Source organism: Arachis ipaensis, chromosome B9 (assembly GCF_059453495.1).
Source record: "Arachis ipaensis isolate K30076 ecotype BB chromosome B9, ASM5945349v1, whole genome shotgun sequence".
Classification (NCBI taxonomy): domain Eukaryota; kingdom Viridiplantae; phylum Streptophyta; class Magnoliopsida; order Fabales; family Fabaceae; genus Arachis; species Arachis ipaensis.
Window position 1 is genome coordinate 9,304,426 of NC_142444.1, and position 72,089 is coordinate 9,376,514.

The window sequence follows — 72,089 nt, forward strand, 5'->3', positions numbered from 1 at the left end:
ATGCTATTCGAAGGTATGTTTACACTACTTTGATCCGTTTGTCCTTGAAACAAAGGATCAGACTCGTTTGCTAAGTTCACCTCCGGAATTCTAAGTATAGAATAAATATCATTCAGTAAAAATACTATTTAGTTAAATCAGGATATCAAAATTCTATAAAAAAAAAAAAGCAAAAATAATAACCAGCAACAAAACACCTAGTGTGTCAAATAACCAAAATTTTTTGATACGCCTCCTCTAAAGTTGTATTGTCACTTTAGAGAAAAAAGTACATCATTAATCACCATTGGATTAAGATAGTGGGACTCACAGATAATAAATGTTACAAATTCGAAGGTGATTAAAGCATAATTTTACCACTTTACTAACATTGTCACTTTAAAGGATCTTTTTTCAAATTTTTTATACAACTGACATGTAGTTTTTGTAATTTACTAGTTAAATAGTTAATTTAATTTATTTTAATACTACTATACTATCCTATTTAAATACTTTGGTTTTACAATGCAATAATTTAATGTTGACTGTTTGAATTTTGTGTTATATTCATCTCAACTTAATTGCTTACTTTAATTACTCACTGAATAACTGTTATATTTTCTTTTTTTTTCCATCGAAATAGTTTAACTTAATCTTTTATGTTTGCTAAAAATAAACCCCCGTTATTTAAACATTAGTTATGAAAAAAGAATACCAAGTAACTTCCTACTTTACAATATATATATATATATATATATTTAATAATTATCTTAATGTTTTTTTTGTTACTTTGTGTGCCCTATTGTTATTTTGTGGTTCCGTAGCTAAATTTGCCCAATTTTCCCTTCATGTATGGTTGCTGGATGCTATGGAGGGGCCTACTCCAATTTCTGCTCTTATACATGCTACTACTATGGTAGCGGCAGGAATCTTTCTTGTAGCTAGACTTCTTCCTCTTTTCATAGCTATACCTACCATAATGAATGGAATAGCTTTCATTGGTATAATAACATTATTTTTGGGAGCTACTTTAGTTATTGCTCAAAAAGATATTAAGAGAAATTTGGCCTATTCTACAATGTCTCAATTGGGTTATATGATGTTAGCTCTAGGTAGCTGCTCTATTATATATATATATATATATATATATATATATATATATATATATATATATATATATATACACACGTGCCCGTTAGTGACAACCCCTACCCCTACTAACCCTTCTTCAGTTCTTCTCTGCCGTAACTCCTTCTCTCCCCTCTCTACCCTCTCTATCTATCCTTCTCCCTCTCTTTATTTCTACCACCCTCCACTGCTCTCTCCACCGTCTGCCACACCGACACACTCATCTCCACACACGGCTTCCATTTCGCATCCTCAGTGTCACTTCAGAAGGAAGATTCGATGTCTAACGCCTGAGAATGACCCACCTAGAGGAGAACCGTCGTCGCCGGAAGAAAAATCGTTGCTTGAAGTGTCATCGTCGTCGGCCATTCGTCGTCGTCTTCTTCTAGGAAAATGTCTCAGGAATCCATCACGGACCACGTCGTTAGTCCCGACGACCTCGCGGAACTGTCGATCGCCGCTCTTATCGACATCATCCGTAGAGATGAAAAGTGCACAGGTTGTGACCACGTTGGGGCCGCACTGGTTAGGAGGGAGGAGATTTTGAAGGCTAGACTTGAAACAACCGAAGCAGAGCTAAGGCAGGCGAGGGTGGAGATGTTTGCCGCCAAGATCACGACAAAAGCAAAGGTGGATGAACTAGAGGAAGAGGAGAAGGCGTGTCGACGGCTGGAAACGATGTTGCAAATGGCGCACCGAAGGAATAACGTGATCGTTCGCCAATTGGATGACAAAGAAAAAGAATTGATGGCAGAAATCGCCAAGCTTCGTCGATGGGAACAGCACGAGGTGCCACCCTGGCATGACCTGGAATGCAGGTTCGACGTTTTGGACGACAAGAAAAATTTCTTGCTCCGTCGGGGTCGTCGTCCAGCGCCGCAGAAGGCACACAGCTCCATCGAGCGGCCGCCAGGCAGGCAGAATGAAGACAAGGTCGGAGGTATTTGACCTGCTGCACATGTTTGATATCTTTATGTCATGTAGTTTTACGCCGAGGCCTGTATGATCCTTTTATTTGCTTTGTTTATTTTATCTTCTCTTTCGGTCTTCTGTAATGCATCTTAAAACTGGGTTAATATAATTATATCTACTATCATCGGTTTGTTCTTAATGTCTAAATTCATGTGAGCGGTTGACACACAATTATAGGGATTTATGTTGCGTTGGTGCCAAATAGTACCATTTCCAATTAATGATTTCGGAACATTTTGGCAACTATTTGTTGGGCCAACCGTGGGGAGCTCTCGACCATCGGGGAGACTTCGGGGAGGAATCAAGTAAGAGAACATAAGATGAGAAGACACCACATCCAACTCAAAACCTTAAGATGTCAAGTTAATGGGTCTCTCATCTTATAAACTCCTCACTCTTCCTTGCTTTCTTTGATGTGGGACTAACTTTATGCACTCCTCACACTTGCAACATTAACAATCTCCCCCTCAAGTGTGAGTCTCCACATCAAGCATCAACTCCCCTCTTTCTAGCTCCTTTGCCACGAGTATTCGTCCATCACACCACCGTAAAACACCGTGGGCTGGACCTTCTTTGCCGGGAAAACTTTCGATGCTTCACTTTGAATACCCCTTAAAATGAGACCGATTAAACCATCGGCTCTGATACCACTTGTTGGGCCGCCGTGGGGAGCTCTCGACCACCGGAAAGATTTCGGGGAGGAATCAAGTGAGATAACATAAGATGAGAAGACACCACATCCAACTCAAAACCGTAGGAAAGAGCCTAGTAGCGGAAACAACACAAATATCCAACACAAGAACAATATGAAAGCACTCACAATACAATATGGCAGCAACTATGAACAAGCAAATATAGCAAGTAAAGCAATAACAAGAACACACTGAGATTTTAACGTGGAAAACTTCCTCAATGTGAGAGGTAAAAACCACGGGTCGTCCAGATCAATGAAATAGCTCCACTATAATCAAATGAGATATGAGAGTCTCAAACAAAGCACAAAAACGTGCATATAACTAGTCAAAATATCAAAGCACCAAAGCTCATAAATGAGAAGCAAGAAGATGAAATATACCTAAAAAACAAAGCTGCTGTCAAAGCCAATTTCTCCCTTTGCAGATCTCTAAATAAATTCTCCATCATTCAAAATGAAGAACAAGATGTGAAGAATCTACTATTTAAATTTTACGTCGATCCAACAGTGAAAGAATGAGAAACTGCCGTTCAAAAATTGCTGCTCTGTGTAAAAATGGAAAGCCTAATTTCTCTCTTGCGAAGCCAATTTCTCTCACTAAAAATCCTCAATCAACATCTTCACCGACCAGAATGAAGAAAAAGATTATAGAAACACGCTGTTTAAGTTTCAAGCCGATCCAACGGTGAACAAATGAGAAACTGCCATTTGAAATTTACTGCTTTGCATAAAAACGGGAATTCTGTTTTCCCTCTTCTTTCTCTCTTTGGTGGCTACACTCTCTACCTCTCAATAACCCCAAAATCTGATTAGGGTTGTGTTATAATGGATGCAAAGAAACACTCTCAAAATGTTGGGCTTGGGCCTCACAAAAGAGAGAAAAAACCCAACAAATCTCCCCCTTCTCGACTAGGTGGAGGCTCTCGCCATTTTGGCGATCAAACAACATCTTTCAAACTTTTCTCTTGACAATGCTTTTGTCATCATATCAGCACCATTGTCATCAGTGTGAACTTTCTCAAGTTTCAACAACTTAGAATCTAACACATCCCGTATCCAGTGATACCTAACATCAATATGTTTAGATCTTGCATGAAAAGTAGAATTCTTGGCAAGATGAATAACACTTTGGCTATCACACAACAACACATAACGGTCTTGCTTGAAACCTAGTGCTGCAAGAAACTTCTTCATCCACAACAACTCTTTACATGCTTCATTTGCTGCAATAAATTCTGCCTCTGTGGTAGAAAGTGCAACACACTTTTGTAGCCTTGACTGCCATGAAATAGCTCCCCCTGCAAACTTGACCAAATAACTTGAAGTAGACTTTCGAGAATCAATATCTCATGCCATGTCTGCATCAGTAAAGCCAATTAGCAAAGGTTTCTCACCACCAAAACTCAAACTCAAGTTAGTTGTACCTTTGAGATATCTCATAATCCATTTAACAGCATTCCAATGTTCTTTACCTGGATTAGAGAGAAAACGACTCACAGTACCAACTGCATGAGCAATGTCTGGTCTAGTACACACCATAACATACATCAAGCTTCCAACAGCTGAGGCATAAGGAATTTCATCCATTGCTTGTTTCTCCTTATCAGTGGTTGGACACTACTTGGTGCTCAATTTAAAATGAGGAGCAAAAGAACTAGTAACACATTTGGCATCATTCATGCCAAACCTTTGAAGCACCTTCTTTATGTACTTTTTCTGTGACAAATAAAACTTCTTGAAATCTCTATAACGAGTAATAGTCATGCCCAAAATTTGTTTGGCAGGACCTAAGTCCTTTATAGCAAAGAACTTGCTCAACTGTTTCTTCAACTCATTAATCCTCAAAGCATTCTTGCCCACAATCAAAATATCATCCACATAAAGCAAAAGAATGATGAAATCATCATTAGAAAATTTTTGCACAAATACACAATGATCTAAAGTTGTCTTACGGTAACCATGCTCCCCCATAATAGATTCAAACTTCTTGTACCACTATCTTGGGGCTTGCTTCAACCCATAAAGACTCTTCTTAAGCTTGCACACGAAATCTTCCTTTCCTTTAACAACAAAGCCCTCCGGTTGCTCCATGTAGATTTCCTTGTCTAAATCACCATGAAGAAAAGTTGTCTTCATATCCATTTGCTCAATCTCCAGATCAAGAGATGCTGCTAATCCAAGCACAGCACGAATGGATGACATCCTCACAACATGAGAAAAGATCTCATAATCAACACCTTTTCTTTGACTAAAGTATCTAACAACCAATCTAGCCTTATACCGAGGCTTAGAACTGTGTTCTTCATTCTTGATTCTGAATACCCATTTGTTCTTCAAAACTCGCATACCCTTCGGTAGCTTCACCAACTCATAGGTATCATTCTCAAGCAAGGACTTCATTTCTTCTTGCATAGCTTCAAGCCATTGAGCTTTGCTTTCATCTTCAATAGCCTTTCCAAAGCATTGAGGTTCTCCCCCATCAATCAACAAAACAAACTCATGTGGAGAATACCTTGACGAATGCTTCCTCTTTCTTGTAGACCTTCTGAGTGCATTTGCGGAATTTCCAAAGCTGGTTCTTCATCTTGATCATCATCACCAACTTCATCAAGTATCGGATCAACTATTCCATCTTTACCTGCACTTGTATCATGCTTATTATTTTGAGCTTCATCTCTACCATCTTCTACCATAGGCATAGAGGAAGTAATATCCAGGTCAGAAAAATCATCACTAGGCTGAACCATTGGCTTCTCTGTATTATCAACATCCTTCAATGTTTGGTCTTCAACAAAGACAACATCTCTACTCCGAATCACCTTCTTGCTAACAGGATCATAAAACCTGTAACCAAACTCATCCATGCCATAGCTAATAAAAATACACTACCTAGTCTTTACATCAAGCTTAGATATCTCATCTTTAGGAATATGAACAAAAGTTTTACATCTAAAGACTCTTAAATGATCATAAGAAACAACTTTACCTGACCATACCTTCTCTGGCACTTTAAATTGCAAGGGAACACATGGTGTCCAGTTCAAGACATGAACAACAGTGCTCAAAGCTTCACCCCAAAAGGATTTTGCCAATCCAGACTGTGACAATAAGCACCTAACTCTTTCAACCAATGTTCTGTTTATCCTTTCAGCCAAGCCATTCAACTGAGGAGTCTTCGGAGGAGTCTTCTGATGTCTTATACTATGCTCTTTACAATAAGCATCAAATGGACCTGGGTACTCACCACCATTGTCAGTACGAATACATTTCAACTTCTTTCCAGTTTCTCTTTCAACAGAAGCTTGAAATTGATTGAACACATTCAAAATTTGATCTTTGGTCTTCAAAGTGTAAACTCAGAGTTTCCTAGAATGGTCATCAATAAAGGTTACAAAATAGATAGACCCTCCAAGTGTTCTTATCTTCATCGGCCCACATACATCAGAATGCACCAAGTCAAGTATCTTCAGTTTCCTTGAAGGTGGATGACTCTTGAAAGAAACCCTGCTTTGTTTCCCAGCAAAGCAATGGTTGCACTATTGCAAAGCAACCTTACAGCCAGATAAAAGATTTCTCTTGGATAATATATTCATGCCTTTCTCACTCATATGACATAATCTCTTATGCCATAAATCAGTTTCATCAACAAACTCAGCAGCATTAACAATATATTTCACAATCTTTGCTTGAGTTAAATAAAGAGTAGAGTGACGTGTACCTCTAGCAACAACCATGGAACCCTTGGTGAGCTTCCAACTATCATGAGAGAATGAGCTATCCAAGTTCATCACACAACTTACCAATAGAAAGTAAGTTCAACCGAATATCTGGAACATGCTTCACACGCTTCAAAGTCAACTTGGTACTGTTGGAGGTTTCTAAGCAAACCTGTCCAACACTGGCACATTTTGCAACACCTTGATGAGCCATTTTCACATCACCACCAAAATCCCCAGGAGTATAAGATGTAAACAAATCCCTCCTAGATATAACATGAATAGAAGCACCGCTATCAATCACCCAACTAGTGCTATTATCAACAAGGTTAACAGATTCAAACTCCTCAATAAGAAGAAAATCATCATGAGTTACATTAACCTTGTCTTCGTTGTTACCATCATCTTTATTTTTGCTCTTGTCTTTACTTGCCTTGGCTTTCTCCTTCTTTAGCTGCCAACAAAATTTCTTCACATGTCCCTTTTAACCACAATGATGACACTCAATATTCTTATACTTTCCTCGAGACTTGCTTCTGCTTTAATCTCTACTTTTAGGACCTCGACTTTTGTTTCTCCCTCTAGACTCAGAAACAAGAACATCTGAATGTGTAGTTGATGTACCTTGTGATTTTCTTCTCATTTTTTCATTCAAAACACTGCTCTTGGCAAGATCCATAGAGATTACACCATCAGGAGCAGAATTAGACAATGACATTCTGAGAATTTTTCACGAGTCTAGTAAGGAGCCAAGAAGTAACAATCCTTGAATCTATTCATCAAACTTGATACCCATGGAAGATAACTTATTCATTATTCCTTGAAAGTTATTCAAGTGATCTATCATTGATGTCTCATCTGTATACTTCAAAGCCAACAACTGCTTGATCAAAAACATCTTGTTATTCCCAGTTTTCCGAGCATACAACTGTTCAAGCTTAATTCAAAGGGTCCGAGCATGTGTCTCTCCAATAATATGGTTCAACACATTATCGTCAACCCACTGCCTAATATATCCACAAACTTGTCTATGCAACAAAGTTCAATCATCATCAGATTTATCATTAGGCTTCTCTGTACCAAAAACTGGTTGATGAAAAATTTTGACATAAAGTAAATCTTCCATTTTTGACTTCCACAAATCATAATTAGGACCATTAAGAGTGATCATCCTACTAGTATTAGTATTAGCTTCCATTGTTCACAGAATCACAAGCCCAGAAAAATACCAACAAGCTCTGATGCCAGTCTTGTTGGGCCAACTGTGGGGAGCTCTCGACCATCGGGGAGACTAAGGGGAGGAATCAAGCGAGAGAACATAAGATGAGAAGACACCACATCCAACTCAAAACCTTAAGGTGTCAAGTTAATGGGTCTCTCATCTTATAAAGTCCTCACTCTTCCTTGCTTTCTTTGATGTAGGACTAACTTTATGCACTCCTCACACTTGCAACATTAACACTATTTACGTGTGCGTTATCAAAGACGTGTTTATCAATTTATCCTTCCTTGCAAATTGGTATTACGCCACAAGCAGTGCGTTTGATTATCACAAATTTTTAAGGGTTCCTTCTAATACGAAGGGAATTATTTAAACAAGTTTCAAAGTACTTCTCTCTCAGGTTATAATAAACCAATTAGTGCAATTAAATAATAAAATCTCCTTAAAAAGCCTCACCAAATTCTTCTTATTAAAGAACAGGTATTGAATCTTAATCTATTATACTGCACGTATACAATCCCGTGTTCAATTGGAAAATATATGTATGTTCATAATTCAACATTTCTATTAATTTTATACACCATCATTAATTTTTACTGCACAAATGACAAAATATTACATTAATTAGCTAAGTTGGTTTTACAGAGTATTTTAATTATTATATCATACATAAATTTAATATTGCTTTTAAACGGTTCAACAACTTATTATACATGCAATAAGTATTTTGGTGTTCTTCTTTCTTGATCAACCATGTGAGGATTTTTTTTTTTTGTATAGAAAAAAGGACCATACTAAACCATTTATCTAGTTTTAACAACATTGTTAATAGCCCAACACTTAAGCCCATCATTGGTTTCAGAAAAAACATGAATCTCCATAAAAAAGAAAATTATACTCTACAGGCCCATCTGTATTCCAACCTAACCGGCCCGACCCGAAATATCATCTGCCTCTCCTTCGTCATTCTCTGCCCCACCATCTCCACGCCGCTGCCTCTCCTTCGCTGTTGATCGTCTACGGCAAAGCCATACGCTAAACCCGAAACAACACTCCCTGTTATCCAACGGCGATCGATTCTCGTTCCGGCGATGACACAAACGTCTCGTCATCCTCTGAACGAATGAGTCGTGGCAGATGCACCATTCATATAGTAGGCAACTTTGCATTGTGATTCTGCGGGAGAAAACTTCCTGCAACTCGATTGATGGTTAGTGACGGAAACCTAAACGTCAAAGCCCTTCTTGTATGCGTCAAAGGATGTCCACGGCACATCTCCTTCCTTCCAGCCGAACCCCATCGTCTCTGATTTAACGTAATACAGAATCACTAACTGCAATTAATTTCTTCTTAAAACATCATAAATTAATCCTACATAAACCCAGATAGTTTTTGAATCTAACAAAAATAACCAGCTACAACATAAATTTTGTAAAGTGACCCCTCTAACGCAAGAGATTCACTAACCAATCAAAGGAAGAGAGAGGCAAGATGATCTCTGCCGTTGGATTAAAAAACAAGCAAGATCCGACGACCATCATCACAAGGCGCACTGGTCAGCCAAAGACAAAGGATATGCGCACTAAAACGCCAAACGTCTTCGGCACATGGAATCCGTGCCCCACAAACATCAAAGAGCTCACTACTCATTCCTAAACACCATCATATCATCAAAGCTTATCTCATGGATCTTCTCAAATTTTTTTTTTTATAATTAAGAGAGTAAAGTATGATCTTTTTCTATTAATTTTAGAAGTAAAACAAAAAAAAAATATAAAAAAATAATAAAAAATATTTTATTCTTAATTTTTTTTAACATTTAAGAGGATCTATTTCTTCTCAGCAGTTCAGTCAACTTTTGTTTATTGCCAACATATACTCGTCGCTATTGCCGCACTTCTTGTCGGATCTTTTGATTTGTGTGCTTGTGTGTCGCTACTCTCCTCTATTCGTGCTCAAAATTATTTCTATAATTAATGTATTTTGGTTTTGTTACTGACAATTATAATATGAAATTAATTATAATAAAATTCTACGGTAATTGTTTTTATTGTACTTAGAGCTAAATTATAATACATATATTTTTCTTCCCCAGATAGTAGTTAAATAAGACAAAACTTACAAAATTCTCTTACATAACTAGTATTCTTTTTTAATTTGCTGTTACTAAGAAAATTCCTTCATCCTTTCTCAAGCATTGCTGCGCAATTACGTGGAAAAAGCAGCTAAATAGGCATATCTGTTGAAAGACTAGGATTAATAATTAGGCTATTTAATTTAAATTAATTGAACTCATACATCTTACATTTTGCTTCAAATTTTTTTAATAATTATATACATATACGACTGGAGAAGATAACCCGACATTTAATTTCCACCGTCGTGTAGGAATAAGCTGTAGCTTTCATATTAAAAATCGAACAAACAACACCGAGTAAGGATGGAAATGGACGGATTATTCGAAGAAAATTCGTAACCACCGAGTAAGGATGGAACTGGGATGGATAATTTGAAGAAAATTCGTGGTTCAACTCATTTTAAGTTTAACTCAACTTATTTTATTAAACAGGTCAAATTTAAATTTTTTGTAAAATCTATTAATTAAAAAAATCAAATAATTTCGCTAAAAAACTAAGAATAGTATAGTCAACAACAAGCTAACAAGTATATTTAAACGACACTCTATATAAGTCACAAAAAAAAAACGACACTCTATATTAATTAATTGTCATTAATTATTAATTATTTAAAATTTATTTTTAAAAATAAAATACAAAATGAATGATTATTAATTACCTCTTTTTATTTTAATTCATCTTTTATTATTTATTACGTAAATTCTAATTTTTCTTTTCAAAAAACAAAACGTCCAAATTCCAAAAAAAGAAACACCAAAACATAAGATAAAAAATCATTCAGATCTTAAGAAAAAAATACAAAATATAGGAAAAAAATCATCTAAATCCTAAGAAAAAAACATACAAAACATAGAAAAAAAATATCAAAAACTAATAAAAAGAATCATCCAAAATTTAAAAAAAAGAAACATAAAAAACTAGTTAAAAGAATCATTCAAAACTAAATAAGAGAGGAGAAAAAGAAGAGCCGTAGGGTGACTAGCGACGACATCTTGGACGGTGTTGCGTGTACGGTGGGAGACTCGTGGTGACGCGCTGCGAGGAGGAAGCCACAGAGGCCGCGCATCGCGAGTGGAGGAGTCGTCATGGATCGGAGTAGTTAATCGCGTGTTGCGAATGGGGTACCGGCGGTGGCTGCGTCGCAACGGATGGGACCACGGTGGTGCAGATGCGTCGGGACGATGGGCGACGGCGTCGACGAAAGAAGGACGACGACGGGACGCGTGGAAGAGGTCACGCAGCGTGATGAAAGATGCGACAGTGGTCGGTGGGCGACAGCGTCGAAAATGCGTAGAGACGGCGGATTTGTGGAGGGAGAGATTTGACTGTTTTATAATGAATGGAAAGGGGTTAGATTTTTATGGATTGTTTTTATTGTGTATTATAAATGTAATTAGGATAAATGTAGAAAGAATTTTTTTAAAATTTTGAATTTTGATTTTTAAATTTTTATTTACTTATAAAATTTAAATTATAATAAAGTTGGCTTATGTTGGTTTGTAGAAGAGTTATTTCCCTTTACGTTTTCAAGACCAATGCAAATTATATATTTTAAAAAATTTAAGAAATTCGTTGGGTCGATTCGTTAAAATATTTTTTTGTAAAAATAAATTATTTTTAGTTTAAATTTTTAACTTAATACTTATATTAAATATAAAACAAAACTAAAAAGAATCAATGATCAATATTAGTTAAGATTGTAATTTTTTGTTCAAAAAAAATTTATGGATTGTAACTTTGTAAGTTAGTTATGATAACGATTGATATATAAATGTATTATACTTTATAAATTATGAATTATAAAATGTGAAATACATTTAATGTTAATTTAAAAATTTTAAATTTATTATTTTGAGTTATAATTTACGAAACAGGCTTTTCAAATATGCTTGTGGGTTTGTCAAATTTTAAATGAGTCGAACTCGAACCTAAAAAAAACTTATAAGAAATAACAGGCTTAAACTTAAATCATTTATTTACGATATGAATAACTAGACTTATCAAAGCTAAAAGAGTCCTGTTAGGGAGCCAATTGAGTATTTGTACAATGTGTATAATGTGCTACTTATTTGGCCCAGTATGAGTTAAAAATGAAAATTACCTACGAAATAATAAATTTAAAAACTCTTATCCAGTTATTTCATATCAAATTTCAAATTTCAAATTCTCTAATTTCAAATTTCAATTTTTTAAAAATTTCAATTAGTTATTTCAAAAAAATAACCATATGAAATCCTCCAATACTCTCTTCTTTCTCAACAGGCGGCCACTCCACCTTCGTCAATAATAATCCCATTTCACCGTCGCTACTTGGCTTGCCACACGGCACTCACCTTTAATAAAAATAACCATCCACTTAAGGTTAAAAATAATCATCCGCATATATACTTAATGAATTGAACATCTAACATATTTTAATTATATATAACTAAATTCAATCCAATCAAAATAATCATCTACATAAAAATAAAATAACCATCCGCATACCTACTAAAATGACCATCCTAAATTGACCATTAAAATAGAAGAAGAAGATGAATAAACAGAGGAAACTATTATTGTGGTGAAACATAATTTTGAAGGGTTAGTCATGACAAAAGCGACATTGTTGTGAAACATAGGGCTCAAATCATGAAAGAAGCTAACCATGCTTGGATCCGAAAAAGAAGAAGAGCATAGTGGTATCATCGGTGAGAGCATGGTGGTATCATCGGTGAGAAGAAGCTTTAAGAAAAAGGAGAAAGCGAAGCCTGTTCGAAAGAGAGGCACGAAAATAGCGGCAGCAACGTTAGGCTGAGCGTCGGAGGGCGAGACGCACCAAGTTGACTGGCGGAGGTGAGGACCGTGTCGGTGGGAGGATGCGGCGGCCTCGGTATGACCGACAAAAAATTCAGTGACGCAAGACAAGAACCGGAGAAGATGACGGTAAATTTTAGACGTATATTGGAGGTTACAATAAAATTAGAAATAACTGTATATAATGTGAATGAATTTAAATACTAATATTAATTTTCAAATTTTAAAATTTAAAATTAAATAATTAATTAATAATCTAATTTTTAATTTTAATTTTCTTTTTTTTAATTCATTGTACACATTATACAAATTAATATTAGTTTTCAATGCTTTCTCAGGCTAAAATACAATTCTCGACTTATTTCCATCTCTATCACTCAAAGACCAAATAACATTGCTTAATTGATCTCGTCATAAATTTGAAAACAATAAGTAATACTAGAAACATAATAATTAAGATTATTTTATTTTATTTAATATTTATAATTTTATACGTATAATATTTATAATTATATATATTTTACGTCTAAATTTACACAACTATTTTAATGATAATTAATAAATAGCAAATAAAATACTTTTGCACTATTTGAAAATAAAAAATAATTACCAAGTTGTTAATTTAATTTAATGCATGACATCGCTAGGTGGTTGCTTACCACAATTAATACAACCATACTCCAATCCTGTTCTATATATATATTTTCTCTTCCATAACCATAATATTAATAGTAGCGTGTGCATGGTATGGTGTTGGTCCTCTGATCTAATTTTTGGAAAAAAAAAAAAAAAGAATAAATTAGAGAGAATTTTACATTCACTTTCGTACAACTTTGTCATATCAGTCTTTTCTTATCATTACATGATTATTGTTTAATGTATGTGTAAGTGTGTAAACTGTATAGGGAGGGATAAGGTTTACACGACATCATTGGCTAGGTCTTCGTTTACCAATAGAATTCAAATAGTATCCAATTATTTTTAGTTAATATTAATTAATTTTTTGAATTTTAAATAATAAAATTTAAGTTTAATATTTTAAATTTTTAAAAATAAAAAACTGAAAAAATAATTTTATAATAAAATAATAATTAATACTAAATATTTAAACATTAATTTTTTATATTTTTTATCCCATCATACTCTAATTCTTTTTATAAAAGAGTTTTTTCATTTTTTTATATATTATAATTTTTTGTAAATCATTTTTTGATTTTTTATTAATTAATTTTAACATAAACGTATTTGATTAATATCTAATAAAATATACTAAATATTATATGTACTATCAATTAATATTTTAAATTATTATTTATTGATAAAAATTATTAAAAAATAATTTATTTATAATTTTTAAAAAATTGATTTAATTAATAAAATCTTTCAAAAATAAATTTGAAGAATAATTTATCCCACTAATTTTACCCCAATAAGTTATATATATATATATATATATATATATATATATATATAACTTGCAACCTTCTATAAATAGCATGAAGTTGAGGTGTTTGGCCCTTTACTTGTGCAACAGCAATAATAACTAGCTAGTTGAGAACAAAGATATGTGTTCATCGGCAAAAGAGTACGATGTTTTTCTTAGTTTTAGAGGTGCGGACACACGTAACAACTTCACCATCCATCTCTTCAACGCTCTGAAAAACAAATCAATCAAGACGTACATGGACTGTCTTATTGATGGAGGAGAAGATGTTTGGCCATCACTTGAGAGAGCAATCGAGGACTCACACGTGTCAATCGTGGTTTTCTCTAAAGACTATGCTTCTTCGAAGTGGTGCTTGCGAGAACTGGTGAAGATTCCGCAGTGCAGAAAAGATGTTGGTCAGGTTGTTATACCTGTTTTTTATGGAACAGATCCGTCACAGATAAGGGGTCAGACTGGGAGCTTCGAGCAATCATTTGCGAAACATGTAAGAGGTCTGGGAGACAATGACATCAAAGTCAAAAGATGGAGAGATGCTCTCACTGAAGCTGCCCAAATTTCTGGATGGGACTCCCGAAATCTGTGAGTGTTTTACTGTTCTCTCTTTGTAATTTAATCATTCTTCTTAGTTTATATCCATGTAAATTCATGACTTATTCTAGTAGTTTTTTATTTTTTTTTTCTATTTCATGTTATTTGTATCTTTCTAATTGTTAAAAAATATTATAATCAATTAATTTTTATTAAAATTATTTAATATATTTAAATATTTATTATAAGATATAACGTCTTTATTATTTTAATTTTTTTAGTATATATAAATACTTTTTTATTATATTATATTATTTCAGTATTCAAACACAACTTGGATACATACAAATTTTTTTTCTATTGTTGTTATTTCTTTCCTTATTAATATGGTATAAGAGCTATGGTATTTTCTAAGGAGGATAGGTTGTTTTCTTCTCATGAAATTACCATATTTTTTACGCTTTTTCTTTTTGTCGTTTTTTCTTGTCTTTTGTCATTCCTTTGATATTTTTTTACCTTATCGATTAGTCTATCCTTTCTGTCTTGAGTCTTTCCGAGTCTAATAAATCAAACATCATTGTCATCCGTTACTTACTTTTCCATGGAGAAACCATATATTTTTTGTCACTTTCCGGCAGTTCATCATCCTCTAGCATTTTACCATCTCTTCGTAGTTTACCGCTTTTCGGCAGTTTTCGAGCAGTTCGCCATCCTTTCAGCAGTTTTTTCTGCGATTTCTTTGCGGCATTTTTGTCTGTACTTTCTTGCGGCAGCTTTGTCTGCACTTCCTTGCAACAGCTTTGTCTACGCTTTTTAATAAAACTATGAAAGAATAAGAAAATAAAAGATAAAGAAATTTTATTGTGCATGATATAGAGAACAATACTACCTATTTATACTAGACTGATTATGAATTTTAAAATAGCTCAAACAACCAAATTCTCTAGATAATTCTGTAAGAGAAAGATAAGCATAACAATTTTGTTTTTAGAAGAAAAAGATGAAATGGGAAGGATGATTTAATACGCTCCTGCAAGTTGGTGGATGGAAGATGTTAATAATTCACAACTTGGATAAGTTCTGATGAAATGGTTGAGGAAGACGTGTGCGGCATGGTGACGCAGAGGAAGATGCATGCTGCGGAGCTAGGGCTTCCGACGGCCAAAACAGAGAAGCATATATTGTGCTTGAGGAAGAGAAAGCAAGCAGCGATCTTCAGAGAGCGCATAGAGTGTGGTAAGAGCGATCTTCAGAAAGCGTGTAGAGCGCGGTAAGAGGAATCTTTAGAGGGCGCGTAGAGCGCGATAAGAGTGATCTTCAGAGGGCGCGTAGAGCGTAATAAAAGTGCAAACGGATGGAAGGAAGCGCAGACAGAACTGCCAAAAGGAAGCGGCGCGTGGCGACGAATTGCAGCTCCAACAGCGATAATTTTTGGTTCATTATACTCGAAAGGATAAGATGAAAAGAGTGAATTATTTGGTGAGATGAAAAAGATATCAAGTAAGCAACAAGAACAAAATTATTTTTCTCAGAAAAAAGTATGGTGATTTCTCACCGAAAAGATGATAGCATATATGTATGTCCTCCTCAAGGAGAATACCATGACTCTGATACCATAATAAAACTATGAAAGAATAAGAAAAAAAAAGATGAAGACTTTTATTGTATATGATATAAAGAACAATGCTAACTGTTTTATACTAAACTGATTATGGATTTTAAAATAACTAAAACAACTGAATTCTTTAGATAATTCTATTAGAGAAAGATAAACATAACAAACTTAAAAATAGATAAGCATAACAAATTTTGTTTCTAGAAGAAAATGGATAACATGGGAAGGATGCATGGTTTAATACTTTTCTTGCGGTAGTTTTGTCTGCACTTCCTTTTGGCAGCTTTGTCTGTGCTTTTCTTGCGGCAGTTCGTCTGCGCTTTCTTTGCAGCGGTTCCATGCTTTCTTGCAGTAGTTCAATCTGCACTCTTTTGTGGTAGTTCCGTCTGTGTTTTTTTGTGGCAGTTCCGTCTACGCTTCCTTCCGACAGTTCTGTCTGCACTCGTTCTATCAATTTATGTAGTTCTTTTCTTTATTTCATTGTTTTAAATAAGTTTCAAACTCAATTTATCTCTTAAGTTTAAGGAGGGATGTTAGAATATATTAAGATCAATTAGTTTTCATTAGAATTATTTACCATATCTGAATATTTATTATAGGATATTACGTCTTTGTTATTTCAATTCTCTTATCACTTATAAATATCTTTTTATATTATGTCATTCCATACAACTTGAATACACACAAATTTTTTTTCTATTACTCTCTCTATCCTTTCTAACACTAATATTTTATTTTTAAAATTATAAATAAAGGATTATGATTATATAAATCAAATAAATTTTAAATAATATTACAAAAAGTTTGTTAGATTAAATTATACATCAGTGGAATGTTAGAATTCATCAATTATATCAATGAGAAATTCATCATCTTTAGAGATATAATATAAGTCTACAAAATTTACATCTAGTATAAATGAGTTCTCTCCTGATTTATTATAATTAGATTGTATAATTATTTTTTAGTCATCAATTCTCATTTGATATAAATTTAAAAGCCTAATAATCTTTATAAATATGAGACAATATTTATTCTTTAAATTAGCTTTTGAAACAGGTTAGACTTATTAAATTTTTAATATTAGTATCATTCTAAAATCATAAGAAAAGTAGACGATGATTTCTTCCAAACCCAAGCCAATTTTAAGGGTAATTTACCCTTGCTTAGATGTCATCATCACAGCCATTAATCAAAAAAAGTTTTCAAAGCTTCATTTAATTGAATCATTGGTTACAGTAAAAGCTTTTAATGAACCTATAACATAAACATACTACATTAGCTAATGTATATACATACTGTATAATGTATTGGGGAACATTTGCAATTATAATTTCTAATCTCTAATTTTTTTTAAATACCCTCCATCTCTTCTTGAAATTGAACATGCATGTCTGTGAAATAGGAAAATGAATTGCATCCATAGTACCCACTACCCAACCCTGTTTCATTTTTTCGCCTTCGTTGTATGTTATACCACAGATTAATCAACCCAGCATCCATTTAGCAAGCATGATCTCCTTCAAGTAACAGGAGCCAGAACTGGTACTCTGGTTCCGTCGGCTAGGCATCGACGTCAATTGAGGAGAGGGCGAATGCTAACCTGATGTGGCTCCAGTAGAGAAATTTGTAGCTGAACTTCTGCTTGTGACGAAACTGTGGTTGGTGGAAGCTGGTTTACCATCCCCATTTTTCAGCTGCCTTCTAATTTGGTACGGCGAATTAGGTAAGGTCACTTCTCTCTGGGAGTTTATTTTTTATCCGTTCAAGTTCAACCTTTGGTTGTCATCAAGGTATGTCCGATTAAGTTTTTGTGTTAATCCAGATTAGTTTAATTTTGATGATAGTCTATGCCTTTTCCATGGTTCTCTGTTTAGGGTGTTGGGTTGCTATTCTGGAATTTGGAAATTAAGTAAAATTATCCAGTTCTATGCTGTGGCTAGGTTTGGGGCATTGAAATTAAAACGTTATACTGGGGTCGTAAACAATTGGGTTAGTTTAGTTGGGTTTGGTTCGGGTAATTTTACATGCAGCTTAGGTTAGCTTCCTGTAGTTGCTACCATTGGTTCTGTTTATTCACATTTTTTGTCACCCGCTTGGATTTTGGCAGGGGTAAAATTATGTCCAGAAATGAGGATGATGTTAAGAATGATTCTGATAATGATTTGGGTGATGATTTCGATTATCAACCAAATGCAGAAGATGATGTTGAAGACGATTATGTGGATTCGCTGGATTCTACTAGCAAGAGTGAACAAGATTGTGGTGTAAAAAGAATAGCAGATTTAATGGTGGACGATATTTGGAACCTGGAGTTTAGGATAGAGGATGAGGCTTGCCAATTTTATAACGCTTATGCTTGTTGGCATGGATTTGTAATGAGGAAGGACGACGTAGTTAGGGATAATCAAGTTATAATCATTAGCAGGCAACTTGTTTGCAATAAGGAGGGCTGGAAGAATATGAGGTATCTTGATTTGGATGATAGATCAAGGGAGGTAAGGTCACTAACGCGAACCAAGTGTCCAGCTCGGCTTAGGGTAAAGCTTGACTACGGCTGCGGTAGATGGAAGGTATCATGGTTTGTGGAATCTCACAACCACGATCTGACGGCCCCCAATTTGCGCATCTGGTTCCGGCCAATCGTCGTCTCACTATTACTGATAAAGTCCAAGTAGAAAATCTTCATAATTTTGGTGTCAAGACGTGCCATATTATGGGATATATTGCGTTCCAGAAGGGTGGATATCATCATGCTGGCTTCACACACAAATATTTGTACAACCATATTGATCGTTATCGTCGGTCAAAAGTAAAAAACGGGGATGCCAATGCGGCAATAAACTATTTGATTGGCAAGTCAAACAACGATCCGCTGTTCTTTGGGAAGTATACGTTCACTAGTGACAAAAAGCTCGAGCATAAATTTTGGGCAGATGGCCAGTCAATTGTTGACTATCACTGCTTTGGAGATATTGTTGCCTTTGATTCAACGTACAAGAAGAATAAATACAACAAACCTTTGGTTATTTTCTCCGGATGCAATCATCATGGGAAGACTGTTATCTTCGGCTTCGACCTACTATCCGACGAAACCACAGAGACGTATAAGTGGTTGTTGGAAACGTTTGTTGAAGCTATGGGTGGGAAAAGTTCTAAAGCAGTAATAACTGAAGGAGACCTTGCCATGCGAGATGCAATCAAGAATGTTCTTCCTGATGCGACCCATCGGTTATGCGGATGGCATCTTCAGAAAAATGCATGTGAAAATATAAAGAATCCTAATTTCCTACGCGATTTTAAGGGTCTTATATACGACAACAACGACCACAGAGACTTTGATCGGAGATGGGCAGCCATTTTGGATAAGCACAACCTTGTTGGGAGTACCTGGATGGAAAAGACGTACGAAACTCGTGCGATGTGGTCCCATTGTTTCCTGCGGGATAAGTTTTTCGGTTACATAAGGACGACGTCACAGTGTGAAGGTATAAATTCTCTCATCAGATTTTATGTTAATCGCAAGAACACCCTCATTGACTTCATGCATAACCTGGATAGGGCCTTAAAAGAGTATAGAAACAATGAATTAATAGCTGACTTTAAGTCTCAGTGCTCTGAGTCAGTGATGATTACCTCGTTGAAGGTATATGAAAGATCTGCATCATGTTATTTTACTCGAAACATTTTCAAGGAAATTCGTAATGAGATTCAGAGGGCAGGGGCTTTGAATATCAAGGTACTAAGCACAACCTTGGACAAGGTAGAGTTCAGTGTGACTGCTCTCGGAGACCCAGCCAAAGATCAACGGGTGGAAGTCGATAGAAGTATGAATCTGTTCTCGTGCTTGTGCAAGCTATTTGAATCACGTGGTATTCCCTGTAGTCATGTTTTCTGTGCCATGAAGTTCGAAAACATCCTTGAGTTTCCAGATTCATTTAGGGGTGTCTGCGGATCGGATCGGATCGGATATGGCCAAAATTCCGATCCGATTCGCACTACAATCATCGGATCGGATCGGATCCAATATCCGCAGTTTTTAAGGTTGGATCCGATCCGATCCGATCCACACATTTGCGGATCGGATCGGATATCGGATATCGGATATATCCGCAAAACACAAAAATATTTTTAAAAGCTTATTTTTATTAAAAAAATATCAATAAAATTTATTTTTTCTATTCTTTTAAATATGTTTACTCTTAAAATAATATAAAACATACTTTTCTTGAATAATAAATTAAAATAATTTAACATATATGATAATTATTAGTTAAAATAAAACATAAAAAGAATATTTTACTTATTTATTTCTTTATTTTTGCGGATACGCGGATATGCGGATCGGATATGCGGATACCAACATAAAATCCGCAATCCGATCCGATTAGTGTGTGGATCCGATCCGATCGGATCCGAAAGCCTTGCGGATCGGATCTATATCCGCAATTTTCGGATCGGATTCGGATAAACACCGCGGATATGCGGATCGGATCCGATCCATGGACACCCCTAGATTCATTGATCTACAAAAGGTGGACAAAGAATGCAAAGAACGAATTTATTAGCACAGAAATGCCTGTGAATGATGATGTCGAAAGGGTCTTAAAGTTTCGAGTTGGTGCATTGGCATCGAATTGCAACAAGCTGTGTGATATTGCTTGCAAGGACCTTGCAGAATTTGACGAAGTCCAGTCTGAACTTGTGAAGTTAGTTATCCGCTTGCAGTCACGCAAACAAGGCAAGTCAACTCCTAATGTTAACGAGGAAGGCATCAACGATCCCTTTGTTGTCAAAAGCAAAGGAGCCCCTTGCAAGAGGTCTTCTTGGAAGAAGAAGAGAGCATGCTCTAATTGCCATAAGTACGGTCATTACTACAAGCGCTGTCCAGATCTGATGCAGCATAGTGTGCAAGGTAACCCTTGCGAGTGATCAGATGGCAATGCATCAGCCAAGGACTCAGGTTTTAGTCCAGAAAGGTTTGCTAATTCTTCGAGGTCGTTTTCAGTTAAGTCCGAAGACCATTTAGGACATAAGACCAAGGTACGATTTGTTTATTCTAACTAAGCTGATGCTGGGGAAATCTTCTTCGGTGGGTGTCCCTTTCAAAAGCATTAAACGATGTGAATGTATTCCTCTGTTTGCGCAACCTTTTAAAAAGGGTGGATCAAGGAAATTGACGGCGACGGGTATGAGGAATCGGAAGGGTAACAACAACACATTTGATGAGGTAATTTTTGTGAATCTAAACCTCTAATTTCTGTCACTTGAACTGGGTAAATTAATGAAGATCTCCTTCTTCTTGTTTAAAAAAAAACATATATAAAACAGCGGAACCTCCATGAAAGTAGTGAATCCATTGACATCGTCTCCATGAATGGATTTTTCAACAAAAACTTCTACTCCTTAAAACAGGTGCGTTGCGTTAAACTCCTTTTAACCACTTTGCGATGAATGACCATTATGCTTTTATGCATGATTATGGTTTGTATTTCGCGATAATGATGTCATCACCAGGTGAAGGACTCACAGCAGGACAAAGGACACTCATTCACAAACTATGAATGTGATAATGATGTCATGGATGAAAAATGTGACACACCACATGTGCAAAACGATGTCTGAGATCTGTTACCGTCGTCAATGCCATGTGGAAACAAACAAGGATCGTACATGGCATTGTTCACGTCGATGCATAAGATACGTTGACCAATTGGAAGATTTAGTCTTCAGAATTTAGTGCAATGCAAATATTTGGTTTTATAAGCATGATTTATCCTAATTAACTAACCGCAATGTATTTGCCATTGGTTGGTATTGAGGAGTTTTAATTTGTAGTAATTTAAGTTAACTGTGAACGGAGCACGGTGTACCAGACAACAGTGTATTATGTCCATTAGGATGAAAATTATGTTCAATAATATGTATGTGTTTTGCTTACATTGCTGTATTTTAGTTGCAGTTAATTGTGGTTGTATTTGGGTTAAGGAGTTCGTACCATTGTGATTATGCAATACAGTGGATCAATTAGAATTGTGTTAATGGATTTTTTTCCTACTTAGTGCATTTGATTTACCAATCAAATGATTAGATTGAATAGTTAACTTCGTAGTCTCGAGGGTTGAATTGTTCGTTGATGGTTATCTGGTACTTCAAACAGTGTAAATCTCTTTTGTTAGTTTGAGGGTGTAAATCTCTTTTGTTATTTTGACTTTCCAATCGTGATCCCAAATTTTTTGGAAAAGATTTGTCGCCCTGTGTATGAAAGCAGTTTCAAATTCTAGCGAGTATTTCTTATTTCGTTTTAGCTGATTAGTTATGTGTCATGAATCTGTTATATTAGGCAAAAATATAAACATAAACACATTTATATTTGATCATATCATAGTTTCAAGTATTAAGAACAAATCCAGTTTGAAGATGTTGATCTTAGATACTGACAGAATTTTTTCTACATATACCGTAAAACTAGTTACAATTTATGTGAAGCCAATAGATCAACTGAAACCCAAGGGACATTTCCTTTAACATTAGCCAATCTTTCTCTCTTTTCAGCTATTTGACTACATCATGACTTTGAGTCATGCAGTACTTCCTGGGATTTCTGGTTGATCGTTTCCATGATGTGTTCATCTGGCATCCGTAACATTATAGAGTATTATTACCTGATATTAAAAATTAAAAAAATCATTGTAACAAAAGTATATTGTAAACACAGTTCACGAAAGCAAGACTGCAAGTTTATAATTACATGAGTCATCCAGCCATTTGAACATGCAACTCATCCATGTCGTCACCCAAAACCCACAATCGCCTCTTGCAAAAAAAATAAAAGTTGTTATAATTTATGTTAAGCATATGAAGCTCGTTAAGCAATTATAGAAGCAACAAATATAGTGAATTAACAAGGACACTACAACAACAAGCTCTTTCATGTATCCGTAAGTGTTATTAATTGTTTCAGTCGATTTTGCCCACTTCATTCTTTCTTATTGTATTCTCTTATAAAGAAAATGGAAAGGGCTATCAAAACCGATGGCTTTGGAGGTTCTAGCTGGGGATGGAATGAATGTAAAATGGAGCAAGAAAGAAGATGATAGTATTTGGTTGAATACACTCCGAAACGGAGTTTTAGAGTTATTAGAATTAAAGCATGTGTACTTTGTGATTCTTAAATACAAAGAAGAATCTAAATTTAAGTTCATGGTGATCCGTTTGAGTGCTTCGGAGATTGAATACTCAAGTTTGAGAAGTTTCCGTAATGCTCACCCCATATGAATCGGAAAATTATTTCCCACATGGTGATGATCGTCACCATGGAAATTTGTCAACCTCGAATATTCAATCTCCGATTCACTCGAACGCCTCACTAGAATCCTAAATTTAGATTCACCTTTATATTCAAAAACCACGAAATACCCAAGCTTTAATTCTAATAACTACACAACTCTGTACCAGCATTCACACACCCAAACACTACCATCTCCCTCCTTCCCCCATTTTACGTTTATCCCATACACGACGATTGAAAATTCCTTTGTCTAAAAAGCTTTTTATCGATTTTGAAACCCCGACAATTATTTATTTGGATATCAACTATATACAAAAAATTTATTATTCCGATACTAACCAATTTGTGAGAAGGTGTTGCAGCATCAACTAAGGATGCCCGTCAACAACATCAGATAAGCTCCTGTGTGTTATCTTGGTTTCAGTCAATATCAATCTAACATACAGAATGGGTACTTCCAACTCCGGCTCCTCCTCGTGAGCGGAGTTGAGAATGTGTTAGAATAATTTTCAACTTTTTCCCGTGTAAATTACTATTCAGCTACTAGCTGTATAACAAATACGTCAGGAGCAGCATTTGTGATGTATGATGCATTTCGGTTCTTACTGAAAACGATAATATTTTCTCAAGAGAATACTTTTGCATTATAGGTTTGGGAATTTTTTTCCTGCTCAGTTGCTAAAATGTAATTTGTAACAAAGGTTATAGACAACTTTTAAATTCTATATCGTTGGAGCTACCAACCGGAGATAAAATAAAAGCGAAATGGAGCATGAAAGAAGATAACAGTGTTTGGTTGAATGAAGGTTGGCACAGAATTCATGAGTTGCAAGGATTAAAGCATCAATATTTTGTGGTTTTTAAGCATAACAGTTAATACAAATTCAAATTCATGGTGATTCGTACGAGTACCTCAGAGATTGATTATTCAAGTTTGAGAAATTTTCATAATGATCACCACCGTCCGAATTGGAAAATCATTTCCCACACAGCGGTGATCTTCATGGAAAGTTCTCAAACTCGAAATATCAATCTCTGATTCACCCGAATGGATCACAATGAATTTAAACTAGGATTTACCGTTACACGTACATACTACAAAATACCCATACTTTAATCCCTATAACTTGAGAACTCTGTACCAAACCTACATTCAAACAAACGGTAACATCTACTTTCTTGCTCTCTTTTGCGTTTATTTCATTCCCGATAGGTAACCCCAATGATATCGAACTTAATTGTATGTTCCACTATTTAGGAAAAAAATTTTCATGCTTTTTATTGTAGACGACAACACCCAGTACATTAATCTTTCAAATGACCCAAAAGAAAAAACAACAAAAGCCCTATTATTTGGTTTTCTCCAGACAAAATTTTAACATCTTATTTTCTAATGGCATACACAAAGCTAAGTATAATAGTACGTACAGATTCAGCAGGAGTGGGTGGAAGGAATACAACTCCGCGCACTGGTAACAGAATGCTAATTTATCTAACCCTATTGTTCACATGCACCTTATCCGTAGGTGTTTCCGGACAGCCGGTGGCCTGATCTTTGACCTAAGTACCAACCTAATTGCACAATCAATGAAGCAAAAAATCACAACGACAAACACCGTGTTTCAACTCAACATTTCACATATTCACATACCTAAAACGTGTAAGTTATGGCGGACACATTAGGAGGAACAACCGATCGTGTGCTAGGCAAAAAAGGGATCCACCAAACTGGCACTAATCCTGTTGCGTTTGGGTATTAGGGTTTTCATCAATTTTTTTCCCGGTGGCCAAAACCTTCTTCGTCGTGTTACCCTGGTTTCAACCGCTGTCCATCTGAATTCAAAATGAATAAAAAAATAAATCAAACACGAAACATACAATTCCTTATGATGAATAATGTACAAAGTCACACATCTTAATCTAAGAGGATACGAATGAGTACTTACGATGAAGAGACGTATTTGAACGCTCGAAAGGTACTCACCACCACTAACATGATAGGGCAGACGACTTAGGATGATGATCTAAAAATATGAGGCGAGCGACTTTGTTGATGATAATGGATCTGCCTCTGATGAAATATGGTTAGGGTTTCCTTCAAACATATCTGGTGTCTGCAGCCTTCTCGAGTCACCCTTTTTATTTAACATTTACTGAGCTAAGAAAACAAAAAAACCTGCACCACATCATACATTCAACCCTGAAGATATATAAGCCCAAATACAATAAAGTACCCAAACCTTGAGTCATTAATAAAAAAATAAATTAAGAAATACTTGCGGTTCGGTTTTATTTCTTATTGATTGGGCTGGGTTATATTTTTAACCTATGTGCAAATACATAAAAAAAATTCTCATGTAACCAAACTCCAAAAAAATAAGAAAAATATTTCTCTAACGAAGCCTGGTTGTTCCCCTAAGGAATAAAGCTATTCTGCCATAGTTTCTTAAAAAAGAGAAAAATTCCCAGTAACTTAAAATTTTAATGCCAATTATAACCATAGGAAAACCTTCATCACTGGTGGCTGCGACGCCGATTAAGTATTCCATGGCTGGTGTAATAGCCAAATTTGTTTTCAAATACATGACATACCAAAATTAACTTAACAACAAGCAACAAAAAGAGACATGAGTTTCATACTTCCTAAAACTATGCTGACAGTTTTAGCATCATACATGGACATATATGTCAAACACAGGTGCATAATGCCTTATGCTCCTCTTCCTGAGGCATCCTATCTGCAACGAACCTGGATGATTGTGATCGGATCAGTGGATATGACCTCGAAGATCCCCACACCACCTGGCTTGAAGTTTCACAAAGAAGCAAAATTTTTCCATCTTCCAGAAATAACGCTGAAGCTACCGTCTCTTTTTCCACTGTACCTTGTGTATGTAGCTTCAACCTCTATGTGGCCGTGTGTAAGAAGGATAGGGTGCCTCTGAGAAGTGAAGTGACTAAGATGCGGGAGATTGGGCTGATGTTAACACAAGATAATTTAGTAAGTATCAGTTCGTGTAATGCAACTTCAGGAAACAATATTTTAAACAATAGGTTGCAAGAAGTATATGCTTACCAACAATCGAGACGACATCATGCGAGCAGTGAGTTCAATCACAAAAAAGGGCCACTTGGTAGATACCTTAGCGGCAACGGCTTTAGCCCTGGCTAAAGGAGGGTTGTTGATACACTTTGCAGATTGGAAGATATCATTCCTTTCATATGGCGGATCTTCCGGATGACAGAGTTGGTATGAATTCTCAATGCCACCAAAATTGAAAATCCGGACTTGGAAATTAGAGTTTCCTTTGTGCTTGAAATAGAGCATGAAGTCCAGATTGATTTGGTACCTCTTGTAGAACTCCTGCCAGCCATGCGTCAAGGCAATTTTTCCATTTTGAGTTGGTGACCAAAATCACCGAAAACGGTCGTTCCTTCCATCAGGGACAACCAGGTCCAAAAACAGGGTACGATTTGGGAGCTCATCCGGAGTTATCGGTATCGACTATTACACAGAAGTCAAGTTCGGTCAAAACATCGATAGCATCATATAATGTTTGAAATCGAAAGTTTGTAATTAAGGGAGGTGATTTACCAGTTTGAACATTGATGGCCTTATTACTGGCTTTAAATACTTCAATTTGTAGTTCTGCATGCTACCCTGATCGATAGTTTCCTATCTCTTACCCTTGTCCTTAGAAGACGTCATCTATGGCAACTGCAAAACAGAGTTCAGGGCGACACTCGAATCAAATCAGAGTTCATGAAAAAAACCACATACAAGTGAAACTTATGATTTAAAATCTATAGACATGCATCTTTTTGTTATTGGGAAAAAAGTGGTTGAATTTTTTCACAAATAGTGCAACTTCCGTTTCATGAAATAGGTAAATGTCGTGAACTGTTGAATCATTAACAGAACAACCATAAGCAAACCTAAATACGAAAATTCCTTTGGAGATGAACAAATGTGAAACCCAAATCGTTCATTGGTTTCTTTCATGAATCTTAAGTTGTTTTTCTTGATTTTACTATCATTAAATTTTTATTAGATGGACATTGCGTGAAGATGATGATAACTACTGATCGCTATCAGGAAATGAGTTAGCATAGAGGTATACCTTCGTCAGCGTTTTCGCGGGATTGAAGCTCTTGGAGTCGATTTTCAGCTGCAAGGTGTGTTGGTTATGGTTACAAGGAGGAGTTTCTTTTGAAAGAAGATGGATACTGAAGTCGGCTACTTAGGTAGCAAGCCTTTGAGTTTTAAAAAAATTGAAATTTGAAATTAAATTTTAAAACGTGGTGTTTTTTATTTGTACTCTTCAACAATTAACATCATCCGTTCTATCCCAATCCTAACTCCCTGTAAATCCCGCTTCATCAATGCTTATACATTATAAAAACGTCAAAAAAATTTAATTTCCTTGAAAAATTAAATTCTTTAATGTTTGTTATTAACCAAATTAATGCTAGAAAACAATATTCCCAAATGAAACACATCTTTATGACTTAAATTAAAATTTTGAATTCATTTGATTACTGGGTTTCTTGATATATAACTAGTATAAAGAATATAACAAATAAATTACTTTGCGATTCAATTTTGTTTTAAAAATAAATAATTTATAAAATTTATTTCATAAACAATGTATAAATGCATTAGAAAAATTCAGTGTTTAGGATAACAATTTTCAAAATAATTGAGATTTATTAAAATATTCCAATCTTCTTTGTGTAGGTCCTTTTTAATGTAACACTGTCACACATAAAACAACTAATGACACCAATTTTAAATGTAACAGAAAAATTCGACTAAAAAAATGTTTATCATGTACTCCTGTAAATACTTTTTTGCTACTACATTTCATTATTCATCTGATCTGATGTTGTATTCATTACCTATGCATATTTTTCCTTTTATAAACGAAACATTCCTAAAAAATATTGATAATCAATTAAAGGGGACTATAATCCATTTACGTTTTCCAAAAAATAGGATAACCAAAGAATTTCCTAATAATATCTCCTCTACTTCCAATACCACCGATTCGACGTTTTGGATTAATTCTCATTAAAAGTTTCATAAATTCTCAACTAACAGAACAAAAAAGAAAAAAAAACAAGTAACACCCATTAATCAATCTACTATACACCTTCCTCTGCATCACTCCCGTGGCCTATCCCTCGACTAACAACCGCATCCAGCTTCGGCATGATCAAACAACCATAGAACCTGCATTCTGCTAAGCATCTCCTTCTTCTATCACCTTTGATCTCGACGATGCTGTATCTGTAAAACATTAAACGGGGCACAGTTACAAATCTGAATGCATAATGAGTTCAAGTTTGTGTGCGACAGTAAATAATGAGTCACGTATGCATAGGTTATAAATCAATTCTTTTTTAGCTTTCAATCTCGTGTAGTTCATTAGTTTTTGTTTCTTCCTGTTGGTTAGGTATGTTAATACATTGAGGAACATACAACAATCATACAACCAGTATTATGTCTTTGGCCTTTTCACAATAGATGTAAGTTAATGCACAATTGTTCCTTGGTTCATTGATATGCTTCTATTCAAATAACTTTCGAACATTAACGTGTCATGGTTTTGTGTTGTTTTACCACAGGATGATATCGAATTCCCACCTCATATCGTGTGTCTATTCAACTGGTACACTACCACGGATATTTATTTAATAGACACTCAAGACAATTACCTCCATATGACGCCCAGGAGAGACGGTGACAGGTTCTGGATTAAGGCAGCTGACTTAGGGAGGATATGATGCATGTATAGATGATCTTCTTTGCTTAGTGTGGAACTGAGGTATGTTGCTTAGGGTGTCTTCTACATGATTATGAGGGACATTAATCGAAAAGAGGAACCTCCATGTGTCGTTGACGAACTCTATGCCTCCAAGGTGTTGCCCGAACATATCATACGTAGCCTAGCGTCGCGGTGCGGAGCATACTTCAACAAAGAAGCCCAACTAAGAGTATTCCAATTGTTATGCCTAAATTTTTGAACTTTACTACAGTGTGAAATAGCGGCAACAAGGTGGGGGCTGACGCAGGTCCTAGTAAGCGGCAGCGACCCACTACCTCCCCTGACTCGTCCGTCAACCAGGGATCATCCTAGCAGACACCTTCAGATCTTTAAAAGTTCCTACGTAATGTAATTATGGTTTAATGTTTTTATGAATGTATTTTATTTAGTTTATGATGTGCTTTGAGAAACATTTGGTGAATGTTTGTATTAATTTGAACACATTAACGACACAAGTTAAATTGTAACCCTTATAAATGTTGGGTTTATTTCATTTCTTCATCTACTTATGTGTTAATTGGAATGGCCTGCCGGTTTAGGGTATAAAAAAAAGAAAGGAAAACTAGTAGATTGATAAAATATTGAATTCCGAACAGGTACATTGTCACTGGCCCGTTTAGTTTTAAATTTGATATTTTGGGCATACTGTGTAAAGTTAGACATTGACGAAACTTTTTTTGGAGCCCTTGAAAAAAATAAAAACAAAAATAAAAAACAAGCACAAACACCATCCTGAATTCTTAATGTCAAACTAAAAAGGTGCTATTCAATGTGTATAGTTCCAAAAAAAAAAAAACTGGTATGTCCCCTAAATTTCTCCCAACAACTTCAACTACATCATAGTCTCTTTATAAAAGACTTCAAACTACATGAACTTAATAACTGGTCACTTGTTCGTTATATTTGAATTTAATCTTCATGACCGCAAACAACAAAAAAACCAAATTGTTTCGAGTTTACGACAAAACCAGGAAGAAATGATCGATGGAATTTTTAAATTGGATAAATAAATGACCATTGGTGCTTTTGTGGTATATCGCATGGGGTTTTAATTCCACACAACGTGATTATCAGCTCTACTAACAATAACAAATTTTGGTGTAAATGAATAAAAAAATGAAACTAACGTTCATCGTGTATTGTACATTAATCCAGAGAGTGGAAATGTGTTCCTATCCACCATCTGATCCAACTTTTTATCCCTTGTATTCTATGATGAACAACATGTTTGTCCCCCATGATAATACGCGGGGTTGAGGCGTCATTGAAAAGAACAAATGCAAAATCACCTAAGTCTTTGTCCCTCCGAGGCATGATGTCACCTTATGAACCATTTGACCAAACAAGTTGGAAAAAAAATCAGCAATAGCTTCCGCAGTGGGCATAGACTCTCGACCAAAGCATACGGTCAGTGTCTTTGGACACTCCTCGTCGTCCAGCTCCTTGCAGACGTACTTTTGCTTTCCCTTTTCTTGCTGAGTTTGTCTTCCTCCTTATTGCATATGCATTCGTCGAGCAGTGTCATGTCTACTCAATTCGTCTGGTGCAACGGAGCTACCCTTGTCGTGTGTGTTGAAACCCAATACTCTTGCGGGATTTCTCTGATACTCCAACCACACATCATCCATGGTGAGGTCGCCTAGAATTCTAGAGCAAATATTTGAGAGGGTTTCGGGAATTATCGGTAGCAGAATGGATCCCATCCCATGAACCTGAGATATGGTGACCTCAGTTTTCAACGCCTGTCCGAGGGTTTCCAATTTTTTTCCATAACACCTGATAACACAGGAGATAGTAGGCATTGCAGACAGATGACACAATCCTCAGCAAGACTATTCATAAACCATCTCTCTTTTTTGTGGTATTTTACAGAATACCGCTTAGTCCCATGGTCTTCAATGACAGTAGAAAGGCCATGACAATCAAAGATTGTGTAACGTCACGCTGAAGGACTTACGTCAGCATCTTGAATGCAGTTCGATCGATTCCATGGAACATGTCCAAACATCAATTGCCATGCTTGCGGGCTTTCTTCTAGTATCCATGTTCTATGCGGCAGAATATGGAATGATATAGTTTGTAGTTTTTGTGCGTAGTCCACCCAGTCGAAGCCTCCTTCTTGTACGCATGCAGCATGGTCTCTACTTTATTGCACCATGTTGTTGCTCGTTGTCCTAGACTAACCTTCACCTACCTTGAAATATTAATTAATGGCCTTAATTATGTGGTATATGGATACCACTAGGTGCAATTTAGAGTTTCTTCTTCTAATAGAACATGAGTTATCTTTACCTAATACGGAAAAATTGAAGTTAAATTGAGTAAACCTATTAACCCTAATGCCATATTTTATGAATCATAACAAATTATTTAGGCTTAGCAACTTTATACAAAAACTGAGTTTTAGGGTTATCGGTTTAGGGTTATTGGTTTACGGTTTAGTGTTTAGGGTATATGGTTTATAATTTGTGGGTTCGGGTTTATGGTTTACGGTTTTACTATTCATGGTCCAATGTTTAGGTTTAAGTTTTTACGTGATAGGGTTTACGGTTGACGGTATACTGTTCACGGTACAGTGTTTAGGGTTAACGGTTTACGTGATAGGGTTTAGGTTTCAGACTGTATGGTTTAGTATTCACGGTTTAGGGTATGTGGTTTATGGGTTAGGGTTTAGGGTTTATGTTTTACAGTTTAGGGTTTAGGTTTTAGGGTGTATGGTCTAGTATTTACGGTTTAGGGTAAGTTGTTTAAGGTATGCGATTTTCGGTTCATTGTGTAGAGTTTACGGTTTACGGTTTAGTTTTTAGGGTTTACGGTTCCCTATTTATTGTTTACGATTTATGGTTTATAATTTATGGTTTTGGGTTTACGGCTTACAGTTTAGTGTTCACAGTCCATCATTTAGGTTTAAGGTTTTACGTGATAGGGTTTACGTTTTACAGTATAGTGTTCACGGTTCAGTGCTTAGGTTTTAGAGTGTATGGTTTAGTACCTATGGTTTAGGGTTTAGCGATTTATGGTTTAGGGTTTAAGGTTTACGGTGTATGGTCTAGTATTTATGGTTCAGTGTGTATAGTTTACGATTTACAGTTTAGGGTTTAGGTTTTACGATTCTATGGTTTAGGGTTAATGGTTTCTGGTTTAGGGTTCAAGATTTAGGGTTTATGGTTTACGTCTTAGGGTTTAGGGTAAACGGTTTATGGTTAAGGATTTACGATTTAGGGTTCACAGTTTAGACTTCCGGATTTAGGTTTCAGACTGTATGGTTTAGTATTTACAGTTTAGGGTATGTGGTTTATGGGTTAGGGTTTAGGGTTTACGTTTTACATTTTAGGGTAAGTGGTTTAAGGTATGTGGTTTTTGGTTCAGTGCGTAAAGTTTACGGTTTACGGTTTTATGTTTACAGTTTAGTTTTTAAGGTTTATGGTTCCCGATTTATTATTTACGATTTATGGTTTATAATTTATGGTTTCACTTTAGTATTTATAGTTTAGGGTATGTGGTTTAACGTATGCAATTTCTGGTTCAGTGTGTAGAGTTTACGATTTACGATTTATAGTTTAGTGTTCATGGTTCAGTATTCAGGGTTAAGGTTTTACGTGACAGGGTTTACGGTTATCGGTTTATGGTTAACGGTTTCTGGTTTATGGTTTATGATTTTTGGTTTATGGTTTAGGGCTTAGGGTCTAGGGTTAATGGTTTCTGTTTTATGGACTATGGTTTACGGTTTAGGGTTTATGGATTATCGCTTATGGTTTAGGGTAGAGGGTTAATGGTTTATGGTTTAAGGTTTAGGATTTACGGTTTACAGTTTAAGATTTAGGTTTTAGGGTGTATGGTTTAGTGTTACCAGTTTATGATATGTGGTTTCGGGTTTACGGTCTCGTGTTTATGGTTTATGGTTTACTATTTGGATTTGGTTTTGGGTTACGATTGTACGGTATAGGGTGTACAGTTTAGGGTTTACGATCTACGGTTTACGGTTTATGATTTATGGTTTCGAGTTTACGGTTTAGGGTTTAGCGTTCACGATTCAGTGTTTAAGGTTTAGGTTTTAGCATGTCAGGGTTTAGTGTTCACGATTCAGTGTTTAGGATTTATTGCATTATTTATAAAATTCTTATTATTTCTCTCTATATGAACTCGTTATTTATTATTTATTATTTATATTTTTTATTAATTTTTTTATTTGACATTGTATATTTTTATAGTTATAATTTTTGTGTTTTATATTTATTATTATCTTTTTTATAATAGAATTTATTGATCCAATTAGGTAAGATAAATTAAACAAAAAAATTAATCATAAATAATAATAATGGTTAAAAATTATAACATACTAAAAAAGAGTACTATGAGTATTAAAAATATACTATATAAAAAACATATAAGAAAAAAGTATAAAAAAGAAAATTAAACATGTATTAAAAAATAACATTATAATTTAATGTCATGTCCTTTTAAGTAATTATTTATCTAAAAGTGCTTTTAACTAATATTATCCAAACAATATTTATTTTATCAAAATCAATTTTGGTAAAGAATTGCCAAACATAAATCATGTTGACACAAACTTACTTTTACCCAAAATAAAATCTATAAAATCACTTTTATTCAAACTCCAGTTTGACAAACCACAATCCAAACACACACTTAATGATTTAGTGTTTATGGTTTAGGGTTTAATGATCTAATAGTTTATATTTTTTAATTTCGTTATTTTTATTTGGGGAAGGAAGTGTTTTGCGATAAGGGATGGAAACTTCATTCTCCTATAACTTTATAGGTGATGGCAAAAAAGTGGAAAGCAAAAAGTCATTAGGCAATAAATTAGATGAAGAGTGTCCATCACAAAGAAAAAACCATAGACTTCTGTGGGAGACAGGTAATGTAATACACATAATTAATGAAAGGGAATATAACTCATAGGAAATGGAAAAAAGATACTCTTTTCTCGAGTTATTGACCTAATAGGTGTTTAATTTTCAAACTGACCTTTTCAAGTTGATGCAGTATTTAGCTGTCTCATTAAACTTTGTTGTGAAATAAATCTTTGACTGAGTGTGTGATAATAAGTGATAACAACACACACAATTCTGTTAAATGAGTATCGTACATAATGAGAATTAATTGATTAAATTTCATGGAGACAAGCATTCATTACGAAAATAAAATTAAATCTTTAGGTAACCTATTGGTTTAGGAAAATAATACACAGTTACTGGAAAATTTTTATTAGCTTTGACTACAACAATGTAAATCAACTAATGCATTGATCTGAATAACTTCAATTTTGTGTCCAAACGATGGACCCTTGTCTTTTACTAATCAGAAAATAGTTTTAAATTAAATTAATTTTTGACAAAACGTTAGGCATATAAACTGAATACGTAAACAGCTTCATATATTAGAGGTCTACTACCAAATATCAATTTGCTGTCAGAACTCATTTGAATAGTAGGGACAAGCTACCATGTTTGTTATTCTTTCAAGAAATTGTGGTCGGTAGTGGAGCGCAACTCATTAACTGTACATGTTGCAATATTTTTCATGTCTTTTTAAAAAAAAAATCTAAACAACTAAAACACCCAATGACTGCCAGAGGGAAGCGACGCTCAACACAAAAAATAGAAAAGGGAGACGACGAACCCAAAAAAGAACAAACTAGAAAAATCTCAAGGAAAGTCGTCGATAAGAAAGCGATAGAACTGTCATCCAGGCTAGAATTAAATTGTATTTCCACAAATTGTAAGTGTCCTTTTAAATCGATTCTGAATACAATATCGACATATTTTATGTTTTGTTTTTCACAGTCTCCGCGGAAGCACCATGTATGACCAGCGACTACATGTAAATTTTAATGGTGGAGCCAGTAAAGAAATTGGCAAGGACTTCAGTAAAAATACCGTCCTAGAAAGGTCCCTAAAAGATGTCGTCACGCAAATGTCGACGACAATGAATACACTTTTAAACCTGATTGCTTCCCAAACCAAGACGTGTTATCCTTTGTTGGAACAATGCCACAAATGATTAATCTTCGGAACGGTCCGGCCGATAACTTCAACCCTACAGTAATACCTGTGATCATGAGTGGATTTAGTATGCCATCAGGTACTCTTGAGAGGAATCTAGATTCATCCAAAAAGAATAGATCCAACATGTTCAGCATTCATCAAGCTGCGGATTCAATTTCGCATAAAGATATAAAGTGTTGTTTAATGTCTCCGAAGTGTGAACAAACAACGCCAGCTGATTATATTATTCGCCGTAATTTGTTCTGTGATGATGGTACTGGAAAGAAGACAGATACATAACCAATTATACCAAATAGCGTAGACAAAGCTGTGTATGTTAGCTACTTCAACCCGGCTGCCCGAAAGTTGCCACTAAGGAAGGAGTTCGCAAAGATACCTGCGGTGGGTTATCTTCTGTTAAGGAATCGTTAAAGATTTGTTGTTCTAAGTAAGTATTATTAACTAACGGGTAACTAATCATTATATCAGTGGACGTCTGTTTTGTTCTGTCCCTCAGCTGATATGGCATTGTGCAAGGACGAAGTTTCAGTCGTCACCTACGTCTTTGGTTCAGATCTGGAAGATGAAGAATTGAATTCGAAGATAATCTCACAGACAAACTTGTGGCACGCTAATAGGAGAGTCATGTATACTCTACTACCAAACAAACTATTGGTGGATGAGGTATGGATTTTTCGTCATTACCGTTAGTTAATTTTGTAAATGAAATTACGACCACACAAAGTAGTTGTATTAAGGGAATAACTGTTTATATTTTTTTCTTATTGGCTGTCAAACAACGAACAATAAACCAGATCATAAACCTGACATCAAGCATGCTCATGTCTGATGCACGCAAGGACACCAGGTTTCCCTGCATGTGGTTTTTACCCACTACATTTTCGGTGAGTGCAAACCATTAACATATTGTCCATGACATGGTTTCCATTGGTCTTATACATGTGCCCGTAAACTCAAATTTCAGCAATTTGCCCTTAATTGGACTCACTCGCTAAAGACTTTGAAACGTTATTACGCTGAGGAATACATGGGAGAGTTTGAAACCTTATGCAAGGTAAGTTTCTACTTTACAGATCACATTATATGTTACTGTCAGTACAAAATGCTTTTTCCAATATAACTTATGTGTGTATTAATGTTAGATTTTCATTCCAATGAATGAGGATAACATGCACCGGTACCTGCTTGTAATTGACATTGAAAAAAAGACACATGATATTACTAGATTCTAAGCCATGCATCTCGAGCAGAACCAGGCGCCGTCGTTGTGCCAAGCTAATGGTAATGCTTTAAAATTTCTAACGACAAGAAATAACAATTCTAAATTACTTGAACACGCAGTAGGCTTGACACATGAAATAAATTTTACTATGATTATAGGCATTATTTATTGAGAAGATGCTTGATGACTCGGCCTTCTATGCTCACCAGACAACACACAGACCGGTAATTTTGGATTATCCTATAATACACCCTGCAGGGATTGGCGAGCAAATGGATGACTCGTAAGAAACCAAAAAAATTTTTGTTACTAGTTGATTTCTAAATTACTGACCAGACATCAATGATTCTGTTAACATGTGATGAAAATTTTTTCTTTGGCACAACTTAAGGAAGCCGCCTAGATATTGATGTTGTTATTGTGCTATACACTGCTTTTCCTTCCAGCCTTGGTTAAAGATCATTATATTCTTTATAGTCATATTCCATCTGCTATGATCCTGTACCCTAAGAAATTAACGCGGTTATAGATTATAACAAACAGTTTTTAATATGCATGGAATGATTGTGGAGTTTGGGTGACCACCTAGATGAGGGAGTGCCAATGGAGGGATGAACATTATAAATGTAATTATAAAGTTCCTTTCATGGTTTCGTATACTCCTTACAAATGTTAATGTTACGTATGCTTACATCAAACTTTTTTGAACTTAGGTAAATGATAGCACAAGGTTGCGGCTGGCTATTGATCTGGTCATGAATCTGTTCAATTTGAAATCGCAGGAACACCTTGAGGCAGCAAAGACATACTACAATGAAATATCTAAAAAGGAAGAGTGATTGGTTAACGGGAAAGGAAATATGCTCTGAGTTATTTATACCTATGCCCTTTAAATAATTGTGTTGATTGCTTATACTTTTGATACTTTAATGCTTGCAATAAGTTATTAAGATTATGTTATTTGCAGTAATTTAGTTTTCGATTTAGGTTTTCTGTTGCGCTTATTGATTGAGAAAAAACTACTATAGGGTCATAACACATCGAACCAATCGGCCCGAACCTGCTCTAAAAAACAAAAAAATTTATTAAGTAGGATTTTGATAATGGAATACATTAGTAGGATTTTTTTAGTCCATTAAAATATTTGTGTCTAAAAATGGAATACCGAATGTTGTTATGTAAAAGAGAGAATCGGTTGAAATATTTCCATATTTTATAAAGCAATTAACTAAAAGTGATTTGAATAGATTACCTAACGACAAACACAAGATTATACTTCTTATAATGTTTTTTGTTGTGTATGTTATATTTAGTAAGTCATACCAAGTAAGGGTTATTAAACTTCATTTACCTTTTCGAAACCAAACGATTACCAACGAAAGAGAGTTTATTATCGGTTTTATTAATCAATTTAAATTTTCGAAACGGTTTGATTAGTAATGGGTGGCTTTGAGATATCCCTTCGACTTCCAATGCAACCAGCACGACGTTTGGGTCTATCCTCATTAAAAGTTAAACATGACTCCCTCCCAACATCACTTGATAGTGTTTACAATTTACACCTTCTTCTAATTCACTCTCGTCGCCTATCCCTTGAGCAACTGCAGCAACTGGTCACTACATTTAGCAAACAAATAAGGAGCCAGAATTCTAGTAAGCATCTAAGTGTTATTTACTTTGATCAAGTATTTTTCCACACACCTTACCCTCTGTCTTTCATGGTTTGTTCATTTTAAGATTGATGAACTTTCATGTTTTGCTTCCGTTTGGCTAGTTACGTTAATGCATTTAGGAACGTACGGAGATTCCCTGACCAGACTTTCATGTTAAACCTATTCACAACAGATGTAAGTTTATGCCCTACGCCACATATGTTTCTTCTTTTTCTTTTCTGAAACCAATGTTTCAACATGTGTCTAACATGTTAGTTTGTTTTTCTTACTATAGAAAGATATCCAGTTTCCACCGCACATTGTAAGGCACTTCTCTTTCTTCACAACCACTGATCTCTACTTCATAGACCGTCAAGACAACTGCCTCCATATCTACCCAAAGAGAGAGGGTGATAACTACTGGATTAAAGGATCGGACATAGGGAGGATAAGATCTCTCTATCGACCATCTCCACTGCTTATTTTGGAACTGAGTTACGTTGGTTGGGGTATCTTCTACATGCTTGCATGGGACAATACTCATAAGGAGTAAAAGCCTAGAGCGGTTGACCAGATATATGCGCCCAACGGGTTGTCTGACCAAATCATACAGTGGTTGGCAGACCGATGCAAGGCACACTTCAATAAGGAAGCACAGCTGAGTATGTTCGAGATCGATCGGTTATTACGTTTGCAGTGTCGAAGGCAACAAGGTTCACCACCACGTTCTCAGGAGTCAAGGTAACAATAATTCATGTACTTAGCGAGTTAAATTAACAATTTTTTTCTATTCATTCATGTAGAATAATTTTTCCGAAATTATTACAGGATCAACCTCCATCAACAGGGGGGGAGGGGCAGTGGCAGGACCTAGTAGGAGGTACCGAAGAAATTCCTCGTATGACTCTTCCAAGTCGTCTGTGAATCAGTGAAGACCATCATCATAGGGCAGAACAGTATTAAGTTATTTGTGTTTCGTATTAATATATGATGCACTTATGTTTTGTAAGAATGTTTCGGTGGCCATTTGTGAACAAATATATGTACATATTTAGTTTTGTGAACATATTGGATTAGTATTGTGTCTTTTAACTTTGGTTATGTTAATGTAAATTATCGTGTTGGAAATTGTGGTTTTGTTAATGTATATATGGGTCATATATAATCCGCATTCTAGTGGTTTTGGTTTTATTAACAAAAGGTTTTTCATGTGCAAGAAGGTATTTTGTGTGGCTACATGGATGAGGGTGTTGCAGTGGTAACATCCTAATTAGGGAATGCAAACTTTTTTTATACAATAAACAGAATCTGCAGAAATGAGTAGTGACATGGTGTTCTTTTGGATGACGGGTTATAATTGTGTGATAACTGATTAGGGGAAAAACATAGGAATTCAAGTTGATAAGCATAAACGATTAGTGACTCACTTAGCAAGATAACGTAAATACACATGCAGGACCCATGGATTAGGTTAGCACACATTTCCATTGTACAAGGCAAAATTGGAGGCAGCTTTTAATTTCAAATTAAATAAAGAAAAAATCAGAGAAAATTTAAACAAGAATGTTGGAACTCCCAGAGAATTTATATTTGCTAGCATAGGCAAGAAAAAGTTTGGTAGACGAGACAATTTTAATTTTTATGGTAAACTGGTAACAATAACACCGGTAACACATTATTCTGCCATATCAATTTTGATTGGATGCAACATCTCACACAATTAATTAGTTAGAGAAATTTAAGTTCATTCCTTATAAGCCAACCAGAGACTTCAAGCACATTTCCTACATCAAACATTAACCTACCAAAAGCCAAGACTACCAAACGTGCCTCGAGAAAAATGAGTGAATTACAACTAATTTATGTTCCGTTACCGGTTATTCCGGATGAACTGCTGTAAGAAATCTTCTTGTGAAGCAGTGCCAAAGTTGTAGGGAGATGTATGTGCTTGAATAAATTCTGGCTCAGACGCCTACACCAACCAGAGACATGCATACAACACATGCGAAGGCAGAATGTGTTAGATCAACATGTCTTGTTTCATGTTGGATACTCACTACTGTTAATGTTGCTTCAGGAGAACAAGTGCATGTTCAGCAACCTTTCGGAGTTGGCATCCATGGGTGGTTTCGTATTGTAGGAGTATCAAACAGGAACATATGTTTCAAGTTCTCCCGTGACCAAGACGACACAAAACTTCTGGTATCGAATCCAACAACACAACGCTCTAGAGAAATTTCCGACCCCACAGGGATCACGGTATATTATATTTTCCAGTATATGGTTTCTGATATTTCCCAAACACAGATGCATACAACATCATACATATGTGCAAAAGGGACATAGCTGATGCCTACTTTTTTTTCTCTAGATATTGTTCAAGGCGTTCTACATGGTTTCACTGTGTTAATTGTCTCCCTGGTGTCGAAAAAATTGACCCTAACTCTGTTTTTCATAATGGTCATGTTTGTTGGATTACTGGTACAGGAGATAGTTATGCTACACCCAAGTCTATTTTATTTTACAGTGTCGAAGATGAATCTTTTAGCGAGGTATCTATTCTAGTAGGTGCAATATATACCATTCACAATTTACTAACCCACAACGACAAACTTGCACTCCTTGCTCATACACACAATGAATTTGGTTATGTCGCATCAATTTGGCACTTGAATGAGGACGCCGGTGGAAACAAAATATTAGAGCAATACTACAGGTTTAGGAGTCGAAGCATCAGAGAAAATCCAATACTATTCGTGGATGATAACTTAATTCTGTTGGTTAACAATTAAAAGGAAAGAGAGTTACTCGTCAATTCCAGGTACAGAGAGCTTGTGTTGACAGAATATGACATTGAACATGGCACTAGAAATCTATTGGTGAGGAGAGCATGGCGAGACCCAAGAATGCCACACCCGATAACAGTTAGGTCTACACTCAAGTATTTTGAAGGGATGTTTCCCGTTTAGAAATAATTCACATTTGAATCTACTCTGACTAAATGTATTGTTGAACTTTGTTGAATGTCTATGTTTAGTATTCTGGTTGCTGTTCTTTATGGTTTTTTTTTTTGGGTAATGAAATATCCTGTTAATTGTTATAACATTGGTTACTTCTAAGATTGTTTGATTTCAGTTTAACTTACTTGTGTATGTTTAACATTGGTTTGAAGACCCCATAATTAAGAGAAATGGTTACATTACAACTTCATTATATCTAATTTGATGTGTCATGTAGTTTTTCTCATGTATAGGAGATTTATAATGGTGTTATTCTATTTCTAACCATCCTACTGTATACATTATGTGACAAATATCAACTAACCAACTAAGCAGCTAAATTCTACCAAAAAATGCTATTCAGACAAAAATTGAGCAGGGTAAGTGAAAGCAATTAATAGACAGATACATAAATGGATAAAATAGTTACCTGGAGAAACATATTGCACTTTGGTTTGGCTTAAAATTTTGGAAAAAGTTGGGCTTGACCGTTTTCAAGTCACTTGCTCCATTAATCCTCAGCTGAATTTTCTACTAATGTACATTGATTTTGTTTTTGTAGCTGGCCCAATTTGATAACTAGCCCACTTTACTTTTAGAGAGACTTGAACTACCAAAAAATAAATGTTTTTTCAGGTTAGTTCACTGAGCCCAATCCCAAGTATGTCAGAAAGACTAAATAATTCCCTTAGTTAAAGTAACACTGGAAAAAAAAATATCGATTACCAACTCATCTACTATCTTACACCTTAATTCCTAACAAGAACTCAATGGCGATGATCATGAATCGACACATGCATACAAAATTCGACCGATAATTCGACCTATTTTTTACTATGTAACACGATTCCACCTGAAAAGACGAAATATAAACGAGAATTTAAGAAACTACTTGAAATAAGTTAGAAGACAAACTTACATGATGGCCACAGGTTTCATGACCACAATTGTAGACACCGCTACTGTGTTGGACGATGACCCAGCCTACCCCATTACATGGTAAGACCTGCAATAAGCCATACACTCATTGAATGTTACTATATAAAAAGAAAAATAAATCGTGTCAATTATCTATTGTGGTGGCTGCATGATTTGTCATGAGAGTCACCAAATCATCTGACTATATTGTCATCGCCTTCTCCTTCATACTCTTACAGAATTGCCGAACATTAAGTTATAACATGACTGCAGTGTTAAGCATTCATGTCACTTAAAACAAGGTTGTTATTTTCTGGTATTCGGACGACTTATTACAACATATTATCCTTAATATGCTATTAAAATTACCAAGAAACTTCGATAACTAACTCACAAAAATATATACCATAAAACATATATGTATCTATAGGTAAAACAAGAACACGTCACTAGAAACATAATCAAATTCTAATCATGTGGCCCATATCAAAGAAACGGCATCGACAAATTTTCCTTTAAAAGATTCAAGTAATTGTGTGTCTACATTCTAGTAGAAAAATTCACAAAGAAGGAAATTATTCTTAAGTTTCTAAACCTAATAGAGGTGCTTCAGGTTCTGGTTTTGATCTAATCATTAGACTTTGTTGATGAAGCCTCCTTCTCTCTTGCAGCTGCTTCTCTACTCTTCTTCTTCAACTCTGCTTCTCTACTCTTCTTGTTCAGCGGCTTCTCTAGGTTTGCTATTCTTTCTTCTACATGGGCTATCAAGTTATCCATTCCCAAATGTTCTTCAACATTATTCTGCTTCCCATCACCCGATCCCCTTGTTGGCTCCTCTGCTCTGACCCTTACAAAGTGGTCATCAATCCAGACAAAGAATTTGCAATGTGCTTCTGTCACCTAAATCGAATAGAACACAATGAATGTATGGTGGTACAAAATACACCGATTCAATCAAATCCACGTATGTCACTGTAATTAATCCCTAAACTCTACATCTAAAAAATCCTTTCAAATTTTTAAGCCATTTTTTTATATCAGATCAGGTTCCATTTCAATTCATGTCACAATTAATTTATTAATCTAGGTAGATCTATTTTCAATAAATCAACTTTTTCCAATTCTCAATCATTCTTCAAAATTAACCAGCTCCAATATCAAATCATATACAAAATCAACCCAATTTAATAGCAAATCGCTTACAAAATCAAATCATTTTCATATCCAATAAGCATGTCATTCCTAATAATTCAAAATCACATCCACAACAACTTGAGCAAGGGAAAATAATGAAAATCTAAAGTCTAAACCTCCATTCCAAAAATTCAAAATTTAACCAAATTTTAGCATAAACTTAGTACTCATACATGAAGAATTGCGTGCTTACCTTTAACAATGGGCATCCAAAAAATAGCCTATTCAGGTTGGTGTCTGTCTTCGACATGTAACAGATGGCATATTTTTCACAGAAGCATTTTGGGGCCACACCATCTTTTACATCCCCAGGATGCAGCGAACTTATCCAGCTCTCAGTTCCTATTGTCCGCCGGCTCCCCCTCTGCCTCGTCTCGTGTTTGAGGAGCATGCATCACTGGCCATCAATCTGATTAACATTTAACACCACCATGGACAACTATGATCAGCTATTGCATTCGAAATTGAAACAATCTTCTTCTATGAACAGTGATTACAGAAAGTGAGTAACAGAACAAATCGCGCTAAATTTGTTGTGAAATTCGAAAAAAAAAAAACAAAAAAAATGAACGAATGAGCTAGAAGAAGAAGTAGTAGGCCTTACAAGGGTTTTCCGAGAGGGTTTTGCACGTGGGTCGCCGGAACCTTGCCAGCAAGGGGATGAGTTACGTTCTTCGACGGTGAGTCACAGAAAAGGACAACCGCGTAACTCTAGACGAAGAAGCAGCAGGCAGGATCTTCGACGAGATTTGGAAAATTCTGGCCCTGCCGATGAGTCACCGAAGAAATCGGTGGAATGAGGTAGAAGAAGAAGCTGTGGACTCTGCCGGTGAGTTACAGAACCGCGTAACCCTAGACGAAGAAGCAGTAGGCAGGGTCTTCGACGGAGTTCGGAAAAATCTGGCCCTGCCGATGAGTCACCAGAGAAATTAGAGGAATGAGGTAGAAGAAGGAGCTGTGGACATTCGAATGGGATTTGGGGAAGGTTTTGATTTGAATGGTATTTAGGGAGGGATTTGTAAAAATCAACTATTTGCACATTACACCCATTCATATTACAGTACATATACGTTATGTAGTATAATGTAAATAATATAAAATATAATGTAGTGTGAAAATATTTAATGAATCAATTAATAAAAGGTTAAAAAAATTTTGATCAATGGTTATGATGATGACACATATACAAAGATAAATTACCCACAAAATTGACATGGATTTAGAAGAAAATACCAAAGTAGACACATAGGAAGCTCCACAATAAATTTAGGGTGTCATAACTGACCAAGTCCTCTTGGCAAATTTATTAACTAATGCAATTTCTAAGAAAATTAACAGAATTTTTCTATTTTTATGATATTTGTATGCTTACAATATCTCTTATGAAATCGTGTGCACTAGAAATTAAATTAAACAAATGAGAGACGACAAAAAAAAAACTTTTGTTATTTTTTATTTTGATTTTTAGAAAAAAAGAATTGGTTTAGGATTAGGAATTAATTAATGGGTTCAAAAAGATCAATTTAAATATGTTTTCAAATATGCAAAATGTAAAAACAAGGGTTATCTTGTGATTATTTTGGAAATATGTTCAATAGAGCTTTTTATAAAAACTTCATGAAATACCCAAGGATAATTGACATGCATGATTGATGAAACTTTATCGAAAAATAATTATTTTATTATTAATTTAATTTTAATACAATATTAATATAAAATAATTTTACATAAATATCTAATTATATAATACACATCAATAAAAATAACTATTCTAATAAATAATTGTGTAAAATATTTTACATTGTTATTACATTAAATTAATAATATATATTTTTCTTTCCAATAAAAATCATTTGACCTTTTTTTAAATTAATAATATATATTTATATAACTTATTAATTTTGATGGCATACACATACATAACTTATTAAATGAAAAACCTTTTATCCTTAGCTTCTACAAAATTTTATGAATCTTTATGATAGAACAATATCACAGAATCAATACAATTTATTTTTTTCAACTAACAATTAACTAATATTATTTAAAAATATGATGTTGAACAATTATACTAAAAATATTAAATTATTAACTAAAAATATTAAATTATTAACTAAAAAAACTAATCAATATATATTAAAATTATTGGTCCTTGAGGGTTTTTCTTTATAATATATTCCAATTTAATATTAACGTAGAGTAATAGAGATTAAAACCTCTAATACAAATGAAAAACTAATATCAAAATAAAACTGAGAAATCAAAATTACAATAACACGTATTTAATACAGATATTAAAAGCATATTTATTATTACGCAGAGGTAAATATTAAATCGGTATTCGAAAGATTCTAGTGCTGATAAAATAAAATTTGAATTCTCTAAATTTTAGATTTTTACTTTAGATGATAAAGTGATATCTCTCATCATATCATAGAATATTTTTTCTCTCATGTTTTTTCTTGGTTCCACCTATGAAATAAATAGTGATAGATCATACTTTACTCTCTAAAGTAAAATTTAAAATTTAGAGGATACAAATCCGATAAAATGGTACCTGATTTTTGTTATTGATATAAAATGGTTTCTGGAATATTTTAAAATTTAACAAGCGTGTCCCCAAGCTCACCGGAGTATATTTCCGACGAACACGATGTTGATATGACCACTGGGTTTTGATTAAGGTTAGGGGTTTGTCAGGTCATGAAAAGATCATGAAAACACGGTGGCCACGTCAGTATTGTATTCGCTAGAGATGTGCTCCAACGAGCTTGGGACACGCTCATCAAATTTTAAATTTTTTTAGAAATTATTTTGTCAATAACAAAAGTCATACCATTTTGTCAACGTAAGAATCTTTCGAATACCGATTTAGTATTTATCTTTTATTTCGCATATAAAATAATTAAACAACTTCTTAATTTATTGGATAGTTGCACTACAACATTTTTTGCCTAAGATAACCCTTATTCGAAGTAACATTTAATAAATGTTGTCTTAGATAGAAAAAGACAACATTTTTAACGAGTTGTCTTTGAGTAAGGCAAAGATAACAAAATTTTTGGCCATCTACTAAAATAGTTATCTTTGATATCTAAAACAACACTTAAAAAATATTGCATTATATAAAATTTAAGACAACGTACATTTTTAAATAAAAATACAATATTTTATAAGAGTTGTAAAAAAATTAGATAAATAAGATTTATAAAAAGTTGCCTAAAATTATTTATAACTAAAAATTTTAGAGGAAAATTATTAATTATATTCCCACCAATTATTTTTATCAAATAACTTAGAAAAAAAAAAGAAAAGAAGGAATGTCAAATGTGCTTCAGTTCATCACTACCATAAGCTAGCCCTAACCCTTCGAAAACAATCCCAAACGGCAACACACCCTCCACCATCCCAGCTCTCCTCCACGTATGACAGCAGCTCTCGATCGCGGTGCTTTCCTCCATATACGGCGACTGCGCGGTGCTCTCCTCCACGGGTGACGGCGCTGTGCTCCCTTCCACAGGTGTAACACCCTGCCACACTCAGCTTTACGCTTAAGCCGTAAAATAAAGGTGATGTCGTATTACGACCTCTAAAATGAAATGTGTACATATAATAGCAGAAAGAATATAATAAACTAGGAGCATTGAAGAACAGGAGAAATAAAAATTGCGGAATAAAAGCACAATGTTCAGAAAATGAGTTAACTTTCGTACAAAGAAAACTGTAGCTATGAAGCATAAGATAACAAAAGTAGGAATAGAGGGTCAAAGATACAAAATAACAAGCTCCTAACTCAGCCTGTGAAGTCAAGGCTGGCATATACATATCCAAAATCCAAATTTACATAAACAAAATCATGTCTCTCCATAAGCCTCTAAGAGGGTCAAAAGGATCAAGTCATGTTGAGAGGAAACTAAGTACATATATATACATAACTATACAACAAAATAACCCGATAACCACTTCACCTCAGAAGTCCGGACACCTAATGAGGTGCCTCTCGACCTGTATCTGAAAAAGAACAACATAGTATGGAGTGAGAACCAGAGGTTCTCAGTATGGTAAAGGTGCCACACATATAAGATATAAGGTCCTCGGAATGCCAGAGGCAATCTTAGAATGCCGACACTCAGACTATTAAGCTTAAAGTATTAAACAGAAACCATAAAAGGTGGTTTTCTAAGAGTATCTAAGCCTAATCTAACTTAGTCTTGAATCTAGTCTTACTGCCTTCCTCCGTACCTCCATCTCTGACAATATATCACAAACAAAAAAATAGATAAAGGTAGCTGATGGTTTTCAGTGGCTAAGAGAAGGGGGAGTTGAATCTTAGCCCCTTTTTCACTTAATAACACTTGCTAGTCTTTGAAACAACTTCTGGAGACTTTTTTATTTTTGTCTCGTACCCAACCACGTGACTTTTTATTTTTATCTCGTAACCCGGCACGAGATATTTTTCAGTTTTATCTCCTGTGCAGCAAAAACAGAAATGGAGTAGAAGAAAGAGAGAGAATCGCACCAAGATGTATCCTGGTTCAGCTGCAAAGTGCAATACAGCCTACATCCAGTCTCCATCACAACAATGATGGAATTTCACTATAATCATCATGATTACATACATCAATTCTCCCTAGGAACTACCCTTCCTATCCGGGACAAGTCCAGAATCTAATCCCCAATCCTGAACTTGACTTGGTTACTGCTAAGTTTTCAACTGCTAAGTGCTAACCCAACTTGCAAGGGGATTCCCACAGAATCATGAAACACAACACAGATGTACAAAGGACCTCTAAGGACATCTATGGCTTTTTCTTTTAATTTTGCACTCTCTGCTTTTTTCCGCTCTATGGCTTTTTCCTTACAAACCTCACTGTTTGCCTTTTTCCATGAGAATCAAGACAGACAAAATTAAACAGAAAAATACAAAATAAAGAACATTGAAGGAGAAGAACTTCTGTTAGCTTAGGTAGCTATGAGAACTCTATGCCTTGCACTCTTACTCCTTGCTTCAAGCCCTGGCTATTCTCCCTTATATAGAGGGGAAGCCTCCACGGTTGAAACCAAATGAACCAAGCTAAACTTCTTCTTCTTCATGCAAAATCGGTTCGGCCAGAGAGAGAGGAGAGATAACTGAATGCTAAAACCAACATGCAATTACCTCTGTGTCTTCTCTTTACACCAATCTTCATCAATATGAGCCATTCAACTTGACTTACACTCCAAGTAGGATTCCTAGCCCTTGACACTTCTTGATGCATGACAGCTCCTCCTGCTCCACTTTTGCTTCCTCCTTCACGTAGCCACCCTAGCTACCTTCTGTGATGAGTGAACACAAAAGCAGAGTCGAGCCATCCCTCTGAGATCTTCTTCCTCTGACCGAAATCTTCTTCATCCATTTTTGGTATGGAGAAGCTGAGATCTCTTCACAAAATCTTACCATTTGTAATGAAAATCTCAGCCACTACATACTTTTTGTTTTCTTTTTCTTGCCATCATTACAATGGTCTTGTTACTTGCTTCTTCTTCTCTTCGGTAGCTTGCCATAGCTTCTATAGTTTCCTCTGTGATATGACCGAATGTAGAAGAGAGATGAGAGAGAAGAGAGATTAGAAAGAAAGGCATGTAATGGAATTGAACAAAATTAAATCAAGCTGAATTAATTCCTACTCCCCTTTCTTTCTGAGTGGCGTGTAGCATTAATGAGGCCATCAAATCAATTGCATATTCTCTCTCATGTTTCCAATGCAAGTTAATTGAATTTGAAGTCCATCACATGATGGAAATGGGATCCGTTGAAAGCATGAAGCAAAATATTTGCTTTCTCTCAAAATTGGTTTCGGACCAAGCCTTGGATTTCCAACTAAAATTTGAGTTGGGCTAATAATAATAGAATCTGGCCCATTAACAACATATTGATTCAGCCAAACAATTTAACCAAGGCTGAAAGTAAAATTCATATTTGGGCTTGCAACAATTTTTCTTTTCTTTTCGGCCCAATCAAAACCTGCATAGCAAAATTATTTTAATCAACATATATGAATTGAAATAAAGTTAATAATTTTGTAATTAATCAAATTAATAATGTTTGATCATCACTAATTTAATTTGGAGTTTTCCAAACTCATCAGTAGCAAATATACATTTAACATAGCAAATACAATTAGGCACACCCAGTTAATGCACAAACAAGTAATTCAAGTAATATACATATGATGCATGCCCAATGACGGATCCAAAAAATTTTGGTAGTGGGGCAAAATTTACATAACATGATAATAATTTTTATAATAAAAATAATATGTGTATATAAAAAATTAAATATTAAATTATCTATTAACCACTATATATCTGTGTATAAACACATGTATTGTTTAATTTATTTTCAATGTGTATTTTATATTTTAATATATATTTTATACAGATAATTATTTTTTATGTACATATAGCTTGATTATTGTTATGATTATATTTTAATTTGTTATTGTAAAATATGATTAGCCTTCAAAATATCTAATATAAAAATTAAAACACTAAAATAGTAATTTAAATAATAATATATAATTTAAAATTCTATTCTTTTAGGTTTTATATTTTTAAAAAATTAAGTAATTTTTCTTTAACACTACCATCAAAATTTCTCTCTTTTCATATATATTACTAAACAATTATTTAAAAATTTACTTCCCAACACAATTAGAAGCTGTCTCTTATTAATATTCATAGTTAAAAAAGTTCTTTCAATTAATATAGTTGCTACGCAAAAATTAAAGCTAATTTGAAAAAAAGATCAATAATATTCTTTTGAGTTAATTTTTAAAAAAGAAAAATAATTTTGTTTAAATCTAAGAATTGATCATTCTAACGAATATCTAATATAAAATTATTAAATTGACAATTAAGTACAAAAAATTGAGTAAAAAATTATTATGGGATTAAATTTAATAATCTAATGGGGCAAATAAATATTATTATCATATACTACTAAAAAAAATTTCAAATTGTAGTGGGGCGCTTGCCCCCACACCACTACACTTGGAACCGTCTCTGTACATGCCTGTCCTATGACTGATGAGTCTCATCTGTCGGTTATCAAGCCAACCCGACAAGTCCGGTTTGCTAAACATTTGGACTATCCGCCGACGTGCATCCCCAAAAGTCTATGCATAGCTTTTTCTCAAATAATCAATATTGCTCAATAGGGATTAACATTCCCGGGAATTTATAAGTGTCTGGTCACCCTTACGTCATAGGGTTAACAAAGTATCGAGTTTTCGACCTAGTATACGTGGTGGCAAGCCACGGTACTTTACCTAGGAAATCTCGTATCTCAGATCATTTAATTAATCATGCCAAGTATTATACATAACCATTCATAACATTGCATATTCAATTCATCCCTTTTTCAGCTTTACTTCACCTCCAAGTTATCCCTACTTCCTAACTTCATCCATTTATCAGGTTTAATACTATTATTTAAGACTATAGGAATGAAAATAGAGGTTTAGAAGTTTGAAATAGGGTTTAAAACTCAGAAAATCATGTTTGCTGGAATAGAAGCCACGCGTACGCGTGGGAATGTAAAAAGGCAGCTCGCACGCGCATCCCCTTATCATGCATACGCGTGGACATGTATGCTGGCTCATTACGCGTACGCATAGGGCTACTCGCATACGCACAGTCAAAAATTCCACGCCACGCGTGCGCGTGGGCTACGCGTACACGTAGATGTACGTTTTCTCCAAAAAAATCTGATTAAGTTAAAAAGTTGCAGAATTACCTGTTTCAAACCCAAAACTTCCGTCGAGCATAACTTAATCATTTTAAATCATTTTTCATCCATTCTTCAAACGGCATAAACTTCACGAAACCAATTTTCATTTAAAATAAGTTGAAATCGATTTGGGGTTCCGAAAGCTAAGTTATAGCTCGCCGAAGTTCGGCCCAACACCAAAATTTTGCAAACTTTCAAAACCTTTTCCTCATTCAAAACAAATCCCATGATACCAACACAACAACCTGCACTTGCTAACACAATATGTTCTTCTTCCTCAACACAACAATCACCATAAAAGTCATACCTCATACCAACAATAATTACACATACACATGCCAAAATCTACAACAAAAACTATAGCTCATAAATCCCAAGTTTATATACTTATATCCTCAAATCAATAATTAACAATTTGCCAAACCATCAATTAATCAATAGCACCATGCTAATCCATACTTAACAACAAGTTACTAAACAACAATATACACATATATTCCAACCTATCCTATAGTCATCTAGCCTAAGTTTTCACAGAACATTATATATTAAATGCAAGCAACTTAAACCATACCTTGGCCAATTTTCTCGTAGTGATCAAGACAGCTTATTAACACAAACACAGCCCCAAAAACCTCAACAAAACACTAGTATTCAACTTCTTCCAAGTTCCAATATCCACAATTTCAAGCTCCAATTATTTATTCACAACTTAATACACATTCATAACACATATATAACCAATTTAATACCCAAGGCATAAATTCAGTAAATTAAATAGGATTTATGGTATCCTCACCTTACCCAAGCTTCATGTAAGCAAGAGTAAACATTTTTTCAAGCTAATTGGATCCTAAAACATCAAAAACAAGGAAATTCAACACATCCACATGATTTTTTCAAAAATTGGGGAAGAAGAGGCTGAGAGTGAATAAGTGAGTTACCTATAAAATTATTCCAATAGAATCGTAGAGCTCGACGCGGTGGTCGCGTGGCCGTAAACGGTGCGGTGATCGGAGCTCGGATCGAAAAGTTACGGTGTTTGGAAATTGAAACAAGGATTTCGTACCCTTCTCTTCTTCTCACTGCGTTTAGCGCTGCTTCTGTTGTATTCTTAGAGAAGAAAATGAGCTTTAGCTCATTTAAATGCTGAGCCGGTTGGGCCCACGGGTTCGGTTTGGGTCCAGTTCAACCGGTTCGGTCCGTTCGGTCTAATCTTGGGCTGATTTCTTCGAAATTAGTGTCAAAATTCTCGTTTTGATGAGCTCTATCCTAATTTAATATAATATTCACATTTCTAATTTTCTTTATTAAAAATTAATTTATTGACTAATTATTTACTAATTTAACGGGGTTTACAACGGGCGTCGGCGCGATGCTCTCGTCCACGGGCGTCGGCGCGGTCATCTTCTCCACGAACGCTGCTCCACAGCGACGGCGCGGTGCGCTCCTCGTTTTGTGCTGAACCACCACCGTCGAGAAACCCCCTCTCCCTTCTCTTCTCCTTCTTCCTCTTCTTACCTTGTCTCGCCTCCTTCTATTTGCGACCCCTGTCTCTCCTCCTCCTATTTACGAGCTCTGACAACGCTACACGTAGCTGTAACCTCCCTCCTCCTCCTCCTCTGCGTATTGGTAAGAAATGTCTAAACTTTACTATAGGAATAAGATTTCTAAATGCATTAATTCTAAATTTTAGTATGGAAATGTTCTAAATTTTAGTATGGGAATAAAATTTTCTGAATGCATTGATTTTGAATTTTACTATGGGAAAGGAATTTTTGAATGCATTAATTCTGAATTTTTTGAGCTTTTTGATAGTTCTGATTTTGGAGGTTTTATTTCAATTTTTTTGAATTTTTTATGGTTCTGATTGTTGCTTCTTAAGGTTTTCATTTTTATTTTGCATTTTGATTATGATTTTGCATCATCTATTATAAGCATATATTTGACAAGATTTTTTTCATTGCTTAATGTCTCTAAATATAAAACCATCATTTCTAGCGTTTTTACTTCCTATTTTGAGGTTAGTCTAATGGAGAAGGAGAAGAAAAATCTTCTTTTGTGTTCTTTCTTCTTTAATTTTCAGCTTTATAACTGAAATTTTACATTTTAATTGAGCTTTTCACTCCTTTTTTGTTGTTGTTTTTAAATTTCGGTGACAATTTGTAGTTCTGTTGACTTTTTTTTTATTCATGTGATGAATTTCAGTGGTAATTTGCATAATATTATTAGTAATTTAAACTTGCATAAAGGAATTGAACTGTAATTATAAATTCAACCAAAAATATTGTGGTTCTGTTGACTTTTTTTATTTATGTGATGAATTTCAGTGGCAATTTGCATAATATTGTTAGTAATTTAGACTTGTATAAAGGAATTGAACTGTAATTATAAATTCAACCAAAAATACACCCTTAATGGATATTTGGGCAACAATTCCAACTATGCTGAGTATAACTGCACTCTTATATTTGCAACAATTTTGAAGTTTATTAAAAATAATCTGTCAGTTGCCACTATATACACTTCCTATTGGGATAAAAAGAAAAGCCTTTCTTCCCAGCAATGGTGTTATAATCAGGAATTTTTTTCTCTGAGATTTTTGTTTGTGGTTGAACTTTAAAGAGCATATTGAATCGTGATTGAGTTAACTTATAACACATTGAATCGCTAGTTTATTACTCTGGTAACACGGCGATCACCCCTCAGCTGCAACCTCCTCACCCCTGCCTTTTTGTTACTCTATTCTTTATTTTTCAGGTTTTGGAAAAATTCATTTTGCTGTTCTTTAATTTAATTCATTATATTTTAGTTAGATTTTAATTTTTACTTAGTAATTTTATTTAGTCAAACTTATTTTTCCTGATTAGGTTAATTTAGATTAAAATTGGGATTTTTTTATCAGCTTTTGTCTTAGTTCATAGTTAATTAAGCATGCTATTATGATTCTTGAGTCTGAAATTTCAATTTGTTTGGATTGGTTTGATTGATATTTTGTTGAATTTCAGGTTTTTCACTACTTTTCCACTGAGGTGCAATTCTCTACACTGGTTGTTGCTAATTCAGCAATTTCTAGTTTTTCACATTGATTATGGTACTTTTCACCTTTGATTTCTTCATTTTTAATGTAAATTACAAAATAATTAATTTTTATAATTCACTGAGTTAACTATTTCATATAGAATCGATTATTATTTTTTGTTTGTTTGTTCTGTTGGCCACTTTGATTGAGTTAAATAGTTCATAGAGAATAATGTAAATTTTATTCTTTACTCCTTTATAGAGAAAGATTGCCACTCTGTTAATTGTTATTGATTTTAATTTGTTAATGGTTAATTATTAGTGCTGCTGCCAAGAATCGCGAGTTAACTTGCAAAATCATACGTTTTTGCGATTCTATTCCTCTATTTCATAACGTTCTTGCTTTGCGTCTCAGAGAAGTAGTGTCTGCGTAGAATTGATGAGTAAGCACGCCAAATCGTCATAATCGCGTCTACGGTGGTGACCGATATCCAAGGTAGCAGGGTGGCAAGAAGTTGCTGTCCATGGCTCAATTCAAAACCCAACTCAAATCCTAGCCCCAATCCTTTGAGAAGAAGGCTTGAACCCTAGGTTTATGTATGTTAAGCTTTATGTCTCCATTTTTTTTGGGACAATAGGTAACTGATTAACTGGTTATAGTTAGATTTTATATTCCTTTGTTCACTTTGTAATAATTTCTCTGATATCTTTGATGAAGAGTAGTTCATTAATTTTTTTAGCTAATGATGTAAAAATGATTAACAAGCTACTTAAAACACTAGTTCATGCCACTAACATGGTGATCCCGTTCAAAAGCTGGTCTGGTATGGATTACTATAGGTAAAGTCCCAGAGAAATTGATGCTAGAATTTATGTACCTAAGGTAAATAATGTGACTAGTAATTATATGATGATGTATGTGAGAATAGTATAGGCACCTCATAGATCATATATTCATATGGTTGAATTATCATTTATCAATATATGGTAATAAGCATTTTCATGTTTTTTAGGTAGTGGCTTTTCTTTTCTTTTCTTTTCTTTTTTCTTCTTTCATTTATTCTGTGTGATATCTTTAAACTCTTTCAATAGGATTCAAGTTAAAGGGAAAAGAACAAGAAAGAAGAAATAAAAAGAGCAGTTTGTGACACACACTATTAAAATTTTAGTTTTCAAGGTGTCTGTTTTTTTTTTCCTTAGTTTTCTTTTGAGTGCTATTTGATGTCATCTATATCATTATTGTTGTCTTGTAGGGAGATGCTAATGTAATATGTGGTGGAGCTTGGGAATTCTAGTCGCTAGTGTAACACCCTGACTTTCAGCATGTCATGATCGTATCAAAAGTGAGGCGTTACTGACCTGTTTTCTGTATTTACTATCTAATACTGAGCCTTTAGTTTGATTTCGCATTTCAATTTTTAAGAAAAAGACGAAAAGTTTTGTTTCTATTAATTAAAATCATATATCAAAGATCTCCAAACAATACTAGTCACATAGTTAGTAAGAATAATAAATATCATACAAAAGAATTAAAATGAAACTCAGATACAACTCCTATCCCTCTGTATAAAATAAAATCTTAACTAACAAAGGCGAGAGAATTCTAGGAAAGCTACTCAACACATAAACTTAACTCAAATAAGACTAATAATTGCCCGCAGCTTCAAACTGAGTCTTCGAACCTGTGCCACTGAAAGGGTGGAAGATTTTGGGGTGAGAACAAATCACGCGTTCTCAGTAGGGAAGGAGAATGCCATAAGAGTAATGAAATAAAATGCAAATAATTAACTTTACTCAATAAAACTATATTTTTATCAAACCTTTTGAAAATACTTTTTACTATTACTTTATATAATTAATTACCTTCTTTAAATTTTTGAACTTAAGACAAATCTCAATCACAACCTCAGTTCCAGTCACCTCAATACACAAACAAATAGCACATAAAACAGATCAACACAAACAAATAGCAATAAGACAAACAACACAATCACAGAGAGACAAGAAAAACAAACACAATTAAATACAAATGTGCAAGCAATGATGATGCATGTCTAGTCCTATCGCAGGTAATGAGCTCATTTGTCGGTTTCGACCCGCACCTGATGCAATCTGACTCACAAGTCAGATAAGGCATTCCAGCGGCATAACCTCTACAAGTTTCTACTTCTTGCAGGCGCTGATTCTCTAGTTGAAGCATGTGCCACTTTCTCCTAGAAGCCATTCCATACACACGGGCATCCCCGCACAATCATTCACACATAAAGCCCACGGCTTAACATTCTCACATCGGCACCCTAACTAGTTACTTTTCGTCACCCTCTCGTGACCTTTTATTCATTTCATAATCACACGTGCCGTGTTCTCTTTCCTCTTTCCTTCTTTCTCTTAACAAACCGAACGCAAATAATAACTTAAAACAAAATCTATTCTAAAAAAAACTGAACCTAAAACCTTATACTTTCTTAATAAATCAAACTGAAAATAAGACTTTTTGTAATAAATCGAAATCAAGTAGTTTTCAGTAATTAAAACGTTTTCTTTGAAGTTAAGCCACTTTCTATTTTAATAAAATTCAGACTTTTCAATCTTATGTTATTGAGTCAAACCAATAATTATTCATAAATCAAATCAATAATTTCTCAAAATAAGCTTATAAATCAGATTTTAAAAATGAAATCACTTTTCGTATATTTTTACAAAAATTGGACAGCATCTCCATTTAAAATTGGACTTCACCACCCTTTTCGGGTCCCAACCGAACCATTCTCAACTTTTTTTTTAATCGTCTCCAATAACTCAAACTAATTCCAATATCAGAAATCATTTTCAAATCTCAATTCAATACCAACAAATCAAACAAAAATCAATCTCACCAGTTAATCACTCACAACAACGAAACTAGTCATAATCACAGCCATAACCCAAACTCAATTCATCAATTACTTATACAACAGGTTTTCAATAATCAACTCAGCATATTCAAATTAATAAATAACCCCAGATTAATTACCATTCACAGCCACAATTCAACCAATTTCATCACATTCAATTATATTCGCAATCACCAACAATCTCAATTTCATCAATTTTCATCTGTTAATCAAACGAGACATTTATGAATTATTTGCAGTTACTCACTAAACTTCAATAGCATTTATAAATTAAAACAGTTAATTTTAAAATAAATCCTCTACCTTCATACGAAATCAGAATCAACAAAAATTTTGGAAAAACTTTCTGACTGAGCTGCTAAAGAAGAAAACGTCAGAAGTCGTCTGTGCCTCCTAAAACTCCAATTAGCCGAACTCAAGAGGAAAAGGAGTTACGCTACCGTTAACTTCTATCGAACAAAAATAACGCCAACGTGTAGAAGAGAAAGATACGAACACTTTTACCGGATTATATTTTTTATTGAAAATACGATTTACAAGAAATCGAAGTTAGAAATTCATTGAGAAGGTCACGGTTCTCTTCCTCTCCCTCAGACACTTTGCTTTTTTTTTTTTTTTTTTCTTCAAAGAATGAAAGCCATGCGTGTATGATGATGATTAATTAAAAGGGTGGATTATATGTCACATTCATATACATATATATGCATGCATAAGCCATGTTTCTAATTCTTTTTGGTCATATATATAAAGGCAGCTATGCATACACGTTTTCAATCTTCAGTCCCCCCCCCCCTCTTTTTTTTTTAACTTTGTTCCCCTTAATAATTTTGGTTTATGGAATGGGACCAATAATAATAATAATAATAATAACAATAATAATAGTAATAATAATAATAACAATAAAAATCAATTTAATTTTTGTTTTATTAAATTATTTTTTTATAAATATTTTAAATTTAATAGAATAAATAATAATTAAATTAAACTTCAATAATTATAAAATTTTATTTAATTATTTTTGTTAAAAATAATTTTTTTAAAAATTACGTCTCAATATAATATAATAACTTGTAAATAGTCAATTATTTAATTTTTAAAAATTTGAGATCTTACAGCTAGAGCTTATGACTTGCCTCAATTTCGACTGCGAGTATTTTTATGGAGTGCTAAACTGTCTGAGGTATTCTAATGTTTTTGTTGTAGTATCTTTCAAAATACAGTTATCATGGTTATTTACATAAAAACGAAATATTATTTTCATTCTTTTGTTTTAGTGTTGAAGTTCAAATTTGAGTTAAATTTATTATTGTTCTTTCTATATGGTACTGAAGTTGTCTCAATTCCCTCTTCCAACTCATGATGTTATTGTCAGGGGTGTTATTCTTTTAGAATTCTAGGTATGTGCAAGTTTTACATAGGACTTGTGTATCTGTGTTTAGAATTGTAAGCTAATTTTGTAGAGGAGTTTATTAGTCATGGCATGGTGATTAATTGGCATGATAAAGTCGTGATGTTCATTTGGTCCTTATATTGTGTTACATTTATACTATATCGTTGTTTTCTTTAGTATTGAATATGATTTTATTCTTTGATTGGTATTTTATATGATATGAAGATGTTTAGCTTAATAAATTACTTGTTAGGTCACAGGTGAGTATGGTTGGACTGCAAACATGAAGAGGATTATGAAGGCTCATGTCTTGAGAGATAGCGGCGTGACTGGCTACATATCTAGTAAGAAGACTCACTACAACATTTTTGGTATAAGGTAACCCTAATTCGAAATAACATTTAACAAAAGTTGCCTTAGATAGATAAAGACAATATTTCTGACAAGTTGCCTTTGAGTAAGGCAAAGATAACAAAATTTTTGGTCACCCATAAAAAGAGTTGTCTTTGATATCTAAAACAACATTTATAAAATGTTACAAAATAAAAACTTTAAGACAACATTTTTAAATAACATACAACATTTTATAAGAGTTATCAAAAAAATTAAACAAATAACATTTATAAAAAGTTACCTAAAGTTGTTTATGTTTAAAAATTTTAGAAAAGAACTTTTAATCATATTCCCAAATTTTTTTTCAATAAAAAATAACTTAAACACAAAAAGGAAAAAAGAGCTTCAGTAGTTCCACTTCACGCACATACACAATCAAAAGCCCTAACCTTTCTCCCCTGCAACAACATACACACCATACCCTTTCTCCCCTTCCTAACGGCGACAATAGGTCAGCAGCGTTCAATCGCGCACTCCTCCACGCACGTTGATGGCGCGGTGCTCTCCTCGACGAGCAACAGCGCGGTGCTCTCCATAATCCCTAACATAGCCACTGCAACAACGCACCCTTTCTCCTCTTCCTAACAGCGATAGCAGCGTTCAATCGTGGTGCACTCCTCCACGTATGGCGACGGCGCGGTGCTATCCTCAACGAGCGATGGCGGGGTGCTCTCCACAAGCCCTAACATAGCCACTGCAACAACGCACAGACCCTTTTTTCCCTTCCTAACGGTGACAGAAGCGGTCAATCGTGGTGCTCTCCTTGACGAGCGCGGTGCTCAATCGCAAGAAACCCCTCTTCCTTCTCTTCTCCTTCTCGTTCTTCCTCTCTCTTCTCCTTCTCGTTCTTCCTCTGTTCCTCTATTTCCATGTATTTGAGAAAACTAATTTTGATGTTCTTTGGATTAATTCATGACAGTTTAGTTAGAATTCAATTTTTAGTTAGTAAATTACTTTGCTATTATCTGATTTGCTGTTCTGTGATTTGTTGTTCTACAGATTATTATTGCTGTGTCTAAAAGTTTGTTATATATATAGAAAAAGTCTAGGGGGCCAGCAACTTTGTTAAATTCTGGCCAGCATGTAACCAGCAAAGAAAAGTGAGCCATTGGATGAAATCTCATACCAATCTCACACCATTAAAACCATCATTGATGGCTATTTGATGGCTACAAATCACAAAAGTTTCTGGCCCCCTAGCATTCCTCATATATATATATAAGAGCAAATAAAAATAAGTTTATAGAGTGATATAGAGATTATTGATCTGAGAGGCTAAAAGGCTGCGCAAACATTGTAAACAATCTTGTTGTATAGGGCAACACACAAAGAAGTGCTAATCTTATTCTATTATCATCATTTATTACTGCAATAGAGTACTTAAAGAAAATCAGAACCTAGTTAATGCTCTTGTCTCAATTGGATACACTCTTAATTATATGTTCTGTATTCTTCATTCTGCATTCATATAGTTTTAGGAGTTGATTGACAATATAGTTTGATATGTGAATTACTATCAAACCATAATGATGATGGAAACTGAATCTAAGACTTGGATAACACTTTTAGTGATATCTTAATTTCTCCTGCAGGTTTTACTTGGACGAGCAATAGAAGGTGTTCCAGTAGATATTGACTTGGGCAAAGGAAGTTATGCAAATAAAATATCTCGACGCCAGGTTAGTCATATTACCAAATTTGACTTGGTTCACGATGCAAGAACGATTTTGGTGCATTCATATATTTTGTTAAGGACATAGATAGTCTGTTCCTCATTTCAGATTCGTACTATCTGTGTTTTCATTAGCAAATTAGTTATGATATACTAATCAAGTAAATATGCCTTATGAAATACATAGAACAATTAATCACTATTATAGCCTCCCCCCCTCCCCCCCCGAAAAAAAACACCAAAGTTTTGGCTTCAATGTAAAGTCTCTGCCATACAAAAGTTGACCTGTCAACATATAAATGATGTTTCTTCCCTTGCTAACTTTCAGGCAATTATAAAGCTGGACAATGATGGATCTTTCTACATTAAAAACTTTGGCAAGACTTCAATATTGGTGAATAACAAAGAAGTGCAGACTGGTCAGTCTCAAAGACTACACTCCAATTGTTTGATCGAGGTATGATTCTATAGCCTGTATTTCAGATTTGGTTATTCACTTGAATAACCTCGTATCCTCTTTGAAAAAGTTTTCCTGCGCATGTACACATGCTCTTAGTATTTGTGCATATGGATAAAAGTTTTTAACTAGTTGTCAACCATGTGCTGTCCACAATCAAAATGAGTCTCAGAATTTTGATTGCGGAGTTAATAGGTGCTGGATGGTCTACAAATATAACACGATTATTCCTTGAGTTATGCTAATGCGTCTTGCCTGAGTGGCGAATATTTTGACTGAATATTGTTTTGCTAGGAAAGGTTCACTTCTGTTGATGTGTCTTATTATGTGCAGCTGCCATTACTACAAAAGCTTCTGCTAAGGTGATTGATGGCAAGTCAGTGGCAAATCAAATCAGATCTGAGATAACAGCAGAAGTCTATAGGATGAAGATGCTATCGGAGTGACTCCTGGGTTGGAGATAGGAAAGACTCTGTAACTTATGTGCGTAAGAAGGAGGCTTGTGAATCTGTGGGAATCATTTCTTTTGAAGCTAATTTGCCCAAGGATTCCACAGAACAACAAGTGTGATCCTTCGTTTCATGGCGTCCTTTACCCTCTGTATGCTTCTAAATCTCTTAACTGTAGTTCCATTTTTCTTGAATCCATAATAAGAGCTTTTTCTGCTATGCTTAGTTATATTTTAGTAGCGACTGTTTTCAAGTGCTTAGGAAACTATCTTAAACTTTTCAGACATGAAACTATGTGTCTTGTGCAGCTTTAATTTAAGTTTAAGCTTATTTGTAAAAGTATTACATAATCAAAAACATATATAATCAAAATTTTAACTAAAAGTTAGTAATAATTGCAGGTGACACAACCAACAAAATTGGGACCTATAACGTTGCCTTGTGTTCCAAGTTTCACAACATACCTTTTTATATATGTGGCTGCACCGCTGACTTCAATTGATCTGTCACTTTCTTCCAGAGAAGAAGTCATAATCGAGGAGAGATCTCCAAAAGAGTTGTTGAACACGCGAGGAGGACTTGGAGAGCAAGTTGCTGTCTCATGATAAATGTTAAAGAAATTTTGTTCATATTGGAAAAAACATGTATTTTATTTACTTATGTGTATTATTTATTTGACTTGGTAACTTAGCAAGTATGTTAATTGACACTTGGAATACCTTTCTACATACATGCAATATATATATATATTATTAGCTTATTCTTCCTGCATTGATTAAATTGAATTTAAACATTGTTAGTATGTGTTATATATCCTATAAATATAACAAATATAAAAAATATATTGTTTTAGATATAAAAAAAGAGAACTTAAGAAAAATTCAATAAGGTGTTGCTTTAGGTATTAAAAAAAGATAACTGCAAATGAACTTAAATAAGTGTTGCTTTAGGTCTATAAAAAGGCAACTTAAAAAAATATGGACAAATGTTGCTTTATGTATTAGAAAATACAACTCGTAAAAAGGGTTGCCATAAAGTCTTTGTTTAAAGTGTTGTCTTTGGGTCCTCTAAGGCAACCCTTATGCGGAGTTACTTTTTTTGTAGAAAAGGCAACGTTTTCTGAAGGTTGCCATAAAAAGGGTTCCCTTTAATAAACAAAAGCATTGCTTTAGATCAAAGATAACGGCCGTATAGCCAACCCCAAAAAGCGTTACGTTTTATCGGAAAGTGTTGCCTTTGATTAAAGACAACACTTCAACCCTGACATACATCGGCATTATGGAAGAATTGATGAAGAGAACGAAAGCTGATGAAATTAGGCATTTTTTTTTGTTTAGTTATGTATATTTTGATTTGAATTGGCAACTGCAAGTATATGAATTTAAATTTTTTTTAGTTGAATTTGAAACAACTTTTTAATTTAATATATATGCAATATATTAGCTTATTAGCTTATCTTTTCTTTCTATTTATTAAATTTAGTTTAAATAATTAAATTTTATTAAAGTATGCTATATATCCTTTTAAAAAGACAATTCTAAATAATTTTAGAGAAATGTTGCTTTAGATATTTAAAAAGGTAATACAAAAAAATTTAGATAAGTGTTGCTTTAGGTCTATAAAAAAGACAATTTAAAAAAAAATGAATAAGTGTTGCTTTAGGTATATCAAAAGGCAACTTAAAAAAATCTGGACAAGTGTTACTTTATGTATTAGAAAATACAACTCGTAAAAAATGTTGTCATAAAGTCTTATCTAAAACGTTGTGTTTGGGTCCTCTAAAACAACTCTTTTGTAGAGTTGTTTTTTTTTTTTGTAGAAAAGGCGTTGTTTTTTGAAGATTTTCACAAAAAAAGGGTTCTCTTTGATACACAAAAGCGTTGTCTTAGACCAAAAGTAATGGCCGTATAGTCAATCCCCCAAAAAACGTTGCGTTTTGTCAGAAAGTGTTGCCTTTGATAAAAGACAACATTTTTTTATTATAGGCAACGTTTTTAAAGAGTTACCTTAACCCGAATTTGTTGTAGTGTTTTTTTAGTTTTTGAATTTTTTTCTAATATTTTTAGATTTTTCGTTTTGTTTGGTTTTGAATTTTAAAATAATTTTAAATATTTATTTTTTGTTAAATTTTGGATATTTTTTATTACGTTTCAAATGTTTTATTTAGATTTTAAATATTCTTTTTATAATAATTTTGAATATTTATTTTTATTTAGTTTTAAACTTTTTTTTTCAAATTTTAAATACTTTTTTATTTAATTTTGGATGTAATTTGAATTAACATTTTTTGTAAAAATTAATTTAAAAAAGTTACTAATTAGCTGGAGTAGTTAGCTGTGACCCTTATTAGTTACCAAACAAAGTTGGTTCTAAAATCTTCTACCATCCATGGATTACTATTTCAGTGTATTCAATCTAAATTAGCCAAATTCCGAAAACAGACATAAGATGTTTGTAATTTAATTAAAAAGAAAAAAAAAAACCAAAGTCCAAATTGAACATGGAAATGCGATCAATGTGACTTATAGTCAGTTACCTAGATTTTGCAGGTTCTTTATACAAATAAATGTATAAAAATAATTATTTTTCTTAATACGCACCTAGAAAAATAATTACCAAAATATACGGAACTATTTTATTAGTGAAGCCTGCAAAATAAAAAAATACACCAATTCTTTCATGATGTCTGCAAAATGGATAATAAACAGCCGACATTTTGACCATACACAAAATGGAATGCATGCATAATAAAATCGATGGCACGTAAAATAATAATAATAATAATAATAATAATAATAATAATGATGATGTCTGCAAAATGGATAATAAACAGCTGACATTTTGACCGTACATAAAATGGAATGCATGCATAATAAAATCGATGCACGTAAAATAGATAATAATAATAATAATAATAATAATAATAATAATAATAATAATAAAAAATAATTTTGACTACAATAATAATAATAATATTTAAATTATAATAAAATAAAATATCACTACAAATATATTGATCTTTTTTATTAAAATGTGCAAAAATATGATGCTTATCTACGTACTAAATTAAAATTTTTTTCGGCATTTGCTCCGCTCATTTTTTTAATATCGTTCACCTTTATCAAATTATTCTAATTCTAAAATTTTTTAGAAATAATGGATTTTTGTTATTTTATTTTTATTTTTAGTCTTTTATTTTAGAATTTAATAAAAAATAAAAAATAACATTTTATTTTTTCATTATTTGATTTATATTTTATTTTTTAATATTTTTTGTTTCTAAGATGTTACAAAAGACAGTGAAAATGCTAACGGCAATGATTAATTAAAGGAAATAATATGTTCACTTGCATATCTTACTGGATTAGAGTGTATTTTCATTTCTATTTTGGGAACAATAATAATAAAATGACTCTGCATATCTGGATGACCATTTTTTTATTCCTGTGTATTTAGAGAAATAATATGTTTATATCTTTATTTGTATTAAAAAAAACAGATTTTACATATATGGGCAAAACAATAGAGGATAGTAAAGTACTCGCTAGTAGCTAGAAACAAACAAGAAAACAATCAGAGAAGAAATGTGAACATGTTTCGGTTGTAATGGAGAAAGATGAGTGTGTTTATATAGTGACGAATAATTTAATTATTGTTTTTGTAGCATACTGGTTAGTGGTAGAAAGAAAGCTTCGTGATGCGTGCATCTCATACTTTAGTTAGTTCATTCCAGATTCAAGTTACTTAGGAGTTAGGAAACAAATTGAAAATTAAAAAAAAAAAAAGATGTGATCTAATAATTAGACTTTAGGCTTACAAATTTGAAACAAAAAGGGTATGGACGTAAAGGCGGAAATTGGAGGGGAGTGCACTCTACACAACACTAACAAAAGTTTAAAAGTTAACTAGAGAATGTATAATTACATTCATCATTTTTTTATGGAATACATTTATCGTATGTTCTAATACCAGCATGAATGCTCATGAAATGCACAGTTCACAAGATTCAAAACACTTCACCTAAATTGAAGAATTGTTACAATAATTATGAAAATCATGATCTACAAAAATTAGTGAATATATAATATATTTCTAAAAAATTATAGATAAAATTAAGGAAATTTAGATGTACAATAATAATAAGAGTAATGATTAAGTACGATTTTGGGTCTTGAAAGTTTAAACAAAAAATTTTATTCATTTACAATTTTTTTATATTCAAATTCATCTCTAAAGTTCAATTTAGTTTTAAAATTGTTATCTAGACCAAAATACTTTTCTCTAACAATCTTTTTCCAACAACTTCTTCATTAAAAATAAAAAATATCCGATTTTTCTTTTTCATCATCCAAAATTTATACTTTTGTTTCTACAGACACTAAAATAAATTTAAATAAAATTATTATTAAAAAAATAAGTTTAATAAAATTTAATTCATTGATATCTAAAATATTATTATTGAGACTTTATTGTTTAAAGAAGTTAATCTAAGATATAGTACTCCATAATAATATAATAGCTAATATTTAGATTTGTCAAAGTTAAAATTAACAAGCCTATGTTTATGTTGTCATTGTTCCTGTTATCTTTTCCAAAGTATAATTGAGTTGCTATTTAACTTTTCTTATTGAAGATTTTATTTTATTTTTATCTGCTTTCTTCTACTTTTTTTTCTTTTGGATAAGAATTAGGTAATCACATTTTGTGCTCAATTGTTCATCAACGATGGTTTAATTTTTTGTTTAATTTTTTTTATTCTGCTTTGATTCTTCAATATTTATTATTTTGATTCTGATGTACTTGTTTTTATCTCTAAGTAAATACTTATTTTTTAAGATTTAACTAACATGTGTCCTAAGAGTATAAATTAAGACTATTAGTAATAAAAATTTTTAAATAATTTACTTTAATAAATACATAATAAATGCATTAAAAATTTAAATTTTTTATTTTTTATTAAAAATTTCTTAATTTATACCTTTATCATGCATTCTAAAGACAAATATTAATTAATCCTATTTTTTATGGTTAATGCAATTGGGTGGCACACAAATTAAAATTGAGTTGATTGATAGGAGATGTTAAAGAAGATGATGATATAGGTAATCTAAGATTTTTAGGTATTTTTTAACGAGTTAACAAAATTTTAATAATGAAATATTTTTGTCAAATAAAAATTATTTTGATAAATATAATATTAATTTTTTTATAATCAATTTTATCAACATTCAAATTTTTTATAATTAAAAATAATTATTTATTTTAACTAATATGGGCCGAATTTTATCATTAAATCTCTCTTTTATGTTGGCATAAGACTTTGGTAAGCAAAATCATTATAATCCAACTGGAGTATTTATTTTGAATTACATAAGCCACTATTTTAAAATCATGTTTACGTTTTTTATACAATGAAAGTAACCATCTCTCTATAGAATGGCCATAATTTTGTCTTTCACACACTCTCTAATTCAACTTTGTCCCTTCATTGACTTATAGGTCATATATATATATATATATATATATATATATATATATATTAATATTATATTTATTGAACTATATTATATATGGAACAGGGTCTATCTATCAATTTGTACGACTCACCAAAATTAATCTGACCACTTACATCATGCAAAACTCATTAGCATAAGAGTACACATTATATGAGTCACAAATGACAAATCTACTCACATCATTTTCATTCTTTTACATGAAGTCAGTCTTTTCTTATTCAACAAAGTTATAAAAAGCGCTATTTGACTGATGTTTAAATATTAGAGACAAAATTTAATAATATTTATTTGGATTATATTTTCGTAAATTGTGTATTAATAAAAATAAAAAAATACAAATATTTTTTTATGTTTAGATTTATTTAATTACCACTATTCTATTTCGATGTATTTGATTTAATTATTAATTTATATTATATTCTTAAAATAAATTTAAAAATAATATGTATTATTAAGTGTGAAATTTGATTTATCCAGTATATGTAACTATAATTTACTATCTTACTTTAAGAATTGGACAAAAATATATATAAAAATTATTATTATTATTATTATTATTATTATTATTATTATTATTATTATTATTATTATTATTATTATGCTTTAATTTAATAGTCATGACTGAATAAGTATTAATTATACGTGTTACTTTGTTTAAGAATAATCATTAATAGATTTATTTAATATGTATCTTTAAGATATATATTAGGTTATTCATTCTTATTAAAAAATTAAACATTTTACTTTAAAAAATTACATAACAAATATATTAAAAACTTAATTATATAAGTTTTTTTATAAAGAAATTAAATTGATAATCTTAATTTGTGCTCTTAAATACATATTAGTTAATTCCTAATTTTATTAATTTTGACATAGATTTTATAATAGTTTTTGGATAGTCATAATTTTGATTACATGCATTAAATAATTGAGTCAATTTAGCTAATTTACAAAATTTAATTATGTTATATGTATAAAAAAAAATTAGTCATAGTATAAAAAATACATATTTAGCGATTCATAATTTTTTTTTATTATGCTATTATAAAATAGTTTTATTATTTGATTATTCTATTATGATAAATTTGATTATTTTAATGACTGCTTATTTAATTAAAAAATATATAAAATAATATGCATAAATATATACAAATATATGATAATAATTTAGTATATAACTGATTTTTACTATACATATAATATTTTTTAATTATCTTAGAGGATAAAATAAGGTTTACGCAGTATTTATAAAAACTAAATTGATCTTATTTTTAACGGTCTCATTAAATATTTAAGCGTTTTTGTCAACTAAGTTTAAACTCTACGTGAATTACCCACTTGTTTATTTTTTCGGGCATTTTTTCTTTATGTCATTTTTTATTGTTGTTGTTACTGTGTTTTTTTTATTTCTCCCCCTTCTTCTTCTTCTAGTGGTTATTGTTACCTAGATTTTTTTTATTTTATTAATACAACGTTGATGGTAATTAATTATAGTAGGAATACATGAGGAGTACACAAAGTTAACTACAAAACATATACTTCTGCTATAATTAATTACCATCAATATTAAACTAATAAAATGAAAAAAAAAATCTAGGCAACAATGCAACATTTTTTTTTTCTATGTTTGATTTTTTTTTCTTCTCTTTATTCTTATTTTTATTCATGTTAAGAGGGTGAAAACAAGAAGAAGCAGAAGAGAGAGAATTTTAACTTGTGTATAATTTATTAGAAAAATAGTATCGAAACTTTTTAATCGTGACACATATTCTTATTAAGAGGATAGAAAAAGATAAATGATAAGAATGTAAAACAAGAAGGAGAAAATAAAGAAGGAAAAGAAGAAGATGACGATGACAAAGAAGAAAAGGAGGAGGAGGGAGAGTTTTAAATTGTGTACAATTTATGTAACAAAAAATTTCTTAATTGACATAAAAATTTCTTAATTTTGACACATAAATTTTTTAATCGTGATATCATTTCCAACTAAATGAAGTGGTATTAATGTCTTTTTTTTAGTTCTAAAACACATTTAAATGTATTTTGTTGATTGAATGAGTTAAAATTTTGGATTTATGGTTCTTTATTTAAAGATTTATTGTCTTTTATCAAAAATATCTGTGTTATTTTTAATTAAATGATGTATTTTTGTTATTATTGAATTGATTGTATGGTATTAAACTAATATATATGAAATTTGGTCATTCCTATGTCATTTACAATAATTTAATATATTTTTTAAATTTAAAATATATTTAAATATATTTTGTTCGTTAAATAAGTTAAAGGTTATAAATTTGTGGACTTTTAAAGTTTTTTCTGTGTCATTCACAATTAAATAATGTATTTTGTTATTGTTAAATTAATTTCGTAATATTTAACTAAGAAGATAATGATAATAATGGTGGTGGTGATAATGAAAAAGAAGAGGAGAAAAATAAAAAAAAATATCAAACAAAAAGAAGAAGGAAGAGAAGGTAATGACAATGATAATGACAAAGATGATAATTAAAAAAAGAAAAAAAAACCACAACAGCCTACAAATGGTGTATATTTTTTTTTTTTAAATTAGTGGTGGTAGGAATTATAATTCTAATCAGTAATCACCGAATATTGTTACCAACTGTGCAGGCAAACAGAACCATCTCATCTTCTTCATTATCTCACTCAAACAAACTTTAATTTTCTCAGGTTAATTGTACATTTACCAGCCTTTTCAAGAAGTATAAACATTGTACAATTTTCACCTCAATAATGCCTACTTTGTCCCATCACTCTTATGAATTATTTACTTAAATACAATTCCACTAAACTAAGATTATTTTGCTGATGTTAGATCCTTCTAACACCGGCATTCTACAACCTTCGTGGATATCTATATATACGCACATAACTTTCACGAGTTCTAACAACATAATATCAATTACTCTTATTTATTCTTCTATACACATATTTTTCACAATTCACTTGACTTCTTTTATAAAAAAAATCATCATGGTGCTGATCCAAGAAGAAATGGATCCTCCCTATGTTCAATTGTCCGATACAGAAGACGAGGAAATTGATGTAACCTTGACAGCAGAAAATGAAACGATAGACTATGAAGATCTGAAGAAGCGCATGTGGAAAGACCGTATCCTTCTCCAAAAGATGAAGGAGAAACTTAACATGGACGAATCTGAAAACAAAGAAGCCAAGCAAGAAGCGTCCAGGAAAAAGAAGATGTCTAGGGCACAAGACTCTGTACTCAAATACATGGTCAAGATCATGGAGGTTTGCAAAGCTCGTGGATTCGTCTATGGCATCGTTCCTGAAAAAGGTATAGAATTACACCGTACCCTTCTTTCTTTTAAAATAAGCATTTCTTTTTCATTTTATTTTTTTAAGTAAAAATTAACTATACATAATTAAAAAGTTTAATGTGAGAGGAGGAATAATAATTACATAAAATTATTTTTATGTAAAATTAATAATAATAAAATAATTATTTAATTAAATATATTAAATTATCTAAATTTTTAATTATAAAGTTAATTATATTTAAATTTTTATTTAACAATTAATACAAAAATAATTTTAATATTTTTCTATGTTTTTATTAAAAACTATTTTATTTATCAGTCTTCACTTTGATATTAAAATATTTTAATTATAATTTATAGGTAAGCCAGTTACAGGAAGTTCGGATAGTCTGCGACAATGGTGGAAAGAAGATATTAGATTTGACCAAAATGCCCCTACAGCAATTGCAAAGTATATACCGTTACTTGAAAAGGGAGAGTTAGATGAGTCGTCAAGCATACACCTTCTCCAAGATCTTCAAGACAAAACACTAGGATCTCTTCTTTCATCACTGATGCAACACTGTGTGCCGCCACAAAGGAGGTATCCTTTGGACAAAGGTGTGGCCCCGCCGTGGTGGCCTAATGGGTCAGAGGCATGGTGGGGTGAACAGGGCCTTTTGACTCAAGAACACGGGCCACCACCGTATAAGAAACCCCATGATTTGAAGAAGGCATGGAAGGTTTTGGTTTTGGCTTCAGTTATAAAGCACATGTCCCCTGACTTAGAGAAATTGAGAAGGCTTGTGACTCAATCAAAGACCTTGCAAGATAAAATGACTGCCAAAGATAGTGCTACTTGGTCCAAAGTTGTGAACAAAGAAGAAGCTTTGTTGAGACTTACCAACAAGTGTCTCAAGATTTCCCCTTCTTTGTCCGGCGACGATGAGAATAATAAGGAAGACGGTGAGGGAGAAATTGAAGTCTTTGAGTCATCCCCAATGAGCTCTGTTAATAATTCTGTTGATCATGTTTTGTTTGGCGGTGGCGGCAGTAGCAGCACCGGAGGCAGTGAAAAAAGAAAGTGTGATTTTGATAATAATAATAATAATGGTAACAACAACAATAATGATAATAGCTTTGTGGACAAATTACTATATACATGTCAGAACTTAGATTGTCCACAGAGCGATTTGACTATGGGATTTAAAGACAAGAATTCAAGGATGGACCACGAGTCGATGTGCGCTTTTCGCGATACCACTCTCGAACAACAGGGAAGTAACAGCAACAATAAGAATTTGAAGGCTTTCCATGATTACCTGTCGAGTGAGGACAGGATGACAAGTGTTGGAGATTGGATGAACATGGAGGTAGCTAAAGCCAAAAACAACAATAACAATAATAATAATTTTGGTGACACTGATTTTGGTGATATTGATATTATGAATGGAATGGAAGAGATTGCGGGTGAAGCTTTTGGTGAGGACAATTTAGGGTTGTGGCAGAATGACATTGAAGATTGTGAGTTACTTGCGGCATTGGAGATGGTTAAAGCAAATAGCGTGATGGATTCCACTCATCAAAATAATAATCCACCATTAATATAAAGCATGATTATATTTCTCCACATGAGGGTCATCTTCTTGGCGAAGAAGCAACTACTTCATCACTTTGGGACTATACTACTACTTCGTTTAAGAGCAACAACATTTAATAATTAATTTTATATGTTTAAGAATATTGTAGTTTTTATGTATTATTAATTAATTATTAGTCTTCTCTACTATCACATTATCATACACAATTTGCTCACATATGATTCTGATTAGATTGATTAATTACCTCATGTGAGCTATCTATAGTTA

At 33.3% G+C, this 72,089-nt stretch overlaps 2 protein-coding genes and 2 pseudogenes across 3 annotated transcripts; all 4 read left to right on the forward strand.

Annotated features, from left to right (window-relative positions):
- Positions 1-14,160: 14,160 nt before the first annotated feature.
- LOC107617177 (toll/interleukin-1 receptor-like protein) lies at positions 14,161-29,847 on the forward strand. The gene is made up of 3 exons (XM_088499954.1): positions 14,161-14,671; positions 28,983-29,055; positions 29,155-29,847. Exons 1-3 carry the CDS (start codon positions 14,211-14,213, stop codon positions 29,311-29,313), a joined length of 693 nt encoding a protein of 230 aa, XP_088356080.1. The 5' UTR covers positions 14,161-14,210; the 3' UTR covers positions 29,314-29,847.
- LOC148543686 (protein FAR1-RELATED SEQUENCE 5-like) lies at positions 17,745-21,167 on the forward strand (annotated as a pseudogene). Its single transcript, XR_015899146.1, has 3 exons — positions 17,745-17,961; positions 18,346-20,279; positions 20,771-21,167. The product of XR_015899146.1 is annotated as a protein FAR1-RELATED SEQUENCE 5-like (transcript).
- On the forward strand, positions 20,531-24,069 carry LOC148543687 (uncharacterized). The gene is made up of 3 exons (XM_088498116.1): positions 20,531-21,465; positions 21,567-21,650; positions 21,753-24,069. The coding sequence occupies exons 1-3, from the start codon at positions 21,307-21,309 to the stop codon at positions 21,858-21,860; spliced, it is 351 nt and encodes a 116-aa protein (XP_088354242.1). The 5' UTR covers positions 20,531-21,306; the 3' UTR covers positions 21,861-24,069.
- A 40,087-nt stretch (positions 29,848-69,934) lies between the features above and the next one.
- Positions 69,935-71,831, forward strand: LOC107614933 (putative ETHYLENE INSENSITIVE 3-like 4 protein pseudogene; annotated as a pseudogene).
- The last annotated feature ends 258 nt before the right edge of the window (positions 71,832-72,089 follow it).

What these genes read in the sequence shown, in the direction of transcription:
- LOC107617177 (XM_088499954.1), top strand. Translation starts at nt 14,211, where the DNA reads ATGTGTTCATCGGCAAAAGAGTACGATGTTTTTCTTAGTTTTAGAGGT. An exon ending in GGATGGGACTCCCGAAATCT is followed by an intron (nt 14,672 to 28,982) that starts GTGAGTGTTTTA and finishes CCTGTTGGTTAG; the next exon opens with GTATGTTAATACATTGAGGA. An exon ending in TTGGCCTTTTCACAATAGAT is followed by an intron (nt 29,056 to 29,154) that starts GTAAGTTAATGC and finishes GTTTTACCACAG; the next exon opens with GATGATATCGAATTCCCACC.
- LOC148543687 (XM_088498116.1), top strand. Translation starts at nt 21,307, where the DNA reads ATGCTGGGGAAATCTTCTTCGGTGGGTGTCCCTTTCAAAAGCATTAAA. An exon ending in ACAACAACACATTTGATGAG is followed by an intron (nt 21,466 to 21,566) that starts GTAATTTTTGTG and finishes TATATAAAACAG; the next exon opens with CGGAACCTCCATGAAAGTAG. An exon ending in ACTTCTACTCCTTAAAACAG is followed by an intron (nt 21,651 to 21,752) that starts GTGCGTTGCGTT and finishes TGTCATCACCAG; the next exon opens with GTGAAGGACTCACAGCAGGA.